General features: G+C 49.1%; 1 protein-coding gene and 1 long non-coding RNA gene across 11 annotated transcripts; one reads left to right on the top strand and one right to left on the bottom strand.

Moving 5' to 3' along the window:
• Nucleotides 1-19048: 19048 nt before the first annotated feature.
• SALL1 (spalt like transcription factor 1) lies at nucleotides 19049-37338 on the bottom strand. Of its 8 annotated transcripts, none has more exons than XM_044256162.1 (5): nucleotides 36236-37337; nucleotides 34564-34656; nucleotides 26578-26614; nucleotides 21872-25320; nucleotides 19049-20672 (listed from the first exon to the last, which is right to left on the bottom strand). In XM_044256162.1, the coding sequence occupies exons 2-5, from the start codon at nucleotides 34651-34653 to the stop codon at nucleotides 20232-20234; spliced, it is 4017 nt and encodes a 1338-aa protein (XP_044112097.1). In that variant the 5' UTR covers nucleotides 34654-34656; nucleotides 36236-37337; the 3' UTR covers nucleotides 19049-20231. The 8 variants fall into 8 exon arrangements, with proteins under 8 accessions (XP_044112097.1, XP_044112098.1, XP_044112096.1 ...); XM_044256163.1 differs by having other exon boundaries at nucleotides 36597-37337; XM_044256161.1 differs by lacking the exon at nucleotides 36236-37337 and adding an exon at nucleotides 35670-35712.
• Nucleotides 35459-59381, top strand: LOC122911457. 3 transcript variants are annotated; one of them, XR_006385474.1, is made up of 4 exons: nucleotides 35459-35545; nucleotides 53929-54185; nucleotides 54520-54633; nucleotides 59272-59381. It is a non-coding gene; the product is annotated as an uncharacterized LOC122911457 (long non-coding RNA). The 3 variants fall into 3 exon arrangements; XR_006385475.1 differs by lacking the exons at nucleotides 35459-35545; nucleotides 59272-59381 and adding exons at nucleotides 42517-42742; nucleotides 45462-45538 and having other exon boundaries at nucleotides 54520-55131; XR_006385473.1 differs by lacking the exon at nucleotides 59272-59381 and having other exon boundaries at nucleotides 54520-55131.
• Nucleotides 59382-70469: the final 11088 nt, after the last annotated feature.

Genomic DNA, 70469 nt, shown 5'->3' with positions numbered 1-70469 from the left:
TCTCCTTCCAGATACCTTTTGGGAAAAGAGGACCTGATTCTGTGATGTATGGAAGCAAAAAATCAGGGACAGATCCCAGTTTTCCGGGGGTCTGAGGTTTGTGCAACCTGAGGGCCCTTGTGGAGAAAAGCTCTCTTAACTTTTTGCCCATTTTATAGAAACACGTGAACGCGTTGCCAAGGCCCCTTCTGGACTTGGAGAGGCCTGAGAGGTGGGAGCCCCTAACTGAAGCCTCGAAGCTTCTGGAAGAGTCTGACCCAGAGGAAAGCCAGGGCCCTGAAATCATCTGACCCTCACATTTCCACGCTGCCTCCACCTTCTGGAACGTAAGCCCCCCCCCCTCCCCGAGGACTCTGGCCTTGCCTGACTTTCTTCCCTCTGTGTCTTCAGAGCACAGAGCCTGGTATGTAACAGGGGCCCAGTGAAAAGGGGGATCTGGGAGTGGTCTGCCCTGTGGGGTCCGCCATGGAGCGGTGGGCTCCTGTCTCAGTCTCCTCCTCCCTGAGGTTGCCCCGTGGCCCTTGCGCCGTGCATTTGGAATTTGGACCCACGTTCCAACAAGGTCTTGTTGACTCCCAGAGCATTCTCAAGTGGTTAGTAAAACATGGACGGCCCCATGTAAATGTATCCGCAGGCACAGATGCAAAGCTTCACACCTGAACCAATGTACACACTCGGCCGGATTATGAAGGCACAACTCCTCAGAGGATCTGAGTTTTGGGAAAGACCCTGCTTCAGTAGATACTAGCAGAGCAGAGCCTAAGGGCTCAGAGCAGCGATTCTCCACCTGGGGTGATGTTGTCCCTCCAACCAGGGGACACTTGGCACCATCTTGGTCGTTATGACCTGGAGAGAGGAGAGGGTAGGAGGGCAGGGAAAAGTGATGCTGTGGCTTCTAGTAAGGTAGAAGTTGGGCTGCTGCTAAACATTCCATAAGGCACAGGACAGCCCCACGACACAGGATTGTCCAACCCAAATGACCATGGGGCGAAGGCTGAGAACTTCTGGACTAAGCCTGCACCAAGGCCTTCTGGCTAGAATTAACAGTGCTGCTGGCACTGTTTCAATCACAGTGCCTTTGCCACTCTCTCTAGGAGAAGGGGGATAGGGAGCGTGAGAGGCCATGCCCCTCTCTTGATATCATGGCTGGGAAACAGGGCTTCATTCCAGCCACCCACTCCGCAACCACTGACTGCCATTGTCTGCAGTGCTGCTATAGCTCTGGGCCTTTGCTCCAGGGTCCCTGGAGGACAAGATCTCCTTCTGACTTCTTCCAACACACCAACCGTTCACCCTCTCATGGAAGGGGGGCTGTCTTAGCTCCTGCCTGGCTTCCAAGGTACCTGACCCATCAGAAGGGCTTAACCAACAAATCATCAATTTTGAAATCGGTGGCATCGTTTCTGCTCTCCACACCCCCCAACCATGCATACCCAACACCCTCCTCACACCCCTCCCCAAACCTCCAACACCTCCTCCCACACAAGTCCCCTCCCCATGTCCCCACCATGGATCCCACAACACACCTGACCTTGGAAGCTACTTGGATAACCGTTTTTGGTTATCGTTATTTGGTCTTCGACACTGAATGTGCCTACATTTCAGAATCTAAAAGATTGGTGACAATAATTTTCCCCACAAAATCCCACCTCCCCCCATCTCGATTTGATTCCCCTGTCCCTGTTTCCTTTTTTCCCCTCCCCCACTGCCTATTGTCTCGTGATTATCCCAGAATTGATCATTCTGACCATCTTGGCCATTTGTAGACACAGACTTTACATTGACCCAAATTTCTGCTTTTGCTGGCCAGAAGAGATCAGTGGTCACATGAAACAGCACAAATGTGATTTTCTTTGTTTGGAGAGGGGGAGTGTCATCTCTACTACATAATCCCAATTATGCACAATTAGCTGACTCAGGCCACCACTGGCCACTTATTGACTAGACAGATGGTCACCCAGGCTATGATTTTTGTCATCGCAGAAACTAAAAACCAGTTTCATTTGGGTACAGCGAACTAGGAAGTGGCCTCGTATTTTCTAGTTCGCCTGATAGCCACAGAGAATCTGATAATTTGAAGAACCACACTAAAAAGTAATCCATTCTGTAGTTTTCAGGTTAAAAAAAAAATGTTTTTGAAAATTAAATTGTTTTCGCTTCCAGGACTTGCCTGGGGAACGAGACTAAAAAAGAAAAATCCTGCATAACAAAATTTCCCATATTGTCAGGCTCAGAAATGCCTAAGAGAAATTAACCCAGATGACTGAATTGTCAAACTTCAGAGAAGGATGAAATTTAGGGAGAACAACAACAACAGAATTGCCCAGTTCCAAACATATTAAACTCACTTAAACAAAATAACTCAATCATCCTTTAAGTTAGGATTTGCCATAATTCAGTCATGGTTTATGAAACCAATGTTGAGTAAGAATGTCAAAATGATTTCTTTCTCTGGACATTTTTTTGGGGCTTTGTTTATAAACACAGAGATTCCACAGTAAAATGTACTTTTTTTTTTTTTAAGCCAAGCACGCCAGACATTAGGAGTTTCTCCAAAATGTCAAGCAATTTATTCTTGTTTACTATGTTTATGATCTACAGGATGTCCATAATGTCTGGAAACATAGGTGGATATAAATAATGTGGTCAAGAACTAGTAACTCTATTTCCAGACTTTATAGACATCACCATCCATATCCTTTATCATCAATGTCTGGTAGACAGTACAAATGAGAAGCTACTTAATATTTCTTAAGTGATGCAAATATGTGTTCCACTTAAAGGTGAATAGATCCTTCTTTACATAATAATGTACCCCATGCGTGTAAATTTTTTGAAGGGCAGGTCAACGTTTAAATGAATACTATTGAAGATGGCTTTGTAAGGTGTGGAATCTTTTTGAAAAGTGAATTTACCAGTTCTCGAAGTAGAGGTTGGCATAGAATACAATGATAAGACACGGAGCATGACGGCGATGAGGGGGCCCTCTGTGTCCCAAGAGCTGTCACATAGTGGGCATTTTGCCAGCTGCCTTCCACTGTTGATCTTAATGGAAGCCTCTTCCAGCTCTCCTGCCCAGATCCAAACACAGCCTTAGGCTCATACACCTAATACAGTGAAAAATCCTGGTTTTACTTATTTCCTGGGTGTGAATAAAATGTGCCATTGCAGGAAGAACCTAGAAAATGGGCAAAAAATGTCCGTCCCTGTGTTCCACTCCCAGCTCTTTCAAATAATGAGCTCTGTGGGTCCTTATTTGCATCGCTTGCCCTTGGTTTACTTATAGTATCAAGCAAAATTATTCTGGGGTTAAAAAGGCTAGAATTGTAGTATCATCAGCTCTGCGGATAAGGAGTCTCCCTCCCTTCGCTTTAATGAAGAATCCAACTCACAGGTCTCATGGTCCATGTAATAAAACAGTGTCACCCACAGCCTAACCGCCCAGTCCATTGGGAGGCCCGGTTGCACTGACGGGAATTACTTGAAAGAAATCTTAGGTGCCAATTCCAATACTCTTACTTAGAACTGAAAACCCAGGGGCGCCTGCTGGCTCAATCAGGAGAGCATGTGACTCTTGATTTGGGGATTGTGAATTCAAGCCCCGTTTTGAATGTAGAGCCTTCTCAAAATGAATGAATTAATTTTTTAAAAAAAAGAAGGAAAAAAAAAAGAAAAAAAAAGGAAAGGTCAGTTTGAACCCAGGCATGATAACTTAGGCTACCACTCTGGGTAAGATCCTGGTAAGAACCCACCAGGATTCTAATTCTCTCTTTTTTTTTTTTTTTTAAAGATTTTATTTATTTACTTGACAGACAGAGATCACAAGCAGACAGAGAGTCAGAGGAGGAAGCAGGCTCCCTGCAGAGCAGAGAGCCCGATGTGGGACTCGATCCCAGGACCCTGAGATCATGACCTGAGCCGAAGGCAGCGGCTTAACCCACTGAGCCACCCAGGCGCCCAGGATTCTAATTCTCGAGGGCAACTCCGGTATCCTATTCACCGCTATCGCTGTGGTTTCCAGCAGGCGGACAGATGCTGCCGAAGTGTTGGCTCGTTCAAAGATGTAACTGTTGGAAATATCAGTCAAGACCTGACCTGGGGGCTTTGACTTGAGTTGAAGAATATTGGTAGGGATTGTGCAGTAGGAGGTGAAGTTCATTCCTTTCTCCCTCCCATCTGACTACCCCTCCCTCCACTCCCTGCCCCCAGACCCATTCCAGTCCGAAGGCTTTGAACCCTGGGTTCAGCTGACGAAGAACACATCCCCTTTGCTGCATCGCCTGTGTTTACATGCGTCTCCATGGCGCATGCGTGTGGATGCGCATTCTGTGTCGCCACGTGCGTGTTTGGGTGCATTTGTGTCTGCAGGTGTGTATCTCTTGCCAGCCAGGAGTGTCCTTCCACAGCCTGCGCATCTGGAAAACAGCGGCTGTATCACTTTCAGCAGTAGAAGCAATATTTTAATGGCAGATTACAAAGAAAATGAGTAGTCGGAAACCACAGGTTGCCGACCAAGAGCAGAAAAATGAAAGACCGCACATCACCTACAACAGAGAGACCCGAGAATTGACTTCCCATCCATCTCTTTTATTCCTGTACTTCTTTTATAGCCAACAACGTCTCCTCCAGCCCATGATTGCTTATTTTAAATTGTCTTCCAGTCTCGAGGCTCTGTCTTTCCTATCCCACCCCCCCCCACCCGCCCCTTCTCCCAGGCCTCCCAAATGATACAGTCTGGCTGATGTAGCCCATATAGAGCCCGGAGCTGCTGCTTGTCTTGTAGCCAACGCCACGCAAAGAAGAGGAGGGAAGATGTCTTCCTCCTGGAAGATGAGTTGCCGGCAAGTGAAACTCCCCTGTCCCCCTCTCCGCAGCTCTGAGGCTCCGCAGATGAGTCACATAAATTACTGCAGAAGGCAAAGTTACCAACAGGCGCAGCACACGGAAATGATCTCGGTCCGTCACGCGCATCGATCTCAAGGCGCGAACCACTGACCTTGGTCTCTGCTCGCCCGCTCTAAATTCTGAGTCCGTGTTAACTAAAGATCGCATTTCCATTGTTACGGCTCAGAAAGTGATTCCTGACCCGCCTGTGGTGTATCTCTTACCGAGCCCCTACTTGGGAAGGCTTTTTTTTTCTGTTTAATCTTTGGGATATCCGAGCCACAATTCCAAACATTTCCAAGTGAGACCTCTCTTCCATTCACAGTAAACCCCAGAAAGAATGTGGGCCGAGGAAAAGGAGCAGCAAACATTCCCTTTGTTCTGCATTGAACCGATGGCAGTTGGATCATCTGTGATGTGTCATAACAAATTGTCTCTAACCCAATTGTCCCTGTGAAGGTCGGGTAAAGTCCCAAAGATCGCAATCGGGATGAAAGGGACGTACGCATTTCTCAACAGAAGGGAAGTGGGGGCGGTTTCAGGGATTTGGCTTACTAAATGTGGAATTCCTCCGCAAGTGCACATGTTCCAAAAGCTGCAAAGGAGAAAAACCTTCATTCAGGGAAAGGCTCAGAGAAGCGGATTCCGAAGATCCACATGGAACTAAGTAACTCTTTCTAGATTAGCCAAATTCCTTCTCTTCCTTAGAAAATGTTTTCTACTGAGCCCATCGATCAGCCTGGGACTGTCCACTCTCTGGTCCTCTGCACCTACAGGAGAGTAAGGACCCAAACGAAGACCAACGCCCGGACCACACAGTTCATCCTCAGAACTGACTTCTGAAAATAGAAGCTCTAGTGTCACGTTAAGAGATTTAAACATCTCTAATAAAATAGAAGTTGTGAACATAAACTATCCGCTATTGTAGATTCTAGTAACTGCAATTCTGATTATCCTACAGCAGAGTTCCAGGGACAAGTCCTGCACTTTAACGGTAGAGTGTGAATTGCAATTTTAAGCAGTGGTTGAATATTAACCCTGACATTGCCCTGGCTGGCAAGTTTCTCAACATCAGCACTATTGACATTCCGGCTGGACAGTCCTTTGTTGCAGGGGACTCTCCCAGATGCTGCAGCAGTAACCCTACCCACTAGATGCCAGCAGCTACCCTCCTCCCCCCAGTGGTGACCAGCGAAAAATGTCTCCTGACATAGCCCGACACCCCGCCCACCCAAACCCACTGGGAGAGGCGGGGTGCAAACCGTCCTCAGTTGAGAACCACTATTCTCATCAAGGAAAAATTCATTTATTAAACACTTTTTTCCCCTTAAAAGACAGAGAGAGCGCAAAGTTATATAGCACTTCTCGGGACAACGGAGGAAAAGAAACAAAGACCCCAAATTAGACATTTCGATCTGTTTAATGGAGCATTAAGCAACCATTAAAAATATGTTTTTTAAGATACTGCAGAGACATAAGAATGTGCTCATCCTATGACGTTAAGTGAGAAAAGAGCACACCAGGAGAGGCCACTGCCATATACACACCCTATAAGACACAGGTGTTTGAAACTATTGAAAGTATGCTAAGAAGAAAAACACAAAAAATGACAACCATTGTTACGTGTGGAAGATGAGATAATGCAGTATGTATTTTTTCATTTAACTTTATTTTTCCCATTTTAAAGCAGACACAGAAAAAGGACAAAGGATCTGGTGGTATACAGCACATGAGCAGAAAGCCTCAAACACATCGCCATCCTGTATTCCTAAATTTAATTTTCTTCCACACCCTCAAGGAAGCTGAGCGACTCCTTTCCTGCTTCTCTGATCCTCTGCTCATTAAACCCTCACATCTGCTTTCCTCTGCAGTCATCAGCTTCTAAGACCAGAATTCGGGGCTTTTTTTTTTTTTTTTTTTAACACCTTGCTTCTCCACCTAGGCAGTCTTGTTCACTGATTCACTCATTCATTCGTTCAATACCCTGGTACTGTGCTAGGTACCGGGAATTCAGTGGAAAACAAGGCAGGCAGAGTCCCTGCTTTCATGGCAGAAGGACACGAAACCAATATACGTATACATGGACAAGATCGTTCCAGATAGTAATAGGAGCTCTGATGACAATACAGTCTGGGGATATGGCCAAAAAAAGAAAAGCTCTAGAAGAAAGCACTACTTTAGACTATTTTAGGCTACCCTACGTTAAGCTAGTTAGGGAGGGCCTCTTGGAGGAGGTGACATTGACACTGAGAACTAAAGAATAAGAGGACAGGGATGTCTGGGTGGCTCAGTGGGTTAAAGCCTCTGCCTCTGCCTTTGGCTCTGGTCATGATCCCAGGCCTCTGGGATCGAGCTCCACATCGGGCTCTCTACTCAGTAGGGAGCATGCTTCCCCCCCTCTCTGCCTGCTTCTCTGCCTACTTGTGATCTCTATCTGTATGTTAAATAAATTTAAAAATCTTTAAAAAAAAACAGTACCTTATATATCATAATTAAGCTTTTATAGAGGGAAAAGAAAAGTGAAAACTGCATGATTTTTAGTAATAAGAGACCAACAACAAAGTACCTGTTGATACCATCATTTTTCTCTGGTATTAGGAAGCCCCTGGAAAAAAGCAGAGTGAAACTTTGTTTTAGGTTATGGCTGTGTTAAGCTTCCTTGGAGAGAACTGTAGGGTTAGAATGGAAACCTTGAAATCTGAACTCATTGGCTTTATAAAACTTAACTGAGCAGTAGACACTGAAAATTATTTTATTGTTTAGATATGTTTCTTTTTAAAGATTTTTAAAATTATTTAAAAGATTTTATATTTTGAGTAATCCCTACACCCAACGTGGGTCTCAAACTCACAACCCCGAGATCAAGTCACGTGCTCTGCCCACTGAGTCAGCTGGGTGTCCCTACAAATGAAATTTTTAAAATTTTTCCTTTTATTTATTTTTAAAGATTTTGTTTATTTACTTAAAGGGAGAGAGAAAGAGGGAGAGCACACAAAAAAGGGGAGAAGCAGAGGGAGAGGGAAAAGCAGGCTCCCTGAGGAGCAGGGAGACGGAAACGGGCTCTATCCCAGGACCCTGGGATCATGACCTGAGCCGAAGGCAGACAGACCCTTAACTGACTGAGCCACCCAGGTGCCCCTAGATTTTTTTTTAAAAGGAGGAGAGGTTCTTTATTAAAGCAACTGTGCGTTAATATTTACTACGTTATACTAGAATTACATATGTTTTTTAAAATATGTAAGACAAAGAAATACAAACACTGTCTTATCAATAAAGACTTCCACATTAACTTTCAACAGTCACGGATCTCCTCTTCCTCTTACCCAGGATGCTTTGTAATATTTGACCTTTCTCATTGCCCTTTGTGTGAACATCTCTGTGTTCTTCCTTTACCCTGTAAAATCTCTCCATCTCTGTCTGTTTTCCCATTAATATAGCTGTTACTGCAGTTTGGTTTTTGTTTCTTTTTTTTTTTTTCTTTAAGCTTTTTTTTTTAATTTTTTATTTTTTATAAACATATATTTTTATCCCCAGATGTACAGGTCTATGAATCGCCAGGTTTACACACTTCACAGCACTCACCAAAGCACATACCCTCCTCAATGTCCATAACCCCACCCCTCTTCTCCCAACCCCCCTCCCCCCATCTTTAAGCTTTTATTTATTCATGGGAGCCTGAGTGGCTCAGTGGATTAAAGCCTCTGCCTTCAACTTGAGTTGTGGTCTCAGGATCCTGGGATTGAGCCCTGCATCAGGCTCTCTGCTCAGCGGGGAGCCTTCCCCCACCCACCTACCTCTCTGTCTACTTGTGGTATCAGTCTGTCAAATAAACAAATAAAATCTTTTTAAAAATTTATTTATTCATTTGACGAAGACACAGCGAGAGAGGGAACACAAGCAGGGGGAGTGGGAGAGGGAGAAGCAGGCTTCCTGCCGAACAGAGAGCCTGATGTAGGGCCTGATCCCAGGACCCCAGGATCATGACCTGAGCCAAAGGCAGACGCCTAAGGACTGAGCCATCCAGATACCCCGGCTTTCACTGATTCTAAGACAGGTCCTGCTGCTTTTCCTTCAGTGGCCAAGAAAAGACCGTGTCTGTATGAGCCCTCTGGTGATTGTCCCGCATTAATGAAGGTCAAGCCCACCAGCCCATGAGTGTTTGCGGGTTTACCGCAATCTATGAATGAGGGTTCCCAGGTAAGGAGCATTATCTATTTTATTTTAATTTTTTTCTTTCTTTAATTACGGGGCATCAGAGGCCGCTGTTCTTCTGTCTGAATCCGTCATAAATATGTTTCTTGTGGAAAAGATGTGCTCTTTGCCCCTAGCCTGGCTGGAGGTAATCTGAACTGGAAGGAGACACGTCACCTGGGGAGAGCGTCCCCACCTGGAATGCAGGCAAGGGTTGTTTGATTCAGGTTTCTGGGTGCAGAAAGCTCATAAGAAGAAAATTCTTCCCACGTGCAGGACATCTTCAGCAGGAGGGTTTTCCTGTGTTCTAGATTTCCAGAAACAGATGTCCCTGGAAATGCAGACACTCGCTTAGTTTGGTCCCCTTCTCATCCTAATAATGCAGGATGTAAATATCTCTATGGCAGCTGATGTTGTTAAGACCTGTTAATATGGGGCGCCTGGGTGGCTCAGTGGGTTAAAGCCTCTGCCTTCGGCTCGGGTCGTGATCCCAGGGTCCTGGGATCGAGCCCCGCATCGGGCTCTCTGCTCAGCAAGGAGCCTGCTTCCTCCTCCCTCTCTCTCTGCCTGCCTCTCTGCCTACTTGTAATCTCTGCCAAATAAAATAAATAAAATCTTAAAAAAAAAAAAAAGACCTGTTAATATTCCACGTGGGTAGGATACCAGCTTTTAGAAAAGGAGGTGACTGTAAGCAACCTACAGGGAGAGATTCCTTCTGCTTTCGGTCACTGCTGTGTCCCTGAACCCAGCACAGTGCCCCCCACAGAGCAGGTGCTCACTGAATATTTGCTGAAGGAAGGAAGGAAGGAAGCAACACAGCAGCAGTTACATTCCTGGGGCCTGGGAGGGCTTCCCTGAGTTCATCTCCTGTGGTAGCTAGACTTGGCGGTCCCAGGTGTTGAACTTCTAGAACACCTCACTGCACTCATGCCCTTCCACGGCGGTGGTCTACACGGCTCTGCGAGCACCAGAGGGTAAGCCTGGGGCTCACCAAACTGCGTGGCACTTAGAGGTGCTTCATAGTTTAATAAGCTTTAATAACCATTTGATGAAGGAAGGAATGAGGGAAGGTGGGAGGGAGGAGAGAAAGGGAGGCTCTGGGTAAAGTGGTTAATTAGAGATTGCTCTCTCTACATAACTCCATGTTGATCTGGCAAGCTAACCCTTTTTAGGCTTTGTTGTGGCTGGGTCTGCATTGAACCTTCCCGACTCAAAGCTGGGAGAGCCTTTTTGCCCGAGGACAATTACAACCTCCTGAAATAGTGTTTCATTAGAAAGAGCCCTGGGCTAGCAAGGAGAAAAGCTGGATTTCCATAGTTCTCTGCCACTGACTAGGCAACCCTGGAAAGGTCTCGTCAAGTTCTCTAGCTCTCAGTTTCCCCATCTGTTTAAAGGGAATGCAGCTACCGTCCACTGCGCCCTGCGGGGTTGAAGGAGACAGTGAGTGTGGAAGTGGTTTGTAAAGCACTAAGCCTTTGGCGTGCAAAGAATGACCAGGGAAACCCAAACTCTGGCTTATTCGGGCCAGCTTGAAGTCATTGTGTTCTTCCTGTCCCCTTCTCTACCTTGCATTTTCAGCCAGAACGTTTGCAGGAAATCGAGGGTCCTGTCTGAAACCCAAGATTTGCTTCCTGATGGAGTTTTCCTCCTGAAATGCCTTCTTGCTGTGGTTTACCTTCCTGATGTCCTCGCCTCTTGACTGTGAAGGTTATCTGCCTTCTGCCCTTCCACCTTTCCCTGCTGAATTAATCTGTGCGGCGTTCACCACGAACCAATGCCTCTGGGCCCTTCCTTTCGTCACTTACAGAACGCGCGGGCTGGGCCACGGCGGGGCAGGAAAGTGAAGTAGGTGCCGAGAGCCGCGGGCTGGTAGCCGCAGGAGACAGTTTGGGTGGGAACAGGAGAAAAGAGGAGAGCAGGTTTGCTCCCTCTGCATGGGACAGTCACACCTCTGTACCAGCCAATTGTTGAAATGTGGGAAGGTGAGAACACTAGATCATTTGACATTCAAAAAAAAAAAAAAAAAAAAAGGAAAAAAAATTCTGGAAATTTGAACTTTTATACGAGATCTCACGACTTTCAAATGCTGGCAGTGCTTTCAAATTTGTTAAATATGCCTCATGAGCCAAATAAAACACATATGCGGGTCGAAGTCAGCCTGCGAGTCTCCACTTTGTGACCCAGGGCCTCTGGGTGCCTTTTTAGCTCTGAGAGCTGTGGTTTTTCTGGGCTGTGAAATCTGCTCAAAAATACCCAGAGCTCCTTCCACCTTCTTTTTCTTCTCAGCTTCTCTTTGGGTCTCACCTGGGCTTCTGTGATGGCCTCCCTCTAGCCCTGGGGGGTCTGCCCGCACCATCTTACCTGGAAATCAACTTTGTCGATGTAATCAGGTTCATATGAGGTCCTTAGGGCAGCCCCTGAGTCCATATGACCAGTGACCCTAGCTTTGTGCAGTAAGATAACGTTGATGTCGGGGGCACCTGGGTGGCTCAGTCAGTTAAGCGCCTGCCTTCGGCTCAGGTCATGATCCTAGGGTCCTGGGATCACCCTCCCTGCTCCGTGGGAAGCCTGCTTCTCTTTCTCCCACTTCCCTGCTTGTATTCCCTCCCTTGCTGTGTCTCTGTCAAATAAATAAATAAAATCTTAAAAAAAAAAAAAAAAAGAAAATGTGAGTGTCATCAATTCTCCCCCTCCGTCCCCACCGTGAACGAGTGCATGACTTGTCGTGTGTGAACAAGGAAAGGAAAGCCAGTGAGTGTGTTTTCCCATGAGAGAAGGAAAGAGGGAGGCAAGCAAAGCCCTCCCCGCTCCCCGCGACCACGGCTAGGTGGCTGGATCGTGTCCTCTATGGAAGAGATACACAAATATCTTGATCTGTAAGTATTAACAAGGTCTTTACAGGGTAGATAATGAAGATGGCACGCATAAAGCATCCCGGGCTCACTGAAGCGGGGTATGGGAATCGGTGTGTGAATTTCCAATTAGTGTGGATACCTGCTATTTCTGTTACACCATGTGCTGAGCATGAAGGGCCCTGGTCGGGAGGGTTCTCCTGGCTAGAGCAGGTGTTTGGGAAACAAGAGCACTGGCCTGGGTATCCTGTAGGTTGCTACCTTGTTGGAGATCTTGACATAGCGTAGAAAAAAGTGAAAGGTACGGAGCTTTGATATACTTATTTTGTGACTCTGGGCCAGGGGTTACGTTAGGGAGGGACTGGCTGCTGGTTTGTTGGAAAGGTTTGGGATAGGGCAAAAGGATAGCACAGTGGTTAAAAGGCAAGCACCTGGACCTGGGTTGTCTGGCTTAAATCCTGCTTGCCAGATGTGTGCTTTTAGACATTTCAGCTAATCGCTCTGTACCTTGGTTTCCCTATCCATCAAATGCGTGTCTCGATAGTCCCCATCTCATGTGATTGTTACAGGGATTAAACAAGTGAATGCAAGTAAAGCATCTAACACGATGCCTGACATTTCATAATCACTCTTAATACATTGTTTTAATAAAAATATTTTATTTATGTATTTGTCAGAGAGAGAACAGAAGGAGAGGGAGAAGCAGGTTCCCCATTGAGCAAGGAGCCCCATGTAGGGGTCGATCCCAAGACCCTGGGATCATGGCCTGAGCCAAAGGCAGACGCTTAACGACAGAGCCACCAAGGCACCCCTGTATCTCTATGATAATTTACCTAGGAAGTACTGGATTGAGATTGGGAAGGATAAATATAAATAATTCGGGCCCCAGCTCTCAGACTCACTTCTGTACAAACAAAGAAGGACCTTCCTGGCCACTCTTGGCTCTGGAGAGTGGGTAAATGTGTGCGCATGCGCCTAGGCGCAGGTGTGTCTGTTAGAGCGAGCCCTTTGCCAAAGGCCACAGACAGCCTCCCAATCTGAGCAGTGTTTCTGCAAGGAATCTGCTAGGAATGATTGATTGCTCAGGACCTCCTACTTCTGGGCCCCAGTAAGCCCCATAGTGAGCACCATGACTAAGGATGTTCAGAAATGGCAGGGTTCGGGAGAGAACATTATCTTAGGTACCCAAGAGCTGGGGCCCAATTACCAACGGGGGGGGGGTGACGGGGATGGATCTTCCTGGGACAGTGCGGTTTATGGCAGTGAGTGAGCTTTAGCGCTGAGTTTGGCTTTTTTCTTTGGCACTCACGTATGCATTTAAGGAGAAATCCCCTTTACAGCAAAATGCTTTTAAAATCCTCCACATGGAAGCAGCCCAAGAAGGGAGAACACACAGGCCGACACCAGGAGCCCCGCTGCTCGCCTCTCTTTTCCTGCAGAAGGGGCAGCTAGAAAACGCTGCATAATGGATGAGTCACTGCAGAAGGCTCAGGAGCTTAGGTTATCTGCCTGCGTATCATCTCTGCTCTTCCCATCCCAGACCTGACGGCCAGGCTCCTCTCTAAAGCCCCAGTTTGCTGTGATTTCAGCTGAGAAGGAGAGAGGGGGGAACTGCTTTTTCCAGGGCCTTCATAAGTGGCTTTCCAACTTTTCTGATGGCGACCCATGCTAACTGTGTTTATCACTGTGTTCTAGTGCACCCGCGTGTGTGCACACACTCACACACTGGAATGAATAAGACACCTCTTACCCTTACTATCGAGTGGGATATATTCTGATACTTTTTACTCTATTCCATTTAAAAGATAATGCTGGTGATGACTCACTGGGCTGATTTCATAAAGCACCGATGGGTCCCCACCCAGACTCTGAAAAACTCCGGGCTGGGGCCAAAGCATGCTGACAAGTAGAGGGTTGGGATGGCGACAAACGGGGAAAGAAAACTCTTCAAGACCTACAGGCCTCGCACTTGTCTAAAGTAAGAAGCCGTTGGAAAATCAGGAGAGGACAGAGCGGCGGACACCTTGGTGTTCTTCAGTGGTGTTGGCATGGGCGTTATTTGGGTTTGGGTCATGGCACGGAATGGCAGTGGACGGTAAGATTTCTCCTGCACGGGGCTGGAAAGACTATTGCAGAGAATCAAATTCAGTGTTTGCTAGTCCTTCTGAAATAAATACACTTACGTTTTAAAAAGGAAGTAACTTGGGGCGCCTGGGTGGCTCAGTGGGTTAAAGCCTCTGCCTTAGGCTCAGGTCATGATCCCAGAGTCCTGGGATAGAGCCCCGCATCCGGCTCTCTGCTCAGCGGGGAGCCTGCTTCCTCCTCTGCCTACTTGTGATCTCCGTCTGTCAAATAAATAAATAAAATCTTTACAAAAAATAAAAATAAAAATAGAGTAACTTACATGAAATTATCAAGTAGGTTAAGGGTCTGGATGGGACCCGGACAGTGTGACATGGTAATTGTGGTAGTCAGATGGAAGCTACTGGAAATACAGACAGAAAGCAAAGCCTGTGTGGTTAGAGATGGGGAAAGCTGTCTAAGGGTCAGGCAAGTGAGGACTGTGCCCTGGGGTTGGCCATCAAGCAAGTGACAGCTCTGGGGTGTCCTCGTGTTCCTTCTCTGCTCTCTGGGACTCAGTTTTGTCCTCTGGTAAATGACTGAGACCCTGCCTGTCTCATAGAACTGTAACAAGATGAGACATGTGGAAGCCTCGGATTCTTTCTTTTCTTTCTTTCTTCTTCTTCTTTTTTTTTTTTTTTTAAGATTATTTATTTATTTATTTGACGGAGACGGAGAGAGGGAACGCAAGCAGGGGAAATGGGAGAGGGGAAGCAGGTTTCCTGCTGAGCTGGGAGCCCATTTTGGGACTTGATACCAGGACCCTGGGACCATGACCTGAGCCAAAGGCAGACACTTGATGACTGAGCCACCCAGGCGCCCCGAAGCCCCAGATTCTGAATGTAGAAGGAGCTCGGCAGGACTTTAGGTCCTTCCCCGTCCCTCCCACCAGGAGTGGGGCCTGCATCCATGTTTCTAGGTGACCGTTCGGGCCCCGTACTGGATGTGGCTGTGATTGTGACAAGATGCTGTGACCCCTGGCCTCTCTGCCCCCAGGTCTTAACCGACCCATGGTGCTGCATCTCGATCTAGCTGGGCTTGGCCATCTGGGTGCGGTCTCACCTTGGGCCGAACAAGGAAGAATCGGTTTGTGTGGCCTCCAACACAGGCCACTTGTTCTCAGACCCCTCCGTGGATTATAAGTCAAAAGCTGATCCTGGGTTTGCCCTCTGCAACGTCACCAAAGGCCACCCCCCACGCCCATAAGATGGCCTGTTCCTGGCGGTGTTTGTAAAAGGCCCATCCCATGCCCCACCCCCCCATCGTCCTGGCTTTGGAGGGGGCCAGAGCCAAGCTGACAGGCGGTCCCCGAGTCTTTGTTCAACTTGAGCTCAGATGGACATAGAAACACAAGAGGAGCCAAATCATATGTTTAAACAGTTAAGAGGAAACCCAGCTCAGCAAGGAGCTACAACCCTGGATTTAGCCTGGGTGAATTTTCCTTTGCTGGGATTTCCTGTCCTGTTTCTGGATGTTTCTATCTATCAAATGTTCCCTGGCAGTTGGTTTCAGGCCATCAGTTCTGCTGTGAAAGAAAGCTTTACACAGTACTTGGGCTTAGTGGTTAAAGCATCAAGGACTGCAGAATGGTTGGGACCCAAAGCCTGGTTTCTAGGATGGAGGCTCTAGTCTGTGCCTATCTGCCCTCCATGGAAAGAGACCAAACTCAAAGACTGGCTTTAAAGGACCATCCATAACAATAAAGGCCAGGGAGCTTCCCCCCTCAAGCGGGGAGGCAACACTGGGGTTAGTGGGGGGTAGGTCCTTAAGGAATGTAAAGTAAGTGAACCCAAAAGTTGGCCTCCTGCAAGACTTTTAGACCGCAGTTAAAATTTAACAATTTTTTTATGTAAATCATCTGGTATACTGAATTGCATGGGTTGGGTGGGAGGGGGAGCGGAGGACAAGGAGGGAACAATGGCCTGGGATTAGATAATTTAGTTAGTGCTAAAATTCCAGGAAGTTTGTGTTGATCTGGGCCTGGATCTTGTTACTTTTTAGCTCAAATCTAAATCTTTATCTTCCTAGTACAGTTGAGAGGACATTTTTTTACTTAGTCATTTTTACAGTTGTAATTTTTACCCGCTTTCATCAGCTAGAGCCGGTTAGATTAGCAGCTCTTAGCGCAGAGATGAAAATATTGGTAGGGCCCAATGGGCCCAGTTTTGTTTATTCTAAGGAGCAGGCTTTGATCTAAACATATTTCCTGGGGTCTGGACGCGATGACCTAATTCCTGTCTTATCCGTCTCCACTTTCTGTGAATCTCAGATTGCGTTTTACTGTAGAACCCTTTGAAATTCACTTTGCATGTTTTCCCACTTTGTTACCCCCTCTGACATTTGTTTCACTTGGGGTAGAGTGTGTGACTCCTACTAAAGGTTCCGAGGCTTTATTTTTCTAACAGGGCTGCTAGGTTTTAACTGAGTGGGGAGGCTTTTCCTTCTTTTTTCCTTTAGGTTCTCTCATTCTTGACTTTCACAACACGCCAAAAACAATAAGCAAATAATCTACTGCTAGAAGTTTATGTCAACAGCAAATCATTTAGGATTTTCTGTATGAACACTTTTTCTAATTAAAACAAACAAACAAACAAAACAAAACTGTCCCCCCACACCCATAAAAGTCAGTTCAATCCACCTGGTCCGTGGGGACTGAGATGTGAAGACTCAAAACTAGAGAGTCATTTTCAGGTGTCTCTGAGGGGTTGGCAGGAACCCGTTTTCCCTTCTCCCGCCCCTCCCCCCAATAGTCATTCCTGGGAGGGGGTGTCTTGGGCAGTTTGTGTCCCTCATTGGTCTCTCTTCTTCAGGTCCTTGTCAATCACTACACTGCCCTTCCAAGTATATTTTCCAGACAAGGGGCTTCTTTGCATGATTCGCTGTACTTAACGATACTTTCACGGTGCACATTTTAAAAATAGGAACTGGGGCGCATGTCACCCAAATCCATATTTTTAGTTCAAAAATGTCGTCAACTTCGCCGTCGTCATTCCCGGCAGCAACAACCCAGAAAATTCAGTTCTCCTTGGTTTCCAAACTACCTCCACGCACCCTAAGTTTCAGAAGGGACAAAGCAGAGCGTCCAAGGAGGGGCTGAGGCTTAGCGGGCGGAGGTGGGGTGGGGGTGGGGATGGGGGTGGCTGCTGCGTGAACTTGGTCTGCCTAGAAATAAACCGCGTTGCTTTACTAATCTGATTCCCCGTCTCTCCTGCGGGGGTGCTGAACCTAAAGGCCGAGCGTGGGGATCGCACAGGGAGGGGCTGAGCGCGAGCCTTGATTTGGAAATGAATGGCAAGGCGAGTGGGCAGGTAATGATCGATAGGTTAGAGAGATAGTGGATCGATAGATGGCTCGGCGGGGACAAAGGCGCAGCGAAGGGGAGAGACCTGGACCCCGGGGCTCCGACCTTCCCCTCCAGGGCTTCGGTTGTCTCCGGAAGTCTGTCTAAGCGAAAAGTTGCCTGGGCTCCCCGTACCTCCCTTCCAGAAAGCGCTAGAAGGGAGGAGGTTGGTGGGGAGCGGGTAGAGAAACAATTGCCCGGCTCCCGGCCCCGGGCCGCCCGCCTCGCGGAAGCGGACTCGCGGAAGCGGACGCGCAGACCGGGGTGGCGCAGGGCCCTGATCCGCGGGGGCGGCCGGCGAGTGGGAGGCCCGGGGCTGGGGGCGGCTCACCCGGGCAGTGGTCGGGCGTGCGCCGGGGTGGGCGTCGGGGATCTGCCGGCTGGGCCCCTCTTGAGCGGCGGGCGGGGCGCGGAGGGGGCACTGCGAGCCCGCCCCTCCCGGTGGCCAGAGTCGCAGATTCTCTCCAGCCTGTCCCAGGGCGTCGTCCCGGGGCGCAGGGACCGCTTCCGGGAGGGACGCCCCCAACGCCACGGAAACGTCCCCTTCTGGCCCCGCGTAGAACAAGAGCTTCTGGACAGAACTGCGGCCTTCCCTCCGTGTCCCCACTCCTGAGCAAAGGCATCTCTCTTGGTGCGCGCGGCCGGGGCTGCGGAGGTGCAGGCCCCAGATCTCTGCACCCTGACGCCGCGCGCACAGCCCCACCAACACCCTCTCCTGCTTTAGGGGCGCCTGCCTCCGCGCTGTCCTGGCTTGGCCCCCCATCCCTTCGAGCTGAGCCGCCCAGCTTGGGGAGGCGTGCCCCGGGTGGCCTGCACCCCGTGCAGACTTTTATTGGGAGGCGGCCCAATGCTTGTCCCTTACCTGGGTGCGGGGCCACGGGCAGGGGCTCACCACCTACCTCCCTGAAAGAAACAAATCGCTGGACCCCTGTAGACACCAACTTCCACCCTGTCGGTTTACTCACCCCAAAATAGTGCTCAGGAGGAAAACATGTTTCCCCTAAAACAAAAGGGAGAGAGGAAGACTCAGACTGAATTTTGATGACGAAATAGTCAAGTTGTAATGGACGTTTTCTTTTCAGGTATGCATGTGAGTTTCAAAACACATGAAAGCCTAATTAAAGAACACTGACCTCTGTGGGTTGAGGCCCAGTTTCAGAGTCAGATTCTCTATCCCCCCTCTGCTTGGGGCATTCGCTAGCCACGCTGCTTTCCCTGCCTGAGAAAAGAAACAAGCACAGTTGAAATAAACCTGAAATCGAAATGGGCCAAATGTCCTGCTTCAGGGATAACCTGTCCAGACCAAACTTCCAATAAGGGCTGTTTATTTCATTTTTCCTCCTTTTGGGGGGTGTGGGTGTGAGCACAGTGTCCAGATGGGTCATAGATAACTGGCAAAATATCTAGATCCTCCAAATTAAAAAGACAAAAGATGAAAATGAAAGAAGAGGAGGAAAAAAAACAAAAACTAAAAACCAACCAAACAAAAAAACCCCACAGGCCCATGCAAACCTGTTTCTGTTACGCCTTTTGCAATTCCTTATTTAGAGAGAGAGAGAGATACACACTCACATACGCTTTACTTGTGCCTGGGGAAATGTTAAAATACATTTCAGGGTCTGGCTAAATAGAACTGCACTCTAAAAACACAGACACAGTATTTTGTTTTATCTGTTGCAAAAAAAAATGTATTTGATTACTTGGGTAAAATTACAGTATCTCTGTTGTTAGTAAGTATTAAATGTTAAAGAAATTGGACCCCCCCTTTCCTTTCAACTTTCCAAGAAAGTGCATGTAACAGTCCAATTTTTTTTTTCTTCCATACCTAATACAAAATAAGCAAACACTATACCTGCTCTCTTGATCAAGAAGAAGCATTCGCTCTTGTAAGGAACATATGTACATTTTAATGAAAGTGATATTTCTTATCGTATGTACAAGAGCATCTACATTTTCTCCACTGACGGTTGTTCAAGATGCCATACTTAGCAGCATTGTGTAATTCCAGCACACATTTTCTATTGTGAATATACCTACAAGGCAAAATGTTACGTCTCAGTTTCAACTACCAAAACAACACTTGTATTTTCTCTAAAGAATTCTGCGTGCTTATTACTGTACAGAAACTTATCAACATTGAGGACGACTCAAGTAAAAAGCACAATACAAATAGCAGTTCAAAACGGAAATGGTTAAATCTACAAAAAAAAAAAGGCAGGTTGAATTTTCCAATAAAAATTAAAAAAAAAAACCAACCAAACAAAAACAAAACAAAAAACCCAAAAAGCCCAAACCTTTCAAAGAACCACATGGATCAGTCTGTACTTTCAGTCTTTTGCTTAAATTTGTTTCGAAAGATTAGACAATGTGTTTGCTGATAAAACTTTTCCAGCAGGATCAAAGTGTACATTTATATACAGACTTTATTAGAGATCTAATGCATCACTGAGGCATTGCATCAACACCAGATTCATATTAAACCGGATATAGAAAATAAGTTAATGCCAGATTAAGACCGCCTAGCAGGGCAACTTGCGATTGCCATAAATGTTACAGCAAATTTACAGCACTCTAGTCAATTAGTATTTAGTCCAAAATACAGAAGACCAAAGTTAACGCTTGCATTCTGTTTGCAAAGCCAGGTTATATCACTAATAAATAAGCTTTCTTATAACTCTAGAAGTTGAACAAGGTACAAAAGAATGTCTTCATAATGTTGTAGTTCATAGATCTGGGGGAACCAGGAGGGAAGGGGGAGAGGGGGACGGGGCAAGGAGGAGGAGGAGGAGGCAACCGTGGGTCTCGTTCTGAGCCAGGATGCTCTTTCTCCAGCCAGAGTTGCTTTAACTTGTGACAATCTCTTTGCTGTCCTCCACGAAGCGGGTGAACCGGAAGTTGGTTCCGTTCTCGCTGCTGGCCATCTTCTCCAGGCCGGCCAGGGGAGCGCTGGGCTCGGAGTTCTGGAGCTTCTCCAGGTTTCCCGTCAGGCCGCTAATAGGTGAGCTGCTCCCGCTGCCCAGGCTTCCAGGAATTGGAGGGATGCCACCATTCTGAATGACGGAGATCTCATTGGCCTTCATGGCCAGCCCGTTGGAGAGCGCCGCTGCGTACTGATTCCAGAAACTGGAAGGATCTCCGCTTCCTGACCTGGCCGCCAAATCCTTCTGGAACATTTCTGGGAACTTGACAGGATTGCCTCCTAGAAATGTCATGGGGCCATCCACGGACAGCCGCCGACCCCGTCGCGCAGGGGCGCTATTCCACATGTGAGTGCCCATGTGTACCTAAGATGAGACCAGGGTCAGGGAGGGGAAAGGAAAAAAAAAAGGGGGGGGGGGAGAAAGAAAGGGAAAGAGAGAGAGAGAGGAAGGGAGAAGCTTAATAGTTGAATCTGTCTCAGCTCATATCCCAACACTCGACAAACCAAGTGGCCCACATGTCTATTCTTATTAAGTGTCAGACAGTGGACAAGGAATAGGGAACCGTCCACTCGAGCCCCCTCCTTAATAACGCACGCGCCCTTCCCAGCCCCGGGCGGCCTTCCCTCTTCCTGGGCCAAGATGCCTGCCTTACTTACTCTTTTTTTATTACCCGTATTTAGCTTATAACGGCCTCAAGCAAGCTCGTCAGGCGCAGATAGCTCCTTTCAGGGTTAGAATTGTTATGTCCACTCTCATTGCAATGGTAAGGATTGTATCTGACACCCTTTACCCTATAAATGTCCTTTTCAGATGGGAAGCAAGTACCCCTCACAGATTGCCCGGTGGAGGGCCAGTGCACGGAGAGAAAAGCCAGAAAGTAATTATTCATCTTGCATTACTGGCAGCAATCTCTAGAGAAATACTCTGTCAACAGAAAAATGTACACAGTCAGAGCGCTCAACTGTTGCTCTAGAACCTGAGCATGTTTGCTTTATTTCCAACACATATCAGTGGGAAGCGTCGTATAATCAATTATCATAATACCCATTAGCCGGGCAGCGAGATGTTATTGTTTTTAGGGGACGCGGGCCGTGCTGGACGGCGCCGTTATGAAAAATAGATGCATCCGCCGAAGAGGACGGTAATTATGAAGTGATACGGGCTGCACACAGGCCACGTGGAGGTCTTTAATCAATACCCCATGGCAACGCCAGGCCTGTCTTCCCGGGTAGGTAAGGCAATTCATTTGGTGCATTTAGCGAGACAGTGGGGAGGGACCGCTGCCTCGCTTAGGTGGACCAAATGATTCCAGGCGCCCACCAGCTCCACTGGGCTGCAGCCCACTCCGCTCCCTCCCTGCCACGATCCTGACTCACGCACTGCCCGGCCCGGGGCACCCGCGTTTCTCTGCTGTCAGCCCCACGTGGCAGGAACCTTCGCGAGAACTCTCCCCCTGCATGTCCTGCCTCTGGGGGGTGCTGGCTCGGGGGAGCATGCATTACAGATATCAATGGCAAACCAGCCAGAGGGCTGTTGGGGGGGGGGCAGACAGAGCGAGGTACCTTCAGATTGCCTTTTGTTGTGAAAGCTCTCCCACAAATAGTGCAAGCAAAGGGTTTCTCTCCAGTGTGAGTTCGCTCGTGGATCTGCAGGGCGCTGGACGAGGAGAAGGTTTTACCACACGTGTTGCAGTAGTGCTGCTTGGGGGTTCTCCTGGGCAGAGCTGGGAGCAGAACTGGGGATGTGGCAGAGGAGGACAGAGGCCCAGAGGGGACGTGACCGGTGGAGGTGTCCTTGCTGTCCTGAGGAGTGACATGCACGAAGCCGTTGACCTCTGTCTTGATGAGAGATGACAACGAGTTGGCGGGGATCACCGCCGAGTTCTGATTGGGGCCGAGGTTGGAACTGGGCTCAAAGAGCTGGGACGGCAGGTCCCGCATCTGATGTGTCAACATGTGCTGCTTCAGATTCCCCTTTGTGGAAAAGCCGCGATTGCAAACTGTGCAAATAAATGGTCTCTCTTTGGTATGACTTCTGTAGTGAATGTCCAAGGCACTCTGACAAGCAAAGGTTTTGCCACAAATGTCGCAAGCAGTGTTTTTAAATTTACCCCGGTCTCTGAAAGGGAAGAGGATCCCCAAAGAATCTTCCTTGATGATCTTCTCTGCGTGACTGGACGTCAGATCCAGAGCCCCACCATTCACGGGGGTGGGGGACAGACCATTGGCGAACTCGCTGGGCACTGCTCTATGTGGCTTCTCCTCCACGCTGGGGGACTTGTGGAGCTCCTGGGTGCTGTTGGATGGGGACAGAGCCTGCATGGAAGAGGTAGACTCTGAAATGGCCGGGCTGCCAGCACTTTGGCTCTCCATATCGCCGCCCACCGAGGACGAGTCATTGGTCAGGACGTCCCCCTCGACGGACCCGTTCTCCACGGACTTCAGGCTGGCCTGCAGCTGCTCTGCCAAGCCGGCGTTGATCATCTTCATCTGATTTTCCAAAGCAGCGATGCTTGACATCTCCAGGGGCAAAGGCGAAGAAGATAAGCTGTCTTGGGACGCATCCGCGGACTTGGGCGTGTCGGGGATGCTGCCCTCGGGACAGTCCTCCATGTTTTCATCAGAGAAGGTGTCCAGGTCGTCGAAATTCTTCTCGTCGAAGGAGCCCGTGTCCGACTCCATGGACTCAGGGTAGCTGTCGGGGACCGGGGTGTTGGGGATCTGACCGCCCATATGCATTCGGATGTGCTGCTGCAGGACCACGGCGTTGGTGAACTTCTTCTGGCAGATGGGGCAGGAATGCTGGACTCGGAGTGGGGGCACTGCCCGATGGACACTGTAATGGGTCTTCAGGTTCCCTTTCGTGGTGAAAGCCCGGCCGCAGATCTTGCACTTGAAGGGCCTCTCCCCGGTGTGTGTCCTGTAGTGCATCTTCAAGGCGCTCTGGCAACTAAGGACCCGGTGGCAGATGATACACTCGTTGGGGTCGGCGGCCTTCTTGTCAATGTTCTCTACCAACTGCTGAAGCTTGGAGGTCTCCGAGGCCTGGGCCGAGTCCAACAGTCCCCCAAAAGGAAACTTCGCCTTGAACTGCTCAGACATGAGCGGCAGCAGGGGGTTGGGAAAAGCCGCCGCGCTGCTGGGGCCCCCGTCGGCTGCCGGGGAGCTTAGAGAGCCGCTGCCACCGCCGGCCGCCGGGGCTGATCCAGGGGCCGCCCCGCTCTCTTCACTTCTGCCCCCCGAGGGCGGCCCGGCGGACTCTTCAGCTTCGTCTGCGAGCCCACCTGGGTTTCTCGTGGCCGGCTCGGGGGCCCCAGAGTCGCTTTTGACAGAGCCTGGGGGGCTGGTGGCTGAATGGCTGATGGGGATCGGGGCTGGCTCTTCGGTCTTGATGAAGGGCGCGAGGCTCGGGAGGGTCGGGGGCAACGGCAGGCCGACGGAAGTGGTCAGAGTGGGCAGGACCGGTTTGGTGTCTAGCCAGCTGGTGACCGGCTTTTCCGGGGGAATGGACATGCCGTACGGGATGCCGGTACTTGTGGGGATATTGTCCAGATGCTCAGGCACGGGATAGGGGTTCATCTGGATATGAGGGTATTTCTCTTTGTGGCGCTGAAAGTGGACCTTGAGGTTCCCCTTGGTGGAGAACCTGTTCCCGCAGATGTTGCACTTGAAGGGCCTCTCTCCGGTATGGGAGCGCAGGTGGATCTGCAAGGCACTGTCGCTCCCGAAGACCTTCGCGCAGAACCTGCACTTGTGTTTGAAGAACGCCTCGTCCGACGTGCTTTTCGCTTCGAAGGCGGGGACATTTGGTGGCTTGCTTTTTCTTTGCTGGGCCAAGGCGGACAAGGAGTTCAAATCCTCTGCAGTCGTTCCGATGTTGGGCAAAGGGCTGGGGAACACCGGGTTAGCGGGGGCCGGCTGAGGTAGAAGTGGATTAGATGCAGGATTCAATAAACTGCTTATTGCAAAAGCTGGTGACGATGACACCGAGGCTGCCGGGAGGCTGGCGTGCACGGCGCCAGCGCTCGAAGCCGCTTTTTCCGAGGACGGGGTGCTCCCCGCTGCCGCCAAAACGTTCATGTTGGGGGAAGAGCCGCTGTTGGGTGGAACAATGGTGTGGCCAGAACCGCTCTGAGGTAGCTGGGTGGGGGGGAGCTGCTTCACACTGCTGATGCACGCAGACTGGCTGGCGAGGCTCTGGGCTAAGCCAGCTGCCGCCGCCAGCTGCTGAGACAAATGGGAGCTTAGTGTGGACAAGGGGTTGGCAGATGTTCGTAAAGTACCTGGAGAAGGACTCGAAGATGTTGGCAAGTCTGCGTTCTGAGACGCCAACAGCAGTATTTGGTGACGGATCTGTTCGATCAGCTGCAGCTGGTGGATCTGTTGCTGCTGGAGGGCCAGGAGCTGCTCCATGAGGGCGGGCACGGCCAGCTTGCCCCCCGAGGCCCCGCCGCACCTCGCTTCCTGCGAGAACTGGGCCACGGCCACCTTGGTGCTCTGCAGGTTCTCGATGATGACGTTGCTGTTGATCACGGAGAAGTTGCCCAGTGTCGTCAGGTCCCCGAGTTGAGGTAGAGAGGTTGTGATCGCTGAGGTACCAGTAGAGGGAACGCCGCTGCAGCCTGGCGGGGGGCCGCCGCTGCCCCCGTTGCCGCTGCCGCCGTCCCCCGGAGCGCCCCCGCCACCTTTGTTAGCCCCCGGGGCCTCCACCTCCATGGACTCTTCCCTGTGGTGGCCGCGGTGTTCCGAAAGGTCGCCGCCTTTGGCCTGATCTGTTTTGAGAACGGGGTCATTCATTTGTTCATTGGGATGCTCTGGAGGAGGGGTAGGAGAGAAGGTTTCGGGTGGGCTGGCTGGGCTTTCATTGACGATTAACACTAATTGATTTTTAGTACAGTTCTTCTTGTGGAGCAGAAGATCTGATAATTCAAAGAACTCGGCACAGCACCGGCCACAGACGTGGGCGTCCTTGCTCTTTGTGGTGCGACTGGGTTGAACTTTCTCTGCGTCTCCTGCCAACAGCAAAAGGGGCAGGGTGAGAAAGGAGGCCGGGACACACAGGGTCCCCCATGACTTCAGAACAAGGAGCATGACCAGTCATTTTCTGTCTTCCAAACTTGAACCCCTTGCCCCCGAAAACCAGTCAATACCACCTAAGAAGGTTCATAATTACATGTGGAGGGTGTGGAGGAATTCCTATCAATCCCCTCTCTCAGCTAGCCACGGTCTTCAGATAATCCATCAAAATATAAAATACTACGAACTGAAGACATTGGTGCATAATGAAATTCCATAGCAAGATATTGATTTCCAATATTTTATACACCTTATTGTCTACTCATCCAGAGAGTGTCCAGCAACCATTCTGAGGACTTATTAGTCTCTTGAGTTTCTGTCAACCTTATTCATTTTCAACTGATTCAAAGATATCTGTGACAGTTTGTTCTGTCACTAAACTAATTTGTAGTCATTCAGGATCCAATCAGTGGTTGACGGGGGTGGAGGTGAGGTGGGGGCTTCATATCACCAAGCAGAAGACTGACAACTTAAAAATCATCTCCAGCCCCTACCTAGAACCCGAGCTAAGGCTGATCGGTGACAATCACACTTTTGCCACATCAGTAACAAATCCTTGGGACTGCTCAAGACTCTGCTGAATACAGAGAAGAAAGCATCACACACACACACACACACACACACACACACACACAACACGAAGAGAAACGCAATGACCATAATCCGTTACAAGGCCTGCCTCGCACCTATATTTTACCCCCATGGCATGTTTATTTTTAAAATTAAAGAATGCAGCCTTGGCTACCATTCCACTCTTCAAGGAATATATGCCACTAGGCTCCAAATGGCAACGTTATGTCTCTAAATATTTCATCAAAAGAGCTCTCTATATCTATAAAAACTGGCACAAGCTTTACATTTCTGATTCAACATCAACTTCTAGAAGGATGTGCCGTTAAGGCGAAGGGAAGAAATAATTCCTGGTTTAGAGTTTGGAACGGCTGTGCAATTCTCCTTGTCTGAATGCCTTTAAAAACAGTTTGCTCTTAACTGTTATCAATTGTTTAACAGATTGTCCTGAACCTTTCATTATAAAAATCCCTTTATTTCATGTTTGTTTCCACGGGTTGCTCAGATTTCTTCTCGCTAAGATCCATTTGTAAATTAAACATAAAAATCTCCAACTCCAAGCTAACATCCTATTCAAAGACAGGATGGAGCCCCATTGTTTGCCCAGCATGGGGAACACCAACTTCTGTTGTACAAATGGTGTGTGGTCATCTCCGAAGGCTGTGAAAAAAAAAAAAAAAAAAACTGTTTAATTCAAGGATTACCTCCCTGCATGCTTTTCTGCAGAACTGAATCAGATAATAGTTAGTTTCCATGACTTCCAAATTGAATCTCCCAGAAAACTTGCAGGGGGAAAAAAAAAAGAAAAGAAAAGAAAAGAAAAGAAGAGAAAACTAATTGCGAATATGAATAAATACAAATTCAAAATGTTGCTTTTTCGGTAAACTTGAGAGTCAAATCCAAAGAGCCAGCCATCTGCCTTTTCGTAGTAAACATCCAAAAAAGCTTGAGGACTTTTGCATTCCAGAAAATATAATTAATACCTAAACACTAACTTCTGGAAATTCCTTTAACTCTATTTGCCTTGAGTGATGCCCAAGTTGATGAGAACCCCCTGTGAAGTATGCCAGATGTATGCACACTTTATTCACTGGGAGTGTTATTTGAGTAGCTAAGTTATACTTAACAAGCTAGCTTTGCTAATACCCATCTTTTAATCTCCACAAGGGTATGGAGCGAAATGCATTAACAATACCAAACAAATCTTAGCTGTAGCAGAAAATACCAATAATGATTCAGTTTTAATTTAATGTTTAATCATCCTAATTGGCACCGGATTCCTATGCACGTTCAAGGTGCTGTTTTAAGCACTTTCTGTCTCTCTCCCTGCCTTAAAATAATGTAAACAAAATATTAAACGAAATTTGCCAAAGTTATGTTGCTTAACTTGGGACAAAAATAATGTGACAAAAATTCTGTTTAAAGCTTCTTATTTTGACAACCAATTTTAAATGATCCATCCATTTCAGATGCTTATTTTAAACTAGGAAATGCAATTCCTAATATATTCAACAGAAATGTTATTTCTTTCTCTTTGCACATTTCCATATGTAATGGTTATGTTTCCATCTACTTTTACAGCCAATTATGAAGGAACAAAAGCTATTCTGTTTGTTCACACATTTTCAACAAAATGCATTAAAACTATTATGTCAGCATGTTCTATTAAGCTCTGCATTCAGTGGAAAATACTTTTCAACCAGCTCACATTTATCAAAACATAAAGCCACTTTAAAACACAGTTTTGCTTGGTCAGCTGGGCTTAGACAAATAATGACAGATTCAGAACTAAATAACTAGCAAGGGAAATCAGAAAACTGACTTCATCAATTGTACACATTACAATGTAGTTTTTTTCAAATATTTAGCACATCTGTGTTCACGATTAAAGGGCATTTTAATTCTTTATAACTTGCAAACATCTGATATTCTCATAATATATGGACAAAATAAAAAGAAGGTTACTTTACAGGATTTAGCTGATTATTGCTTTCCTGGGCTCGAATTCTAGCATTTGCACTGCTTCAAGACTCACTTGAGAATTTTCAAGTTTTTCAACCTGAACATTTTTAAATTTAGGATTGTGCTAACTGGACGGAAAATGTAGATGCTTAAAAATAAATGCGTGCTCGCTTCTAAGAAAGAGACTATGTTCAAAAGCTGCCCGGGGTTTTAGCTTGGATTTTCACGACATTTTAATAAGCTGACATCTGATCTCACTGTAGAGTCGACTAATTTAATCTCCTGATGTTTATGAAAACCAAAAAAAAAAAAAAATTTCGGGTATCTATTTTGATTTATTTCAAAAGCAGGTGTCGCTATACTGTAATAGCTCTTAACTTTAAATCAATCTGTATTCTGACCTGAGCTGCTGTGAAGCTGAACACGACAAAGACAAAGCATGAGGACTAGTTTGAATCTTTAACTACCAGAGGGAATATTTTAAGTTGTAATAAGACAGACAGACACACACACACACACACACACACACACACACAAAACCACCATGTTCTAATTCATTTTTCGGACCGTCTGCTATCTTGTTTCTCAATAATCTGTTACACAGGGTTGCAACTGGTGACCCCATTATAGTAAATACAGTTGCCTTGCTCCCCGTACTAGGGTGAAAGTAACATTCCAGGTCCTCTTCTACGGAGTTTGCATACAAATTGATTTTATAATCCTCCTCGGGCAGGAAAATTTGAGAACCAGTGGTTTGCTAAGTTTGTATGCACAAAAAGGATATCTGGAATTTTTCCGGCGCTTGTGTTTTTGTTTTTGTTTTTTCAGAGGATAAGGTGGTGAACTTAACAGTTCCATCCAACTTATACTCAAAGCCCAGATGTTTTTGGTCTTGTCCTATTTAGGGGCTGGACACCCAACTCAAATTTGTCAGTTTTTCATCATCTCAACCTAACATGGCAGAATAGGAGGCAGAAAATTGAAGTGTTCCAATATATCTGTCTACTGTGAAAACAAAAATAAAACTATGCCCCACACAGCAAGGTTGGGCCAGCCAGGAAAAAAAACAAAACAAAACAAAACAGAACAAAACAATCCTACCACATTTAGTTTTCTTTTTTGGAGCTCTTCAGAAAGCGCCTTCACTTTACTTTCCATGACCTTACGATCACATTGACATTTTTAATAGAACCTCTCACAGGATTATGATTTTGGAGCCTATAATCTTTACAGGCTGTTCCTTCCCGTAGACTAACTGAGAAAGGCCATCAGCAACATTTTTGATTGATCGGTCTTGATCTTTTTATTATTAATATACATACATACATATTTTTTGTTTGCTTGTTTGTTTGTTTGCCCAGACCTGGGAAAAACCTAAACCTAAATGTCCAGCTTAAGATTCCAAAGAAATTTTAAACACTCCCATGTGTGCCCTGCATACTGTCTATAATAATGTCTTAAGTTTCCCTCTCTGTGATACGCAACCAAATGACACATCACCAGAATGCTTCAATTTCCTCCATGTTCTGGCCAGGATTAGTGTATTCTCAAGTGGAAGAACACAAGCGAAATCTCTGGGGAAAAAAAAAAAAAAACCAAAAAACCCACACGGACAAGACCCTCCCTAAGCAGGGATGTGAGCCCACCTAACACACACAATCAATGAAAGGGGTAAAATGTCTTCCTCTTGGATGAATCAAACTGAACACTAGGTGGGGTTCCAGTTGTAAGGGTTTGTTCGAAAACTTCTTTGTGGCTTTTCCTATTCCAGTGACGCGTAAAAAGAGAGACTCCTTAAGGCGAGATCTAAACTTTGGCTACATAAACATTGGCAAAGGCACAAGAAACTAAATCCCTGTTGTTTGAGGGTAAAACTGAGCTATGGAGACTACCTGTCAATCTTCCCCTTTGGGGGTCTGGCATCTGAGGGTGACAGGGGAATAAGGTTAGGAAAAGAAGCCAAGCTGATAAGGTGAGACTAAAGTAAACTACCAACTTCCTGCTAAGTGACTAGCAAGACTCAATTTGGGGGTCACTGGGACGATACTGAAGTACATATTATGATCTGGACCTTGTCACCTTTGCATGGGAGGAGGCTAGCAAAGGTTAAAACAGCTCGACACATTTAGCTTCTCTAAAGCCTGGCACACACACACTTTTTTCTGTGTGTGTTGGGGGGGGGAGGGGTGTTGGGGCTCCGGGTAATTTACCATCTCGGCTAAACCGCTCAATTCCTTCAGTTTTGGTAAGCTAAGAAAATTCTGGAAGACGGGGCAAGCTGTACACCACGCGATGTCTTAGAAACACTGAATTAAGACGGCAGGAGGACTTTGTTCTAGTTACTACGGAGAGCTGGGCTTTGAACCATTTCAAAAAACTTAGCAGACTGGGACTCTGCCGTTGGCTCGCTCGGGTTCCCACTAAGCTCTCCATGTGAGAAATGTGGGTTTTTGCCTTCTAAAGGGGTCCTGGTAAAGATGACTTGCTACCTGCAGGACGTAGAAAGGAAATAAAGTCCCCTAAGGATAACCTATAAATTGGCACTTGTACCTATAAACCATAGGAGAAACTTGATGTACCAGAAACCAGGAGACCCTCACTATGACAAATGCACTTTTGTGTCCGCTCTCCCACACCCAACTCCACTTTGCTTGTTGGTATGTTTGTTTTCAACGTTTTAGAAAGTATTTGCCGCCCGGAGCAAATCCCCTCAAAACAGTTTGCATTCTCTCATCCAGAATCTTCCATTATGCCACAAACTTAGAATAGGCCTGATTAAACATGAATTCTTTCCAACTGCCTTATCGTGCAGGTGTCGGTTTTTCAAAAAAAGCAATTAATTATAGTTCTCTCTAACCTTTTGGGCCCAGAAATCAATGTGTTGCCATTAAGCTGCTCACAATGAGTAAATTACTTTGGTAAATAATAGAATTTCATTATTAATATAAATAAGAGGAACATTTATGATACTTTATATGAGACCATGTTTTATCTCGAGTTCATGATGTTTTTATCTCTCTTCCAATATTATCTTTTCCTTGAGAAAGCTGAGCACCAAAATACTTTAATAAACGAATGGAGTCGGAATGGGCCATCCCTGTAGTACCTGAATCTTAAAAACACCATTCAAGGAAGAAAAACCCAACACACTCACACACACACACCTCTGGAACCCAGACCTTAATAAAGAACCCACAGAGAAAATCATTAGATTCTAATATTCCCCTTTCTCCGAATTATTTATCTTGGTAAATAATTTTTCCAATGGCAGTCATCTTTCTACAAATAACTCGAGACTTGTTGAATACCATTTAAGAGACAGGTAATATGTGCCATAATCTTGGTTTCATAAGAAATAGAAAAATTTCCCAGCTGAATGTAGGGGGTTCCTGGAATTTCAGCTAAATTAAAATAGGAACATTGGAAGGCTGACTAAATCATCTTGTTTTCTTGAACTTGTTCTGGGGGAGTTATCCGTGTGGCTGTTTGGCATGGCTCTGATTTTCTTTGTATGCCCGTGCACACACACACACATACACACATACAAACACACACACACACATACATGAGGCAGCTCTCAGTCTGAGTCTCTGCGTTTGGGCTCCTGTGCCCGGGGCCCACAAACTTTTCTAGGTCCTGCTCTAGGTAGAAATCAGCACGTCTGAGGTGCCAGCGTGTGTCAAACGCACCAACCAGATTTAATTCTGTTTGTTCGAGGTTCCATGGACCCTATTTCTGACCATTTTGAGACATAAGAAAAAGTAGCACACTGTTGGGAGTGAGGCGCTGTCTCCTAAAAATGTAATAACCTTTATACATGCGGGGGCGGCGGGGAGGTCCACCCAAAACAAAACCAAAAAAAAAAAAGGTAAAAAGCCCCAAACCCGAACAACTCGGTGAAGTGTGTTCTGCCTCGGGAGGTGCACAGAGATTGCCGATTCCTTGCAGAAAAGGTGGCGACTTTTTAAAGGTAACTTGGAGATAGGTCACACGTTCTCCCAACTACCCCCAAATAAAAAGATGGGGTGCTGGAAGGCCCTCCAGTGAGGCAGACACTGAGGAGGATTACTTGTGTGTTAATATTATTACAACATACGGAATCCTGTAACCCTATTACAAAATCTACCCTCTAGGCAGCTTCCCCCAAACTTATTGTTCAACCATGTAAAAACAGTCATAACCTAAAACCATTACCACGGAAGAAAAAGAGGGGGTGGGGAGAGGTGAGAAGGAGCTGGGAGGGAAATCCTGGCCATGCCCCTAACACTTTGCTCTTTCTTAGGACAATGAACCAGCTTTGGGGGAGAAAAAAAAGGGGGGGGGAGAAAGAGAGGGAGGAAGGAAGAAAGAAAGAAAAAAAGAAAGGAAACTTGATTCAGTGACTTAATGAACTTACCTCAAAGCTCAAATAAACTAAAAAAAAAAAAAAAAAAGCCCTAATAAATAATAATGGTACGAGGTAGTGAACTCCTTTTATGCTATTGCTTTATGAGAAACCTTAACTATTAAAAATTCTAGATTCACAGGGCGACAGGAGAAAGGTAAAGATCTAGCAGGCATCCTTTCTCCTGGAAGCCCGAGTCTTTTTTCTCCTTTTTGAAAATGTATGAAATCAGGACAAATGGACAAAAAAATTTTTAAAATCCCAACAAGACAAAACCAACAAAACAAACCCCCCAAAACTTTTTCTTCTCCTCCCATTTGGTTTTTCCTACACAGACTGGGAAGTTTCACAGTGTTCCAGGGCGGAAGGGTCTTAGCAGAAACTTTGAGAAAGATGGGTGTCGGGGCGAGAAGCAGAAGAAACCAGCTGAGAAAACCCGGAAAAATATTCGGAGCCGTTGCTGCAGCCTGGGGTAATTTCCCCCCAATTTATCTCGCGTCTCAGGGTTGGCCTCGGATGGAAAGCAGGGTTGGGGGCTCTTCTCAGCAGACTGAGAAATCTTAGAGACCCTGGGTAAGGCTGGAAGCTCGAAAAGAGTACTGGGGTGGGGGCCTGGCGGCAAATGTTGTAAACAATTTTCTTAATCTGTCTCAGTTCTCCCCAATTTCTTCAGGGGACCCCCAGGCCAGAAGACCCGTTTCCCGACAGCTGGGGTTATGGGAGTGGAATTCCCTTGGCTTCTCTGCCTGGGCTCTGCGCGGCTCCCCGCGCCCCAGCCCCACTGAGAAGCAGGCCTCTAGGGAAGGAGCCCGGGGACCGTGGGGCACGGGCGGCCGTAGAGTTTAGTGGGCAGAGGTGACGATCTAAGGGCACGCTTCTGAGCCTTGTCGGGCTCCAGGCGCCTCCTCCATACCCCCAAATGCCGCCCAGGACTTGAGCATTCCGAAGGGCACCCGGAGCCGCGGAGACCCCGCCGGGGTTGCCCTCGTTCTCCCGCAGCCGAGAGGCGAGCATCTTGCTGGGGACCGACCCCGGCGCGGCTCCTCCGCCTCGGACGCTGGGCCTGGCAGCTCGGAGGCCCCTAAAGTGAACCACTTCCAGGGACCAAGAGGGATTCGAGGTGTCCTCCATGCGTACCCCAAATCCCCAGCCGGGACCTCTCCTACTCTCGGCCTCGGCGCCCTCACACAAACTTTTCTCTAGACTTGTTCATTCCCTTCGGGACCCCGCAGTTGTCGCCTCCATCCGAGAAAGCGAGTGCCTCTGTTGGGGGGGGGGTTCTCCTCTGGCTAGAGACCCCCCCTCAACAGCCCTGGAAAAAGACCCTCACGATTCCTGGAAGCACGGAGTACCACGATCCTCAGCGGGCGCACACCCAATCTAAAGCTTTCTCGGGGGCGAGGGGTGGGGTGCATGTACTGGGAGAAAAGATGCGGGGATAAAGCCATTGGGTAGCCTGACCCCAACCAACACGGTTCCCCGGCCGCCTGCACTGCGTCTCAGAAGCAACCAGCCGCAAAGAGCACTCTCCGCCCCTGCCGCGACCCCGGCGTGTCGGGCACCCGCGCCCGGACACAGGTCCCCGTCTTCTGGCAGCTCTGAACCCCTAAAAGCATCCCATTCCCCCGCGCGGACCCAGGTGGAGTGTGAGCGCTTAGGGGGGCGCGACACGGGGGGCTCCCCCGCGCTGGAAGTTCAGCCTGGAGTACCAAGTAAACTTCCTTTCCGCAGGCAGCAGGGCCAGGGCGACGGAGGCCGGCCCGGGGGCCCCGGGCCCGGCGCGGGGAGCGTGAGGGGCCCCGGGCGGCCGACCTCCGTCCGCCCCGCGTCCCCCCGGCCACCCGGGCCCCGGTCGCCGCTCCCCGGAAAAGCCGGGCCGTAGGAGCGGGACCCGCGTGCCCGCTCTCCTCCCCCCTTCCCCGCCCCCCGGAGGACCCAATAACTCCGGAAAGATCCTGCCGGGAGAAGTGTTTGCTCTCCCCGGGCCAGGGGGGAAGCCCGGTGCAGGCAAATTGAAAATTAAAAAGGAAAGAAAAAGAAAAAAAAAAAAAAAAAAGAAAGAAAGAAAGAAAAGAAAGGGAAGGAAGAAAGGAAGGAAGAAATACGCCGAGTGGGAAAGGCGAGCGGGGACTCGGCGGTGGCAGTGGCCAGGGCGGTGGGCGCGGGGGCCAGCCGCGTGTGCGTGGGTCCGGGTGTGCGTGAGTGTGAGTGCGAGTGCGTGTGTGTGCGTGTGTGTGTCCGCGACGCGGGCCGGAGCACTCACCATCTCGCCGGGGGAGCGAGGCCACTTCGGGGTCGGATTGGAAATGTTGAGGCTTCGCTTGCTTCCTCCGCGACATGCTGGCTCAAACATCAGCTGGGGCAGAATAAAAAATTACTAAAAAAAAATCTTCTCAAAATTACGGAAATCGAGCGGCGGCGGCGGCGGCGGCTCCCCCCGCCCGCCGGCCCGCCCGCCCCCTCCCCGGCTCCCCGGCCCCGGGCGCAGCGCGCATGTGTCCTGCTATAATTATGATTATCAATAATGCATTGCGATTAATCATAGAGGGGCTCTTTGAAAGGCGATTGGCACCGGGCCAGCGCTATTCAAACCCGCTCGCCTTAATCAATTAGTTCGTGATTTGCTGCAGACCCCTGTCTCTCCGCGCGCTGGCCCAATAAGCCGGCCGCGGGGCTGGCTCTGCGCGCCGCGCCGCCCGACACTGGGTTAACCCTCTTCGCGACCGCCCGGGACTCCGCGGCCCGGCCGCCGCGGGCCTTCCTCCTCGCCTCTGCGCGCCCGGCACCCCGGCCTGCGCCCCCCCTCCCGAGCCCCCCCCATCCCGGGCTGGGCCGACCCGAATTAGCATGCCCTCCCCGGAATTAAGCCTCGCGGGTGGGGGGTGGGGCCGGGCGGCGGGGGCTGGAGACCCAGGCTGCGGGCGCGCGGCGAAGTTCCCAACTCCCGCGCTAGGCGCGCCGGCCCGCGGGGGGAGGGAGTCCCGTGGCGGGATTTGGGGGGAGGAAGTCCCGTTTCGTGAGTGTTTCTTCGTTTCTTTAAGAGCTACCAGAAAGCAGCCCACCCCCACCCCATAAAAAAAAAAAAAATAAGCGAGTGGGGAAGAGCCAGCCCCACGCCGGTCCGCCTCCTGCCCGCGGCCCGGCCTCCCTCCCGCTCGCCGCCTGACTCGGCGCTCCTTCGCCCCGAGTTCTCCATCCCCTGGATCGCGGGCTCGCGGGGGCGCGGAGAAGAGGACCGAGGAAAGGTTTGGGAACGTGATGGGTTTGGGGCTTTTGGAGGGGGGAGGGGCAACTCTCCCGCCACCCGGATCCTTCTCAAAGGGCCCCGATCCTCCAGCCTCTCGTTGCTCCCTCGCTTCCCTTCTCTACCTCGGACATTCCCAGGACAATTAGGGCTGAAGTTTTCGGGAGAAGCAGCCCCGAGCCCGTGGGATAAGGGGCGGCCCGGCTCCGCCCAGGACCCCTCCGGACCTCCCCCCCGGCTGCCCCGGTTGGCTGCAGGGCGCGTCACTCCGCGGGGAGGCGGCGGCGGCAGTGGCGCCGCCGAGCCCGGGGCGGGCGGAGAGCAGGGACCGGCCTGGGATCCGAGTTCAGCTCCAACCGGGGGGAGGGGAGGGGCCGCCGCTTGCCCTGAACGCTGCAACCCGCCCCTGGCCTCGGGAGGCGCAGCCCAGGCCGGCCGGGCCGTGGGCAAAGCCAGTCCTCGGGACCCCTAGGCTCCCCGCCCTGGGGGGAGGGGACCGCGCCCCAGGCTCCTGGCAACCAGGTGGCCGCGCGGAGCCCGGAGTAGTGGGGGTGGGGGTGGGAGGCCTCCCTGTCCGCAGCTGTCTGGCCCGACAGAAGCTCGCCTCCGTCTCTCCGGCACTTTCCGAGCGCGGCACCCAAACTTTTCGCACTAGCTCCCATCACCCCAGGCTGGGACGTAGCCTCCCTACCCGCGCCCCGGAGTCCGGAATCGTGAACGTGGGTCCTGCGCTCCCTCCGCTGGGCTCCGGCGCCCGCGAACCTGAGATCAGTCCTTGGCTCAGCCTAGCTCTTTCCCCTCGCGCCTCGGGGTCTCCTCGCTCCAGGGTTCCCGAAGTCCTGTGCCCGAAGGACAAACTAAACTTCGCTTGAGTAATGGGGGAGGGGGGGGTGCAGATACACAATCCCTGCCCTATCTCGCTATCGGGAGAGGAGAGGGCTCATAAGGACGCCCCAATTCGGGAGCGCCCTTGAGTCTGGAGAGCACCACAGTCGGTTCGCGCGAAGTGGGCACCAATCTTTAGAGTAGTTTCGCGTGCTTGGGACCCTTACCGCTCTTCCCCAAATGACTCTTCTCTTTTATCTTCGTTGGTCTTTTTTTTTTTTTTTTTTTTTAAATTCCAAATCTTTTGTGTGCGGGTGCGGGTTAATGTTTCTGTTTTCCTCTTGGCGACTTTTATCCCCACCTTGGTCTAACTTCTCCCTTCTTGATTTATTCTCGTTCTCCCTTTCTTCACCTTTTCTCCCTCTTATTTTTCCTCTCTTCTGCCCTCGCTCGGTTCCTGACACGCACGCACACGCACACACACACACACACTCCCTCTCCACCTCGCTCTCCCTTTCTCCCCAGGTCCTGTTGGTTACAGTAGATTTTGATAAAAAGACAAACGAAGCTATCAGTGGGGCTGATGTTGAAGAATGAAGATAATAATGTTTCCATAGGTGGTGCTTCAAATGCCATTATTTCTCACTGAATATTTAAAGAGATCCCTCGGCAAAGATGGATCTGCGTGCTCCTGGGGTGCGAGAAGCTCACTTCCCCCAGACCCCCGGGAAAGTGTACAGTAGCACGTGCCAATCCCGCACCCCCAGCCCGCCCCTGCAAATTGTGGTCCTCGCACACACCAGCCCGCACTATACCAGGTACACTAACGTGCCGGTACATATGCATTCGCACACTCCTTTCTCCGAATGTGCTTGCATTTGGAGCCGCCCGCATCCGTCTCTAACACTCTTGGCTTCTTGCAAGTCTCGGCCTCCGGGTCACCGCGTGCTGCCAGGAACCGAGCCGAGCTGGCGATCCCGCAAACCCTTCTTCCCGGTGCGCGCCGCGTGCGCCACGGGAAGCTCCCGGAATAGCTTCACACGTGTTCGTTCCTTGCTCTATGTGTTATTAAGATTGGGGGGGGGGCGACTTCCCTCCTCCCCAAACACCAAAACAAACAACCAAACGAAATGCACACGCAAAAACAGCTTCTCGATGTTTAATTAAAAATGGGTAAGCAGAGACGAATTAATTGGGGGATCCAAACTTTAATAACTTTTTTCGTTCTTTTGCGTCCTCGACGGCGTAGAGGCGGGCGTCTTGCTCTGGGAGCGGCGTCCCCCGCTAATTTCTTGTTTGTTTTCTTTCCCTCTGTGGCCGGGAGAGAGGAGAGGGGGAGGGTGGAGGAGGGGGGATGGGAGGAGGGGGATGGTCGGAATGGCGGGGAGAGGAGAATTGGTCTTTATTGTTGATGGCAATACATCAATTACGGGCCATTGTCTGGGGCCCAAGTTCCGTGGTTCGCTGACGCGGGCGCTGCGTTGTCAGGGCGCGGGTGAGGCTTCGCGTGCCGCGAGGCAAAGAAATAATTAAATTAATAAAAACGGAGACCGAGTGGGGGTTCATTTTTACTTTTGAACGGGTCGAAAGAAGGCAGTGAGTGCGACCGAAGTGCCACAGCTGAAGCCCGTCCCCACTCCTTGCTTGCCCCGGTAACCTGCGCGCTCTATAGGAGGTCGCGCCGGCCGGGCCTAGGATGGAGCTGCTGCTGGGGGAGTCCGGCGGACGCGGCTCCGACTTGCCGTTTCCACCAGAGGGCCTGGCACTTAGGGGCTGATCTACGCGAGGGAACTGGGGTGGCCCGAAGTGAGGTTGCTGCTGCGCCAGGGTCGTGACCTCGTGGGCCAACAAGAGCCGCACACGGAGGAGGCGCTTGGCGAGTTGTGCGAACTCACATTTGGGGGGCTCGCTGGCGGTCCTTCTAATGCTTCTCCGCAGTTTTCCCAAGACCTAGAGCGCCTTGTGGGGTTGGTGGACGGAAGGGCTGTGCCCCAAGGCCACGGGCCACTGCTGAGTTTCCAGCGAATGGGTTTTCGAGACTCTCTGCTTCATCCCAGATCCTCGGAAGGGGAGAGGGTGTTGGGCCTCCCCTTTCCAAAGGTCTGGCTCTCCCACCTGCAAAAATATCTCCTGCTGGCCCAGTCTGACCCCAGCTTTGGGATGGAGCCTGAAATGAGGCCTGGCCTGGGCCCGGAACCCTCCTCCTCTTTCTGCCCGCATTGGTTGGGCACCCCAGAACTGCGGGACCCCCCCGCGCGCCCTGGCCGTGCCCCTGCTCCCTCAGCCGTAGGCCCCAGGCCCCGCGGGCCCCAGGGCCATGGTTAGGAGGGCAGGAGAGGAGGTTTCGTTTTCTTGGGTTAAGGAAAAAAAAAAAAACAAAACAAAAAAAAAAAAACGGCGAAAGGGCGGCAGCGGTGCCCCCGGGTTTGGGGGTGGAGGCCCGTCGATGGTCTCAGTATTATTGATGGGGAAACGTTTAGGGCAGGAGCCTGGAGATCAGGTTCTCAGTCCTTCATGTACCGGGAGGTGGGAGGGACGGAGTGGGGGCCACGGTGGTGATAGAGATGGTGGTAGTGGCGACCCGGATAATGGTGGTGTGTGTGTGTGTGTGTTGGGATGGGGACGCCTGGACGCACCCGCATTAACCACTCCTGGGATTTACTTCTTTTTCTCTGGTCTGAAAGTTTGGGGTGGAGGGTCAGAGAAAGGACTGACGCAGTTACCCTAGCCCTTAGAACGCTTTGCTAGCCTGGGGGCTAGAACAGTGGGAGGAGGGGGACAGAGAAACTGACCCAAAGCAAAGACCAAACCCACCACAGGCTCGGTTGTTTTCCACGCCCCGGGACTTCGCTTTCTCCGGGAGTTTCAGAAACTCCTTTCTTAACCGAACTGCGGGCGCTCAAATCCTAACCTCTTCTCGGCCGCGGGAGAGGCTTCGAACCTGAGGCCTCGGGGAGCCGGCTGGGGTGGGTACCCTCGGTCCCGGCGGAGTCGAAGCGGTGCGCACTCGGCTCCCTCGCTCCAGAGTCCCGGCGGCGAGAAAGCGCACTTTCAGGGGGACTCCCGCCGCCCAGAGCCAAGGGCTATCTCCAGACCGGCGCCGAATGCCGCGCAGGGACCAGGCGCCCCGGCGCCGGCTCAGGCGGGAAAGTCGGCGGTGGCAAGTGAAGGTCGGGCTTGGTAACCACCCGCACGTCTCCCAGTCAGAGGTCCCCTGCAGCCTGCCCGCGGCCAGCTTCATCTTATTTCCCTTGCAGGGCCATCCCCACGGCAGCATTTAGAAACGGACTTCGCCAGCGACTGCGAGTGCCCGGGATTTTTTGCTTTGCGTCCACACGAAGCGTCTTGCACTTAAATTCAGTGCGCCCCGCATGCAACAGTGCCTCGCTAAGGGGTCTCTGGGTATAAAATTCCTCCCAAAGGAAATGTCTCGAGGTACCGAAAGTGGAAAAGACTAATCGAATTTATAAAAAGAAAACCTTTGCTTCCTTTTGGTTAAAATCCCATTGCGGTTTTCTCAGCGTGGAAAAAAAAAAATTATCATCATGCAATAGAGTGTAGCTAATTCCTGGAACCTGGTAGCAGGATGTTCAGAGCGCCCAGCAGGGCTCACAGATTCTCATATTGGAGCTCAGGAGGTAGGACTTTGGGATCCAGTGAAAAATGATGACTTCTTATGTCATCTGCTGGGAATGGGTGTGAAATCCGTGGAGCCCTGGGCTGTGTGTGCATTTGGGGGTGTGCCTGGGGGAGGGAGGGTCTGCCAGGAAACTCAACTTCATTCATATAGGAGACCCTCTCAAATGACCTCCATCTAGGCAACTTCTAGATCAACTCATTGAGGAAATCTCTTCTAACAAACTTAAAAAAAAATTATACTCTGCCACGTTCTGTAGCACAATGTCCCTCTTCAAAGAACAGAGCAACAGTTTCCAAAGAGAGAGGCATCTTGGTTTTATGAAAAGCTTGCCTGCCTGGAGACCTTGCCTGGGGATGGTCCAAGTTCATGGAGGAAAGCACCCTTTGGTTTCTCTTTGGTAGACATCTGTGGCCAACTCTGCTTTCAGAACCATCCTGGGGTCCTGGCTCTTGTTTGCCCGGTGGCCTGGTGCGCAAGGCCTGTCACTGACATTACTGAGAATTTACGAACCCTGCAAATGTCAGCTGAGCTCTGACTTGCCCAGGGGATATTGCTCTGGGTTTCTCTGTGAGGGAGAGAGGCGTTTCTCCTCCGAGTTTGCAGTTTTGAGTCAGAATGGTAACTTTATCTCATCCCAACCAACTTCAATTTGTCCTTCTAGTACAAGTATTTTTTGTTTGTTTGTTTGTTTGGTTTTTTGGTGCCCTATGTGTGATGAATAAAAAGGGGTGGCATGGAGGAAGCAAGTGGACAGCCCACCCTGCTCTTCTTTCCCCTTTTCCAGCTTGATGAAGTGTCTTAATTTCTATACTATAATTTCTTTCTCTGGGTTTTTATCCTTCTCTCTCTGGCAGCAGCAACAACACAGTTCTCTAAGACTTAATCCCTGGTTTAAGGTGGGGTTTTAAATTTGAGAGACTTCCATTTCCCAATTCCAAATCCCGGTCTCCCTATTTTCTCGTGCCTACCCCAAACAGGAGTTATCTCCTAAACTGTAATCCTGAAGCCGTCAACACCTGCACACTAAGATCAGGAAATAGCCTTACTCTTTCTTTCCTTTCCCATTTGTATCCTGGCCTCTACTTTCTCATCCCGAGTCCCCTCCCCACCCCAGACTCTCTTACCTATTTTGTAGTAAAACCCAGTTTCGAGAAGCCTTGCTTAGAACCTTTGCTCAGGCCCTTACAGATGCAACTTTTGCTTAGAGCTTGGTCCCCGGACTCGCTGCGGCCTTTGCCCAGGGACCAAAGACAGGAAGATGGTTCCAGATCTGTCTCCTTCTCCTGGGAGAGTTGGGGTGAAACCCTCATTTTCCAGGTTTGTTTTTATTTTCCTTTTCTTTCCTGGACCCCACAGCATCTCCCGTTTGGGAGAATAGTGCAGAGAAAGCTGGCCTTTTATCTCCATCTCCTTGACAGTGTCTTTTCTGCTGATCTCAAATGACTGTCCCTGGCCAGCTTTATTCACATGCCCCTACCTGGGCATTGGAGTCAGGCTACGGGAATTTACATCCTGGCTGTCATTGAACCGCGTCCTGGGAACATGGTCCTAGGTGCATACCCACGGAGTGGGTCAAATTAATACCACTACACTCCCATTTCCTGCTGCCCAAAAGGTAGCTCGCAGAGAGGAAGCACAGTGCTTTGAAGCATCCAGCAAAGAGCTTAGCCTTCTCCAAGCAGCGTGACCCCCGTATACCTCCAGCCGCTCCTTCCTCTGTTCCAGGGAGATAATCATAGTCCTGGTTTCATAGAGCTCTTGAGGGTTAAAAGAGTTAATATGTATGAGGAGTTTAGAATAGTGGCTAGCATGTAATTAACATAATATAAGTGTTAACTATTATTGTTACCACCCCACAGGTTGTTAGGATCAAATGCTGCAGGATGGTGAAAATACCGTTCGCCATTCACCCCTCCATCCCTCTATTCATTTACTCATTCACCCAGCAGAGTAACCATGCCAGGCGTGGGGGAGACCACGGAAACACAGCAACTCCTTTCCTTGCTTGCAGGCAGTTGATCAAAGAGTTTATTCTTGGACATGTGTTTGTTGCCTGGCTCAGTGTTGGGGGGTAAGTGGAACAGCATAGGAGCAAGGGTAAAAACAGTGCTTGATTTCAGGGCATTTCTAACTTTTTCTTTCTTTTTTTTTTTTTTTAGTTTTTATTTATTTATTTCTGCTAGCATTTTAACAGGAAGTCCTGACTAATACAGAAAATTGAAAGTTGAGCAGGTTGTACAGGAGCCCAAGCTTCATTGTGCATGTGGGCCAGAGACAGATCTTCTGCTTGCTTCTAGAAGGTTCCTGAGCACCAATGACATGCAAGTAGCTTGTGGCTTAGGTGCCAGCCCGTATTCTCTTTGCTGTTTTATTTGGCTCACACATGTGTGTTTTGATTGTACGGACTCCTCTGGATGGAGCAGAAAACAAAACACAACAATTAAACAGGTGCTGCTTTGCTTTGGGCTTCTTGAAAAGGTATAAACTACTCTGTGTGTACTTAGGCCTCCTGTTGCTGGCTTTTTTTGCTTTCCATTTTTGTCCGATTATAAAAATGGAGCGGCGCAGGTTCAGTAACAGAGCACCCCGTAGCCTAAATGTAATGGTTGGGGTGGGAGATGCCATCAGCCCGTCCTGCCCTCCTAGGCACGTGTCCTTTGGCTCTGGAGGTGACCGGTCCAGCAGCTACTGTGCCTACCTTGTGGCGGTGTTACGACCACGTTGTGATCAAAGGTAATTTTACACTTACGGTCGGAACGTGGAGAGCTCTTATGAATACCCCTTCCCTCTGCTTTGAGATGAAAACCCTTGGTAGGGCTAAGATCTAGAAAAAGAAGGAAAGTCTGAGCAAAACACAACAGCAACAGCAAAAACAGAACCAAACCAAACCAAAACAAAAAAACTCTCGAGCGGCCCCGTCGTTTGGCAAAATGGGAAACAGTCAGGCGTGTAGGTTTTCAGGATCCTGACGGAGGCTTTGGGAAGCCTCTGATGGCAAACATAGCTTCAGACAGTCACAGATATCAGCGACTGAGGGGGGAGTTTTCTTTTTTCTCTGGCGTGGAGGGAACGGACTTGATTCAATCTGTCACTTGATGTCCTTCTCCTCAAAAATAGTGCCTGGGGGCCCTCAAGGGCTTTATTTAGAGGCTCTCAGGAGCTCGGCAGTATGTAAATTATGTGTGAGTGTCCTTCATAGTTCCCAGTGGTCACAATCAGGGATTTAAACATGATTTAACATTTCAGATGATTTGTGGGAGGTTTGGAGCAGGCCAGCAGTGGGGCTGGCCCAGGCTGGTTTTCTCACCAGTGCATTAAGTAGGTTTCCAAGTCTCCGCTGCTCCTTCTGTTCTCTTCCTAGCCTCTGAGCTGATCTGTGAGTAGCTCCCAGTGTTGGTGGGTGGCCTCCCAAATGTCATTACTGTATCAAGGTTATGATACAGTATCAAGGAGTTCTAAGACATTTCCAAACAAAAGGTCTTAAAACTTAAAAAAACGCAACTCAGTCTATAGTGTGACCCTTTGCCTGCCCATCCATCCATCCATCCATCCATCCATCTATCCATCCATTCAGTTAACTAACATTTATTGAGCACCTACTGTATGCCAGTCGGTATTTTAGGCATGAAAGATATAATTGTGAAAAATGGAGAGGATCTCTTTGGTCTCCTGGAGTCTACATTCTAATGAAAGGGATAAACATTAAAAAAGAAAAAGACTCAATAAATGCAGAGAATGATGAGTCCTTTAGAGAGTATAACAGTGTGTGATGTGATGGAGAATGCCTGGGAGAAGGCACAGAGAGGAAGAAGAGGGGGATCAGGAAAGCCTCCAGGGAAGTGACCGTCACACTGAGATGAGAATGAGGGAAGGGTGTCAGCCATGCCACAATTTGGGGACACAAGTGTTCTGGGCCAAGGAAAGAGCAATTGCAAAGATTCCGAGAAGACAGTGGGCTCAGAAAAGTGTGCTCCTTTTTCTTCTTTTTACTCTCCTCCTTGTTATTCTACTTTCAGGAGGATTTAAGAAATGAAATATCTTTTTTAAAAATTGGTCTTTTTTTTAGTCAAAAAGGATAAAATAAATTGTGAAGTAGACATACAGTGGAATACTACGCAGCCATGAAAAGTAGTTAAATGCTGGTATTTGCAGTCATGTGGATAAATCTCAAAAGTATTATGCTGAGTGAAAGAAGCAGAATCAAAGTTGAACACACAGCCTCATTCCATTCATATTGCATTCTAGAAAATACAACCCAACCTATGGTGACAGAGAGCAAAGTCGTGGTTTAATGGTTGCCTGGGGCCGACGGGGAGGTTGTTGAGGGGTCCAGGGAAACTCATGAGGGTAAGAGATGTGTTTGTTATCTTGATTGTAGTGATAGTTTCACAGTGACATACATAATTCTAAACAGGTCCGACTGTCTACCTCACATGTGTATGCAATTCAGCAAACTTTAATCTTTGCTCCACAATGTTGAAAAATTAGGTACCCCACGTTGGAAAACCTTGGAAATGGATGTAAGAGATAAGGAATTTTAAGAGAAAATGGAAGTTGCCACTTTCCTGTTTAAACATTTGGACCCCCAAATTCTTTGTGGCTTGGTTGCATTTGATCTGGGAACAAGTATTGGCTTGGGTGGGTATGGGACTAGGGTTGGCACTGAGCCAGCTACCTTGACCCTGGAAGAAGCATCAAGTTTTTTTTGTGTTTTTGAGTCATAATGACTTTTTCTATTATTCTACCCAGAAGCAAAAAGGCCTTTGAATGTCAGGTGCTAATCTAGTCTTGGAATTAGAGGCCATACTGGTGTTGAGAGAGAAGTTTCCAGCCCCCAGCAGCTGATGAATCCAGATGGAGTTCAGGGTCTGAATCTGGACCAATACTGTTCACATTGATTTACAGTTTACTGGGACTGGAGGTTAGTCTGAAAGGCCATAGACCAGTTGTCATCTGAAGGACCATCTTTAGTAAAGAACAAGGTTTTTTTCCCAATCTGCCATGGACCAACATTTTTGAAAATACAGCACTAGAAAATATGAAAATATATTACTAGAAGAAGTTCTGAGAAAAAAAAAATGGAATAGAAAACAGAATCACACAAAATGTAAGCTCAAAATTGTGTCACGGATTCAGCAAATATAAATTATCCTGGCAAACTGTCAAAGTAGTTTCTTTCTTTCTTTCTTTCTCTCTCTCTCTCTTTTTTTTTTTTTTAACATTGTATTTGTTTATTTGAGAGAGAGAGAGGGATAGATCATGGGCAGGGTAAGGGGCAGAGGGAGAGGGAAAAGCTGACTCCCCAGTGAGCACAGAAGCCCAAGGTGGGGCTCGATCCCATGACCTTGAGATCACGACCTGAGTGGAAATCAAAAGTCAGATGCTCAACTGACTGAACCACCTAGGGACCTGGTCAAAGGAGTTTCTGAATGCTTGCTCTCCATTTCTCTAGTTACAGGGTTGCGGACAGACAGCAAACCAGTCCAAAGCACTGGCCTGTGGACCACAGTCTGAGGAGCCTTGGGGTAGGTCAGTATCTCAGAACCCCAAAGCAGGTAGTACCGTATGACATATTTGTTCCTCTCAGTGCTCAGAGAAGTTAGATGGGACCACGGCCAGTTGCCTCTGGTCACAAAGAGCTTCTTCATTTTATCACACGGGGATCCACAGATGTCACAGCTCTCTCTGAGGAAAAAGCGAGGAAGTACCATAGAATAACAGTTGTCACACTTTGGGGAGCAAAACAACTGCGGGGGAGGGGCAAGGGTCTGTGAGAAAATGCACACAGCATTTCTAATTCGGTATCTGCACAGTGAGGGCCGGGAATCTGCATTTTTATCCATACCCTAATTACACCGTAGTTGATCTTGAAATGTGTGTCCTGGAGAAATGTGTGTCTCTTATTGTGAGAAACCCTCTTGCAAACACAGTGGAGGTGGGTCAGGAGTGGGTTTTTCTCTATCAGCACATACTCAAGTCTCTGTACAAGCTAAACCGAGGACCAGAAATTAAAGCGAGAAATGCTTCCATTAGGGTTCTCAGCTTCAACAAGAGACACTTCAATTTCCACAGAGAAATAGCCTTTTAAGGGACTTGGGATGCTCGTAGATTCCTCAGGAGGGTGGGGGAATCAGGATCAGCCTCTACAGGGTAGCCCCTGAGGAGACATGACTATCGCCCCTGGGAGCTGTCCCACAGCTGACCCCGTAGAAGCTGGGCACCATAGAAGCTTCTGGGCATTGGCTGTAGTTCCCACTGCCGTGACACCCTCAGCAGCCTAGGTTCTTCACAGGCCGGGGCTCCTGAGTCAACGTCTTCAACGAGGCATTTGGTGGCTCTTGCCCAGCCGCAAAGGAGGCTGGGAATGTAGATGTCTGCCATTTTGAGCTTCCATCTCAGAGAAGTCTAAGGCTCATGTGGTGGGGGTTTTCCTGAGGAGTACCAGATGGACGTCAGGTGTCTCTGTGACTTGTACAGCCCCACTCCTCCATCTGAGACATTCATGGCGACCTTTTGATTTTTCTGAGCATCACAGAAGGCTCAATAGAATACATGCCAAAGATGGTGGCAAGCTTACTTCAAACATCTAGGGTGGCAACTGCTTTTCCGTTGAGTTCCATCCTCTGCATTTGAAAAGGGCCCCTTCATAGGCCTAGTGGCTCAACCCAATGCATTGGAGAATCACTAAGAAGACTCATCATCACCATCAGCCCCCAGCTACCCCTCCCACCACTACCCCAGGAATGTTCTCAGAGCAAAGGGAGGAAGAAGAGTTGGCAAGTATGCCCTGTGTTGCATACTTGCCAGGACTCAGGCTTGGGGCTGAGTCCAGTATCCACATTAATTAGCTTCATGAATCGCCCCAACCCAGGAACTCTGTGAAGCAGTATCTACATTTCCCATTTTACAGATGAGAAAATTGAGGCTCTGGAGTGATTACTCTGGAATCACAGAGGTTTGGAACTGAGGGGGGCCTAGAACTGGGTCTCATGACAGCTTTATGAGAGGAAAAAAACCAAACCAGGCGGAAGTAAGTGATAACAAAAGCAAATTTTTGAGTTTTAGGAAGGCCAGGCAAGGAGGGGACTTGGGACAGGAGTTTGCAGTCTGCCACAGGGACACAGTCTGGACCTCCATTTCGATTTCAGACGACGGGAAGAGACACTTAGAGGGTGCAGCTTCGTTAAAATCTCCAGAGCTGTGGTTGCTTTGTATTTTTTATGGACGGTCTTTAAATGCCTTTGATTTAGAACCGATGGAATTGAACAAAAAATTCACCCCTGTGGATTAAACCATCTCTGATTCTAGATGAGTTCATGACAGAAGCCGGCAGTCAGGCTGAATAACGCCCCCTCCCCGTGCTCCCCCCGCCCCCCCCCGGGCCCCTAGTCCTGCCTTTGGTATGATTCAGTAGTTAAGACAGGCAGAAACTTCTGTTTCTTCTTTTTTTGCCCTGATGACTGTAGTTGAAAACTAGAAGAAAGAGCCAGGATTGAGGAATAAAATGTTGCAATGAAAATCCCTTGCCCTGGTTATGTGTAACATGACTGTCCCCAAGCCTCTTAAGCTGGTGGGGCTTCATTATCTTTCTTTGTAAATCCAGTGACTTCCTCCCTAGAGTCACCTGTATGGGGTAGGGTGTGGGGGGGTATTGGTAAAAGGCCCTGACTACACATGGTAGGTGTTCAGTAAATATTTGTTGAATAAGTGGGTCTGGGGAGAGCTGGGCTGTTGCCCTCCATCTGCGTACACTCTAAAATGCAAACTAGGGGTGCCTGGGTGGCTCAGTAGGTTAAGCGTCTGCCTTTGGCTCAGGTCATGATCCTGGGGTCCTGGGATCGAGCTCCACATCAGGCTCCTTGCGCAGCTCAGAGGGAGTCCGCTTCTCCCTCTGCTCCCCCTGCTTGTGCTCTCTCTCTCTGTCAAATAAATAAATAAAAACCTTAAAAAAAAAAAGATCTGCTACAGGCTCTTACTTTAAAAAACAAAGAAAAAATTTTAAAAATATAATTAAATAAAATCCAGACAGATGCGGGGGGGCCGAGAGGGCTTAGTGGGTTCAGCATCTGCCTTTGGCTGGGGTCATGAACTCCGGGTCCTGGGATCAAGTCTCCTTGTTCAGTGGGGAGTCTTCTACTCCCCGTTCAGTCCTCTACCCCTCCCCACAGCTTGTGTGCTCTTTCTCTCACTCTCAAATAAATAAATAAAAACTTAAATAAAAAAAATAAAATGCTAACAGATGCCAGCAAGCTGGTACTGTTGCTCCGGTCTCAGACTTTAGTGCCCTGAGAAATCACTGGGGGAATCTCATGAGCATGCGGGTTCTGAGTCGGAAGGTCAGGGGTGGGGCCCTAGATTCCAGATTTCTCCCAAACTCCCAGGTGATGCCGATGCTGCTGGGCCTGGACCGCTCTGTGTAGTGAGGGTGTAAAGGAGGGCTCGGCCAATATAAAAGTCCAGCAAGGTGGGCGTCGGGTGATGGGAAGGGGTCCACCCGGGGCCAGTGATCTTCCAATAGGAGCATGGCTCAGTTCCCCAGCTCCTCCTGTGTCCCGAAATGTCCCTGGGCAGGCGCTGCGCCTGTGAAGGCACAAAAACTCATGGCCTTTTGCTCCTGCAAGCGATGAGTGTGGCCTGGCCATGGTATCTGGTGCTTGCCATATTTGGGGAAAATGTGGCTCTGGCTGCCCGTTACTCTGAGTCACCAGCACGCGGCACTAGCATTAATAACCACTAATCCTTGTTAGACACGGTGTGTGTTGAACAGCTGGCATGTGCCTGGCACATAACAGGCACTCTGGAAAAGGTAGCGGGTGATGATGATGATTGTTTATGAAATCCTTTCGCATCTCCCTGCAAATTCTCTTGCAGCTTAATGACATGGGTATTAGTTGTGTGGGTTCTGGAATGTTCATCTCCAGATCCTGGAGACGTCAGCGTCTAGGCTTTCTTCTGCCTCTACACCTTCACTAGAAGCAGTGTCTCCTCCTCGGGGCAATTTTCACTGTCAGGGACGTTTGGCAGTGGCTGGAGACATTTTTGGTTGTCATGATGCACGCCAGACACATGGATGCTGCTAGAAAAATACAGAGGACACGGTAAATAGTGACAGGGTCCAAGCTGTCATGGTGCTGAAGTTGAGGAAACCCTAGTTCAAATAGTGCCCCCCTACCCCGTGACTATTCTATAGATTTCTAAGCTGACTGTGGAGTGGAGAAAAAAAAAATCTCGTGTTTTCTTCCTGACTTTCAAGGCCAATATCCTCTTAGTGATGTGGGTTCACACCAAGACCAGGGGCGGCTTCCCTGCCATCCCACACCCTACCCCTCTGCCTTGTACGGGAAGGTTGCTGTGGGTCAGGTGATGTAGGTTTCCCATTCACGTGGAGAGAGGAAGGGAGCAAAGGGTCCCGGTGGCTGTGTGCCCATGCCTTCTACTTCAGAACTAGACCCTCAAGCTTTTTGGCCATGGCCCGCCTCTCTCTGGCTGAGATCAGCAAAAGAAGCCTCCTGGGGGCCGCGGTGGGGGTGGGGCAGCGGGGGAGAAGCAAAATGCTCAGAGTCACCTTGGCTGCAGCATCCAGACTTGGCTCCACCCCTCCCCCAAAGACAGAAGAAGAAGAGGAAGAAAAAAAGCATGCTAGACAACCCGTTTGGCAGAATAATGCCTTTTCCTCTCCAAAAAGCGAGGAACGTCTGACGAGGTGTTGCCTCCCTACTTGAGTTTGGAATGCTTCTTGTCTTCCTGGGTCTCCGTGCCACGTCCCCTCCAGCCAGGAGCTGCCCCCCACCCTCCGGCAGCTGTCCCCAGGGGGCTCTGCTCTCCTGACACAACATGCAGGAATAAAATGTGGCGGAGGGGGGATTCCCTGGGGCTGGCCCCACCGTTGTGCCAGGGAACCTGGGAAAACTTCTGTGGAGCCCAAGGAAATGTTGATGGGGGGAAAATGGGACAGCAGGTGCCAGAAGCGTGGCGTGGTACATTCTGGAAATGGTTTCTTTGCAGCAAGCTTGGGCAGGGGATGTTTATCAAAGAGGCAGAGACAGGCCCCACAATGGGGACAAGCCTTGATTCTGTCTCAGGCCACCTTTGACTGCTTGTGATAGGTGCCCTCAGGGTCTTGCTTGAGAAATGACCACGCGGCAGCACCTGCGGCCATGCAGCCTATTGATCGGCTGGGTCCCACCTCCCTGGAGTGAGGGAAGAGAAGTGAGAAATCTGGGGTGGAGGGATTACCATACCCCACCCCCAGCTGTGTAGTACTGGGTGGGGCGGTCCCCGTGGTGACAGCGTACCTGACAGTCCTCACGGGGTCTCCCCTCCCACCGCCATTCTGTGCCCCCTGCAGAGACAAGCCAGATCTGCGTGCCCAGTGACCTTTCAGAAAGATGCCTGCCTCCTTGGATTTGTTTTCTTCAGCAAAGTGATGAGGCTGTGATTCATTTTTCCATCACTGACACCTTGGGTCTGAAAACAATTAATCTGGGACAAAACACCTGAGAATCCCATTTATACATCATTCCTTTTCGGGGGGGCCCCCCTGGCACTGGGGTGTCAAGGGAGATTTGCACGCCTGAAGCCTGAAGGCCATACTCCCAGAAAAAAGTGTATACCCAAGCCCCTGCCTTTGCGTGTGGGCCTAAACTGCCCTGGTCAATCTAGGTAGAATCACCGAAGGGTATTTGTATGGCATTGTGTGTAAGAGTTTATAATGTGCAAGAGACAGGATATGCCACCAACCCCAACCGGGGCGTAAAACCCATCTTCCGAGGAAGAACATGAAGGCACTTTAGCAGTTCTCTCTGTGGCTGTCTAGCCTGCAGAGAAAGGTCTGTTGAGAATAAGGCCTGCTGAAATGAGTCAGAACTTGTGAGCATGTGTGTTGGTGGGGGAATGAGGGGCTTTCCTGGCCATCTGGCGGAGGTAGAGCTGAGCGGCAAAGGGCTATTCCAAGCCACTCAATTTCTATTAAGTCTCAGCCTGTGAATGGCACTAATGGTATCAGAAAGGAGCCAATGGCCTGATGCATGGAAAATGTGTGGCCCATCCCCAGCGTTTCATGATGGTTCCCTAAGTGTTAGGAAGAGGAAGGAGATGCTATGCTGTTGTTGGTGCTGATGTTGTTGGCAGTGACTACTTGCTGTCTGGAATGTACCAAATGACAAACAATAGTCATAAGCCTATACCTGACTCACACCCCAGTCCGGTCCGGTGAAAAGCTGGTTCGACCACTTCAGAGCGTGTCTGCTGGTAAAGAACCAAGGCCGAGCAGCCACGGGAACGTGGCCGTGGAATGACTGTTGGAACTCCAGAGCTGGTCTTGACCTTTGCCTGCGAGCCCTTGTCCCTTCACAGCCCTGACTTCCTCGTGCGGTCTCCTGGCCTCTACGGGACAGCCAGCAAACCCTGGTAGAGGATGCTGCATCACCGAAATGGTTACTCCACCCTCTTCTTTGCTTGGTGTTGGCCTCTGAAGGGTCTGGCTTTTGCGCCGCTGTGTTTATCAAGTGTTACCGATTCATGGTGAATATGGCAAGCGGGACACCCCAAGCAGCCAGAGGCCCCGTGTGAAGGGAAAGTTGCCAATTCGGCAACTAGGACTCTGTGTACCCTTTCTGGTCAATTAAAACCTTGTGTTTAACTCGGATCATCCCTTCCTGGGGCCATCTGAGTTCGTAATAATCTCAACAGCTCCATGCGCTGAGCCAAACATTCACTGAAACCCTTTACAAGCGCGGTCTCAGTCCTAGGCTTCACAGAGGACTTACAAAGAAGGCCCTTTTATATGGCAGCGTTCTTGGCTGTGAGCAACCGAGGCCGACTTGCTAGTCCAGAAGGACGGAGTTTATGGGAAAGGGACTGGGGCTTCCAGCGTGGTTGGGAAGCTGGAACACAGGTTGTGGAAAGGGGCCTGGCCTCAGAGGGTCAGGCAGCAGGGGAGACCTATTGCGTGGCCTGGCTCTGCTGACCAGTCCATGGACCTTCCAGTCCCCTCCGTGGCCCAGAGTCCTTCCATCCGGATACGCTGGGCTCCCATCAAGACCTGCCCTGTGGGCCGCCCAGCTGACTCAGTCAGGAGAGCATGCGACTCTTCTCTGGGTTGTGAGTTCTGGCCCCACCTTGGGGATAGGGTTTACTTAAAAGAAAACCCCAAACCTGCCATTTGGCTGGGTCAGGGGAGAAAAAAAAAGCTCTTCTCTTTTAAGCAATAGTAAAGCCAGGCAGGATCCGTCTTCCCCCAGTAGGACAACCCCCTGGGGGATCCCCAAAAGGAGTTTTGAATGTTGGGTGGGGAGCTGGATTGTACATAGCTCTAGGGGGCAAATAACCACTCCAGGAACATTAATGGCCCCATAGTACAGATGTATAGACTAAGGCCCAGAGGCTTAGGCAAATCGCCCAGTTGACACAGGCATCGAGTGGAAGAGCTGGGGTTTGCACTCAGAATTCTCGTGCCCCAGACGCTCAGCTTTTCACCAGTCAGTGGCTCTGCCTTTCCCGAGGGACTTCCTTTCATCGGCTGGTGTGAGCTCAGGGCTGACTGTTAGTACGATAACTCTACTCAGACCGATGTAACGGTAAGGAAATGTGTTAGGGCCCCAGTGGGGAAAGTGAGAGTGTACTGTCGTAGCCTCTCTCTCTAAAGGACATGACAGAGCTCTCAGAGGCCTCTGGGCAACCTCTCATGGAGCCTCCTGGATTAGAAGTGGGTCACGTGACCACGGTTAAACCACATGCTTCAGTGTGATTAACCCCAGAGCTCTCCCTGGAGGCGGTGTCAAGTTCCCAACTCTGTGGCCTTTCTGAGATGATAGAAGGGGAGACACAGATATTAGGGAGCTGACCGTGGCCCACTAAAGGGAATTATAATGTACTTAAATATCCAGAAATACGTATTAGTTTAACTGACCTTTTATTTATAACAAGGACCCCGGTGAGTGGATCTGTTTCCCATGCTGATAACCTGTGGTCCAGTTTCTCTCTTTACCCGGGTAATAAGGGCTCTTACTACCGAGTAGCCGCATAAAAGGAATAAAGATATATTACTTGTTTGTTGCTCTAGCCAAACTGGACTTCAGAATCTGACCCATCTATGGCAGAAACACATCTCTTACAGACATTCTCCCCTGGAGCTCTGCTAACCCACCTCGCATTATCTTTACAGGTTCATTGCATCTTTCAATGTTGTATTGAAACCATAGCTTGCCCCCTAATAGAGTTACTGGTACCATCCATGGGTGACTCTCGGTTTTGGGTAAGGGTGAAGGGAAGGCAGAGGGGAAACTTCACCAAAAGCATGACATCTCCCAAGGGGAGAGACTTCTCAGAGCAATCTGGTACCATGAGCCAGGATCTATAGGTTTCGAGCAGCAGAAACTCACAGCCCCCTGTATAAGGAAGAAGGGGACCAACCAGATCCTAAAGAATCTCAAGAAAAGATGCAATGGGGTTTCAGGAACCAATGAAATGAGGGGTTCACATGACCTCAGAACACTCCATTTCTCATTCTGCTTTTCACAGAGGATGTGTTCCATCCTTTCCATTTACAAACTGGTTTTTTCTACTTCCGAGACCCTTCTGGAAAGAAATGGGGCTGCTTAGAACAGTGCACACCTCATTGCAAGATATCAGAGGCTCTTCTCCAGGTTTCATTTGGAGGATCCTCGGTACGGCTCAGGTGCCAAGCCCTAGCCAGTCATCTGGGCTCAGGACCCACCTTGTGGGGAGGGGTGGCAGTTCGGAGAAGGGAAGTCCCAGGAGGACAGTCCCATGGATTCTTTCACAAGTGTCTAGTACTGTGGAGGGAGGGTAACAGGAGAGAGGGAAGAGAATTTCCCTTGTGAGTCTGGGGACTTGGCTCCGCCTGGAGTTTTCCAAGGAGACTCATGGTCTCTGTGATCTCACCTCTTCCCCTTGAGGACCCTCTGGAAGCCACTGGATCTTTGAGGAAATGGTGGTCCACAGAGCCAGACACATGGATACGGCAGAGTCCCTCCCCTCAAGAAGATGACAGAGTGGCCGGGGAGACAGGCGTGCACACAGCCTAGAAGGCTTCCTCGGGGACTCCTGAGGACTTCAGCTGGCACGTTCACCATACCTCGCGGCAGCTGCCTACACGTGGGCTTCTGTGGAGTTTCTGTCACGCTCCGGACCTGGCACTGCATAGTGGCAGTAGGTGAGTGGGGGAACAAAAACCCTCTTCTGTTCCAGGCAGAACTGGAGAAGTTCCAAAGAGAGGTGTAAGCTGGCTGCTGGTGGGAGGGGAGGCAGGGGCTGGGGAACACATCACAGAGAGAGCTGTGCCACGAGGGGCCAGGAGATGGGAAGAAATGATGAGAGGAGGGAGGGTGGGCGGTCAGTCCCTCTGAATGACTTTGCAGGCTTCTCGGGGCTTCTGTGCCCAGCCTGGGCTCTAACAACTCAACGTACTGTCTGGAGCACCGTCTAAGTCATAGCGATTAAACCTGACTTGTCCCTAAAATTTCAGCAACTGCCTATTGTCCTTCCAGGCACTCTGTGGACTTCCAACGAGACAGCCTTATTCATTTTCACGGTGATTACCAGTGATGGTACTCGGTCAAAGCAGGCGGAACCGACCAAGATGCTGCGGATTCGAGGGACGGGTACCTTTCTATTCAGTTTCCACATTGAAGCCCTCATGTTCCCTTCAGATTGGTCCGTTCCTGAACGGGCATTAGACACGCTTTTGTAACTGATGTCAGAATTGGCCAGGAGTGAGAAGTAGGGCCTAACCCCTGATTTCCCACGGGGATCTGGAATCAGCACAGCTAATAGGAGAAGAAGGGCCAAACGACAGAGAACCATCAACAGGCGTGTGGGGAAACCATCTGAGCCACAGCGTGAGCAGGGCGAGAAGGTTTCTGTCTTTCGGACTGGATGCTGGTCTACCTTGCGCAGAATGGTGGCCCTGTGGAGATGGCCCCTGGGCAGAAAAACAGGGTCTCCACAGCCAAAGTGCTCCTCAGGGTGGGAGCCAGGGAGACAGGGACAGCATGATCCCAGGCTCTGTGCCCAAGCATGACACAGTCTTTTCAAAGGTTTGGTTGAATGAATCAAGGTCGAGGTGAGGCTATGAATAAACCCTTTTCCTATTCCAGATAGATTTTCTCTCATTTATTTTGTTTTACAATCACGAATTTGCTCGTTTATTTATTTTTAGGGATGTCATAAGATTTCTAGCAGAATGGATTCAAACCTTGAAGGATGATGATTTCTCGTCTAAGGAAATGTCCTCAATTTCTAAGTTAGGGGCTTTCCAGCTTCTTAAAATACGACCCACTCTTTTTTTTTTTTTTTTAATATGGCCCACTCTTAAAAAAATACATTTTATATCAGGATCTAGTACCTACAAACATACTGAAACAAGAGTTTCAAAAAACAAAACTTGCCCATGATATAGGTGGTCCATTCTTCACACAGTGCTCTCTGAGCATGGTCTTGAACCAGCAACGTGGGCATCATTTGGGAACTAGCTGGGGATGTAGAATCTCAGGCTACAACCCAGATATGTGTAGTCAGAAGTTCCTGGGAGCACCTGGCTGGCGCAGTGGTTTAAGCGTCCAACTCTTTTATCTTTTTTAAAGATTTTATTTATTTATTTGACAGACAGAGATCACAAGTAGGCAGAGAGGCAAGCAGAGAAAGAGGAGGAAACAGGCTCCCCGCCGAGCAGAGAGCCCGACGTGGGGCTCGATCCCAGGACCCTGGCATCATGACCCAAGCTGAAGGCAGAGGCTTTTTTTTTTTTTTAATTTATTTATTTTCAGAAAAACAGTATTCATTATTTTTTCACCACACCCAGTGCTCCATGCAATCCATGCCCTCTATAATACCCACCACCTGGTACCCCAACCTCCCACACCCGTGCCACTTCAAACCCCTCAGATTGTTTTTCAGAGTCCATAGTCTCTCAAGATTCACCTCCCCTTCCAATTTACCCCAACTCCCTTCTCCTCTCTAACACCCCTTGTCCTCCATGATATTTGTTATGCTCCACAAATAAGTGAAACCATATGATAATTGACTCTCTCTGCTTGACTTATTTCACTCAGCATCATCTCTTCCAGTCCCGTCCATGTTGCTACAAAAGTTGGGTATTCATCCTTTCTGATGGAGGCATAATACTCCATAGTGTATATGGACCACATCTTCCTTATCCATTCGTCCGTTGAAGGGCACCTTGGTTCTTTCCATAGTTTAGCGACCGTGGCCATTGCTGCTATAAACATTGGGGTACAGATGGCCCTTCTTTTCACTCCATCTGTATCTTTGGGGTAAATACCCAGGAGCGCAATTGCAGGGTCATAGGGAAGTTCTATTTTTAATTTCTTGAGGAATCTCCACACTGTTCTCCAAAGAGGCTGCACCAACTTGCATTCCCACCAACAGTGGAAGAGTGTTCCCCTTTCTCCACATCCTCTCCAACACATGTTGTTTCCTGTTTTGTTAATTTTGGCCATTCTAACTGGTGTAAGGTGATATCTCAATGTGGTTTTAATTTGAATCTCCCTGAGGGCTAGTGATGATGAACATTTTTTCATGTGTCTGATAGCCATTTGTATGTCTTGATTAGAGAAGTGTCTGTTCATATCTTCTGCCCATTTTTTGATATGTTTGCCTGTTTCGTGTGTGTTGAATTTGAGGAGCTCATTATAGATCCTGGATATCAACCTTTTGTCTGTACTGTCATTTGCAAGTATCTTCTCCCATTCCGTGGGTTGCCTCTTTGTTTTTTTGACTGTTTCTGAAGGCAGAGGCTTTAACCCACTGAGCCACCCAGGCGCCCCAAGTGTCCAACTCTTGATTTTGGCTCAGGTCATGATCTCAGAGTTGTGGGATCGAGCCCCACGTTGGGTTCCACAGTGGCATGGAGCCTGCTTAAGATTCTCTCCCCCTCTCTCTGTCTCTCCCTCATCTCCATCTCTTCTCTTTCTCTCTCTTAAAAAGAAAAAAAAAAGTTCTTGGAGCTTTACCAAGATTTCCAAGTGATTCCGATACTTTCTAAAGTTTGAGAACCATTGCATGAATATACTATGCTATTCTAATCTATTAATTTAAAAAAACACTTTATTTTTAAATCACAAGGTTGGCGGTAGCTTAAAGGCGACCTAAAAACAAAACAAAACAAAAAAAATCCAAAAACCCTCTGAGGTTCCTCATGGGCTCCCACCTGCTTCTCTTTCCAAGCTCATCTCTACCATCGGTCCTTGACCACCTTGTTCCAGCCAGTCCACCTCCTTTCCAGTTCTTAAACACCCTTTCTAGAAGCTCCTGAAACTCTGCCATGTTGCATCCTTGCTGGAAGCCTCTCCACTCAATTCTTGCAGGGCTGGCTTGGACTTCAGAAGGATCCTGGGCTCAGATGCTCTTCCTCAGAGAGATTGCCCTCTCCAAATTGGTCTCAGGATGTTTATTATAATCGAAGCCTTGTAGAACAATGCCGAGCACATAGCAGGTCTTCTGTAAATATTTGTTGGGGGGAAAGCATGAATTAATGAATAGCTTTCAACCAGACGTACGTGGGAACACATCGTCATCACCTGGAAAGCATCTTCAATCCACAAAGCCCTGCTCGCCCCTCTCCAGTGTGGCCCTCTTGGGGAGGACAGTGAGAATCCCTTCTCCTGATTCTCAGCCTCTCCAGTCCACCACTACTCTGCAGGTGCGATATGTTCATCAGGGAAATGTAGAGGGAGTAGCACCACACGTGAAGTTAGGGTACAAGGGTCAGAGAGTTCAAGGTGGCCTGGATATTTGACCTTGGGCAAGTCACCGAGTGTCATTAGGCTCAGTGCAGTTGAGGTCATAAGGCCTGCTTATAGAGTTGCCAAGAGTGAAATAGGATAGAACTTACAAACATGCATGTATTAGGAAGGACTCACAAGCTTAACACCCAAGCTATTGACCCATAAGTCACATTCGTAGCATAGAGACACAAGTCCCTTGAGGAGGTCTCCAGAGCATGGGTGTGCATGGCAAGGTGGGAGCAAGCAAACATAAAAACACTATGGGTCCCCTGTAAGGAGTCCCTGAGCTTCAGGAGCTAAAAGAAGGCTTTGTGGATTTGCATAAGGATCTGCGTATCTTCCAGGCAGATGGGAACCCCTCAGGATCCCAACCTTGCCCTTGCGCTCCCTCCGGCCACCATCCTTGGCCTCTCCACCTTCCCGTGTCCCCTGCCCCTCCAAGCCCAGCCTGGAAAATCGTGGGTGGGGCTTCCCCTGGGGAGGCTCCCACTGCTGTCTCCTTCCAGAAGCCAGTATGGGGGCGACTCCGGGCTTCAGGAGCACTCCGGTGCCTCGCCGCCTGATGGATGGCAGTCCTTAAGCCTGACTGAGCTTTCACAGTTGAAACCATTAAAGGTTATTTCCTTTTAATTCTTTGTGGTTGTTCTCACTCCTTCCTTGGAGAAACCTCTGATTTTCACTTGCGAGACGCTTGGCTGCGCTTGTCATACTCTGAAAGGTGACTTCGGTTCTCCGATGCCAGGGAACCTTTTCTGCTAATCAAAACACAGCTGCAGAGGCCCGTGTGATCTGCTAATGGGCACCCCAACTCTGGGGTATGTCTGTCTGTACCTGGGAAAATAGATATAATTAGGATAACGGATATCATATGTATATGCAAATGCGGCAGGTAGAAAGGACTAGCAGGGAGACAGGCCTTAGGTTTGCCAAATCCCATCAGACCAGCTGTGGGGCTTAACCAGAATGGCACCCGCAGAACCAAGCGCTGGTGCCTGCCTCCATCCCCCGTTCTCCCCTACCCTGCAGCCCTCCTGCAAATTATATGTCTTTGTAATATAAAAATAGATCCCCATAGTTTTCTTAAAAGGCTCTTTTTTTTTTTTTAAGATTGATTTATTTATTTGAAAAAGAGAGCATTGAAGGGAGGGGCCGAGGGAGAGAGAGAATCCTGAGCAGACTCCCTGCTGAGCTAAGGGGCCCTGTCTCAGGGACCCCAGGAGGGGCTTGAACTCACAACTCGGAGATCATGCCCTGAGCCGAAATCAAGTCGGTTGCTTAACTAACTGAGCCACCCAGGCACCCCTGAAAAGGCTCTTTGAGGGGTCCCTGATTTCTTGAGTCCACAGGGATCCCGGCATCAGAAAGAAAGTGAGAAAAGGAGGGACGAGCAGAGAGATTCTCTCTGGTGTTTGGCCTTTAATAAGACATCTGTCCCCAGAGTGGGAGCCGAATATCACCAAAGAGGCATGACTAAAACCAAGTTGTCTTTTTCAGAAAAGCCCACTTCCTTAGAAGATGCTGGACGTCCTATGATTTACCTCTCTGTGCCTGGGGCTCATCTCCTGAGGAAGAGCAAAATAACAGCATCCACCTCAAAGGGCCCAGCAAGCCGTTAGCAATGGCTGATGTTCTCCTCTATGGTGGGTTGCTGGGAGGCTGAAGGCAGTGTCCTCTCTCCATGCTATCACTCTGCCTGTATGCTCATCAATAAATCACTTTACCTGTCTTGGCCTTAGTTCCTTCATCTGTGAAATGGGTTAATTGCCGACTTTCCTGGGCGGCTAGGAGGGTCACAGAGACAGTAGATGGGTGACATGGTGTGGTAGAACGGGATACATGTGGAGTTAAGCATATCTTCTGGGATCCCCAAGCCTGCTGTGATGGTGGTGGTGGTGGGGGTCTCATTTGTGACCCTCTGGCTCTGATGGTTGAAGAGGTCCATCCAGTCTTCCCCAAGTGCTACAGAGCCTTGAAGGCATCCAGCTTCTCACAAACCCGAGGGCCTGCCTGTGGACCTCTCTTTTGCACTTCTGTACGCTCTGTGCCTAACAGAGAGACTGATGCATCGTAGGTGGTCAAAAAAAATTATCGCTTGCTGAATTACATCAGACAATTAATTCATTGCTCCATGGACAGAGCAAGAAATCGGCCAGAGTCTTAACCCCTCTGCCAATGGGGAGGACAACCCTTGTGGAGTACACGCGGACTCTGGGGATCAAAACCACACTCAGATCCCGGTTCCACTGCATCCTGGCAGTGACTTTGCTTTGAACTTGAGTTTAGGAAAACTCATTGAACTTCACTGTGCCCCATCTGCAAAATGGGGATAAACAGATTCCTTCCCCTTGTACATGTTGGAGTCTGGCGTGTGCCTAAAAGGAAGGGCAGTCAGATCGAACTGAACCCCCTTCCTCCCTCGTCTCTCCCTTCCTGCCCCCTCCTCCTCACCACACAGATCCCAGGAGATCTCACACCCGGTCTGGTCCCCAGCCCCAGAAGGGAATCTGGTGCTCTCCCTCACCACAGCATTGATGTTTCTTATTCCGTTGAAGGCATCAATATTTGTTCAATAGTGTAAGTCTTAAATAAGCGTCTAAACGACATATTACAGATGATGAAAGTCATTTCCGCACAGAAGATTATCTCACGTGATCATGTTTCCGTCGTTATCTGGGACCTCTGTAGTTGGCAAATCTTTACAGCTACTTAAATGATAACATTAGTCCTAATACCGTGTAAAATGACTAGTTCCTCGGGGTAGGTTTATTTTTAATAGTGTATGTCAGCAGCAAATAGCCTGGAAGACCCCAGAGGAAAAAGCACAGCTCACGCTCTCGCTGAAACGATGATATGGATATATTTAATATCTATATTAAAAACCTTTTAGGCGCCACGGTGATATCAAACTGGAGAGTTAGGCATTTGCAGGCTAAATCCTTGGCTGTTTATAGGGTGCGGAGCAGTGTGCATTACAGAAACCGTCTGAGCTTGTTCAAAGTCAAATTTGGGCTTCAAAAAATCTTTGACAGACATTTGACCCCAGTGGTAAAATACCTTGAAACACAAGCTGGTAGAATAAAATTGCTTCCTATTTTTTTTTTTTTTCTGTAAGTCTGTTGATAAGTCTGCTGTGCTATTAAAATGTTTAATCACTTGCCTCCAGCAAGAGCAACCTTCCATCTGAAGTTGCAGTTTATTTGAGTGCCCAGGACGTAACTTGCTGCATGCCTGAAAGATGGCCAGGCAATCCTTAGAGGGAAAATAAACCAGCATTTGAAATCAGGCATATAGTCACAGATGAATGGGTTGAAAATGAAAATTATTTTGGAGTTGATGTCAGGGGACATAATATGAAATTGGCACCGATTTCTTCTCCCAGATACCCAGGGTTAAGGGAGAGCGGGCCACATGTCTGGCCTCAAGTGTTCCCAGTTTCATGGCCCCAGGACAGTTGCCGGAAGGGGTGCCTGGAAGCAGAGAAGGGGTGGCAGGGGACAGGACTGATTAGGGACATATACCTTCCACCAAGGGGCATTCCTCTCCAGTTCAGGCTGTGGTCAGAGAAGCCCAGCTGGGAAGAGCAATGGACAGACAGATAACCGGTTTCTGTGGACTGTTAACATCCACGTCCCTTCCCTCTCGTCTTCAGAGGGGTGGAGCTCACTCCCACATTCCAGATTTAACCTAGGGCAAAATGAGCTCTGGGAAAGGGCTTCTGAGGCAGTGAAGGTGACTGAGGCAGCCAATACTGTGGACCTCACTCTTGGAGGAAGGGGCGTGGAGGCCCCTAGTTTACCCACAAATAATTAACTCTTTCTGGTAACCAGTCACCCAGGACTGTGCCTGGGAGGCCACCTAAAGATAATGAGACAACCGGGAGCACTCAGGTCACCAGTCCCTAAAAACAGATGTATGGGGATGCCTGGGCGGCTCAGTTGGTTAAGCGTCTGCCTTCGGCTCAGGCTGTGATCCCCGGGTCCTGGAATCAAGCCCTGGTTCCAGCTGCCTGCGTTGTGGGGAGACTGCTTCTTCCTCTCCCTCTGCCTCCCTCCCTCTCTTTCTCCATCTCTCATGAATGAATAAATAAAATCTTTAAAAAAAAAAAAAAAACCCAGATGTAGAAAGTTACAAAGAAATCCCCATCAATCAATCTGAATCCTTGACTATATAAGTAGCTACAATTCCTTTCAAAATTTGGTAACAGGGGCGCCTGGGTGGCTCAGTGGTTAAAGCCTCTGCCTTCGGCTCAGGTAATGATCTCAGGGTCCTGGGATCGAGTCCCGCATCAGGCTCTCTGCTCAGCAGGGAGCCTGCCTCCTCCTCCTCCTCTCTATCTCTGTCTGCCTTTCTACCTACATGTGATCTGTCTGTCAAATTTAAAAAAAAAAAAATCTTAAAAAAAAATTTGATAACCGGATCCCAAACTGGGTTATGAGGAAAAACAGGTGTTTTGGCAGAAAAGGATACCATAGCTCAATATATTTAGGCAAAGTATATGTTGCAGAGTCATAAGGCATATTGATGGCTCTGATGTGTCCCCCAAGTGAAAAGCATATGAACAAAAGTGATTTCACTCTGCTTAACTGTTTCCCACCATGCTTGAACTGTGAATTCCTTTCTTCACAGAACGTTATTGCCATCATTTTGCTTTTGCAAAATGCAATTTAAGAATCACCTTGCCGGGGCGCCTGGGTGGCTCAGTGGTTTCAGCCTCTGCCTTCGGCTCAGGTCATGATCTCGGGGTCCTGGGATCGAGCCCCATGTCCGGCTCTCTGCTCAGCAGGGAGCCTGCTTCCCCCTCTCTCTCTGCCTGCCTCTCTGCCTACTTGTGATCTCTCTCTATCAAATAAATGAATAAAAATCTTAAAAAAAAAAAAAGAATCACCTTGCCATAGGCACAGCTCAAAATGACAACAAAAAATGCCTCCTTTCTCTTTCCAAGAGTCTCCTCAGATTATCCAATCAAACACGAATGCAAGGACTGCTGGGAAGAGACTCTGCAGGTGGAATTAAAGTCCCAAGGATACTGACCTTAGGATAGGGAGATTATCTGGTGGGCCTCACCCAATCAGTTGAGTCCTTGACTGAAAGACTGAGAAGCTTTTATGGAGGGCTTTGAAGGCAAAGGGGCCACGTGGGAAGGAATGTGGACAGCGGGGGAAGCAGAGAGCAAAGCCAGCTGCCAGCCCGCAGAGAGGTGGGACCCCCACGTCTGCCGTAACACGCAACGGGACACTGCCGACAGCCCAAAGCAATTTGGAAACGGATTCTTCCAGAGCCCCTAGAGAAATCGACTTGATGAGATCCTGCCTTGGGAAGCCAGGTGAGCCTGCCTGATTTCTGACCCACAGCACTGTGACGGAAGCGATGACTGCTATGGGAAACCACTAGATTTGTGTTGCTTCATTATACAGCAATAAAACCCAGTAACTGTTGATTCAGAGAAATCAGAGCAGGAATAACTGTGGTATACTCGTCCCTACCCTGTGATGTTTGTAAGGCGGCCTTTTTTTTTTTTTTTTTTTTTATTTGACAGAGAGACACAGTGAGAGAGGAAACACAAGCAAGGGGAGTGGGAGAGGGAGAAGCAGGCTCCCTGCTGAGCAGAGACCCTTTCCCCCCACCAATGCGGGGCTCGATCCCAGGATCCCGGGATCATGACCTGAGCCAAAGGCAGACGTTTAATGACTGAGCCACCCAGGTGCTCCTGTAAGGTGGCCTACATGTAGTCAACTAATTTTCTTTCAGGAAATGTGCCTCCACATTTACAGGTGAGGAACACAGAGGGGTTTGCCCAAGACACTCAGCCTGTTCATGGAGGAAAGGCAGCTTGGATGGGGCTTTTCTTATGATTTAGGGTGAGGAAGTTTCCTTTACTTTCTCTTGCTTCCAAGGAGGAAAAACCTGAGCATCTCATTGCCAAAGACACTGCAAGAAGGAGCTGGGAAAGGAGCCTGAAGACAATTCAGGGAAGGACACATCAGGGAAAAGATTGCACTGCTTCATTCGGGAGGCCCTCCCTTTCATCTCTGTGTCTGACTCGCAGAGCTGGTTAGAGAAAGGGCTCACAGCTGTGAGCCAGTGACAATGTGTGGGGACAGGGAGGGAGGCCGCCGGAAGCGGACTGCTGGGAAGCTTTCTTTGGGTGACTAAGGGCAAAGACACACAGGCCTATAATATCAAGAGGAACAACGTCTGCAGGCTGACCTCCCAGATGGGTGGTTTGCAGAGGTGGGACGGGCCCTATAATTAATCCGCTTTCTTGGCCACAGCTAGCATTCCTACCTGGGCAGCCTCGCCCCTTAAAGGGGTCCCTCTCTTAGCATAATGGAGAAGACAAGTCATCTGGGACCAGGCCCTGTGGAACAAGTGGACACAGAGGTCCAGAAAAAGGATGAGACTTTTACAAGTTCCAAGGACACAACACAGACACACACACACACACACACACACACACACACTGTACTTAGCTCTAGTATCATGGCATTTCTTCATATCGGTTACTCATCACTTCCTGATGACCCAGAGCTCCTTACCCAGCAGCTTGAGTGTGTGTGTGTGTGTGTGTGTGTGTGTGCGTGTTGTGCCCAGCATGAGTCAGAATTCTGTGTTTACTATTGTTCTAATAATAATAAAGTCTAACACTGAAGGCATACGGAACCAGCGTTGGACACTCTTGGAAGTCTGCGAGTTTAACTTGCTTCTAAGAGCAAGCCTAGGAGATGCTGGGGAAGCCCTCCCTGTTCCTAACAAATGTTTATGACCAGAGGTGGGTGGAGGTTTTGCAGGGTCTGAAGCGAATACAATTTTGCAGGTCCTGTGGAAGGAAAAAAAAAAGTTACAAATAAAATTAGGCTCAGGGTCTTGCAAGGAGCCCAAGGAAGAGAGGAGCTCGGAAACGTTACTGTAAATCTGCCTTAGTTTCGCTCTTTCTCCTCCACACGGGTTAGCGTTACCTGTTCCTACTCCCCCACCGTGAAATTAGCAAGGCCACCTGACTTACACTGGGCAATGGACTGGGAGTAGACTTCATGTACGTCACTCCCAAGAGGAAGTTTCAAGATTCAGTGTATGATTCCCCACTTTTCTCCCGCATCGTCAAGTTCACCGTCTCTGCACTGATGGAAGCGTGTCCTAAGATGGAACGTCCTCTGCCCGAGAACTCAGAGTCATTAAAATGATTACAGCATCTCCTCCTCTCATCCTGCCCTGTGTCAACCCGCAGTAGACACAGAGGGCTGAGTAAGAAATGAGCTTTTGTTACATGAATTGACCAAGATTTTGGAGATCATTTTTTTTTTTTTTTAAACCATAGTAAACCTAGCAGAACCTAACTGATACAGGTAGGGTATTACCACTGTTCTCATTTTCCAGATGACAAATCGAGACACAGAGAGGTCTAGTAACTTACTCAAGGTCACACAGCGAGTTAGTGGTAGATCTGGGACAAAGGGACCTCCTTTCCCAGTGTTATCAGGCAACGGTGGGGCTTTCTTAACCAAAGTTACTTGTTCCTTCAAGAGACTGCTACTCCGCTCCATTTAACAGCTATAAAAGAGGACTGTGGGTCAATTGTTGCCAAATCTTCTGATTTTTATGAAAGAGAGGCCATTTATCCAGAGTTTCAATGCAAAATCCTGAATATTATAGATAACTAACTCAATGAAGTCGTTATCATTTTCTTTTTTTTTCTTTTCTTTTCTTTTTTTTTTTTTTTTTTTAACTCTATGAGGTCCAGACATCAAGGAGCTTGGTTTGGTTCCTCAGTTTGAGATCCTACAACATCCAACCTCTCACTAAGAAACAAACAAAAAACAACTGGAGATTCAGGCTGGGAGCAAGTATGTTCTTAGGGACTAGGATGTGATATGCAACAATCTGGGGAGGCTTCAGGGAGGCGGTGGCTCTTAGCATGCTGGATTGCAGTCAGATGTCCAGGGCCTCGAGAGGAGAGGTCTCATGCAGGAAGATAACTGGGGTTTGGAGGAACTCCTGGGCGTAGAGAGTAGCATACATTTGCGAACACTCAATTGCACAGAACGTGTTTTGACAGTCATTCAAATTTTTATAGGAGGCTGTCATCTTCACATGCAAATACTCCTCAAGGTGACCCTGATTGTTGCATATGATGCATATCTGGAAGCTTAACCAACACTGTGAACACATGGGGTGAAGCCGGATATGGCAGGGTGTCACTCAGCCAAAGGGACAAGGGGTTAGCACAGAGCAAGGCTTCCCAGCAACTGCAGATTGGCTTGGACCCCAAAGAAGCCGCTTCCTGATGAGGCCAAGACATTTACATCCAACTTGTCTCCTCTTCAGCTGTTTGTCAGTGGGGCTCGGCTTATTCCTGGGGAGTGGGACAATGAAGAGTTAAGCAGGTTATGTCCATTTAACTCTTAACATTAAGGGAAGTCATGGTCAGATGAGACTCGTGCATGTCCAAGAGCATCTCACCTCTTGTATTAACTTAGAGGTTCCCAAAGCATAGAGGGAAACACAAAATGCCATGAGAATAAATGGGCTCGGGGCCCCTGACTGGCTCAGTCAGCAGAGCATGACTCTACATGTCTGGATTATGAATTCTAGTCCCATGTTGGATGTAGAGATTACTTAAAATTAAAAAAAAAAAAAAGGATAAATGGGCCATCTATGAAAATAGAACCTTGTAAGCAAAGATAGTTGGAAAATTGAATTGCACAATGAAGCAATACCATTTGCTGCAGGACTTTTCAGAGCCTTTAATATCCCACAAGCACTGGACATCTCCTAGCACAACATGGCACCTGGAATTGCCATGGATTTTTTTTTTTCCCCCCGCCCAGAACTTCTTGGAAAAGAATGTCCTAGAGGAACCATCTTTGAGACCTATTAATTTTTCATTTTTGGCTTCTCTCCTCACCTCTCAATATCCTTGCCTCCTTCTTTCCACGCTTCTTTAAGAATTGTAGTTTTCTCTTTCCAGGCAATGGGTCATTTCTGCTTATCCATTAGTTTAAAGGATTAGGGGGACCAGTGGAGATTGGGGGAGGCCCCCACATATCTGTCACTGTAACTGCTTGTCCTTGGGCTCTCTGGGGTGACACCGGTATCTCCCCCGTTTTCCACTCAGGGGTGACTTTTGCAGATGGCATTTGCAGCCCAGGAGAGGCACTTCAAGGTACTTGGGAGGGAGCAACATTGAACGGAAATGCTCCCTCCGCCCGGGGACACGTACTGGAGGAGGAAAAGGAAGAGGAGGAGGGAGAGGAGCCCCTGCGTGGTTGACCAAAAGGGGCCCCTTTTATGGCCTTCCTGTTTATGGCTGAGAAGTAAACAGCTTGGGAGGCAGGTTGTCTCCGACGGCAGCTGGGGCACTGGCTGGGGACCTTCTCTTTCTGGGTGGCAAGGGGCGGGGAATCTGCCAGTCACGCTCGTCTCAGGGGGCATTTTCCCTTCACCTCACACCATCTGCTTCACCCACATTATTGGTCCTCCTGCTTTTGAGGGACAGCTGGGGATCTGTGGGCTGTGCGCAGGGCTCAGGGTGCAGATCCCAGCTGCGCCGCTCCGTGGCTGTGTGACTTCTGGCGAGTGCTGAACCTCTCTGGGCGAGGGTCCTGTGTAGTGAGGAGCCGCAGGGGGTTGGGAGGATGTGGAGACGGTGCCTGAGGACAGCACTTGGGACTCCCCCAGCGTGTGGTAAGTGTCAATTCACACATTTACTGCTATGATTCTATTTCAAGGGTCTCCCCTTGACTAAGCACCCAGGGCCTGGGGTTGGGGGAAGAGGGTGGGGGGCTGGGGGTGAGGGAGGGGGCCAGGCCCACCTCTGAGATATTAACTGCCCGCCCCCCCCAAGCCTCAGTCGATGCAGCAGCTCTCTCTCTCTCTCTCTCTCTCTCTGGATTGGAACCTGGAGCACTTTTCCTCCTGAGAAACGCAGGCTGTGATGGACGATGAGAAGGTGCCCCGGCGGGGAGGAAGAACACGACACCAGGGGCAGCAAACACTGGGAGAATCAATAAACTATAATTATCAGCAACAGTGTCTGTGGGAGGTGCGGAGTCCTGGGGACAGAGAGAGAGACAGAGGAGGAGCGGAAGGATGCCAGAGAGGAGGGACAGTGACAGCAGGACACACACGTGCATTCTGATGGAGGCAGAAGCATGCAGGGGAGCCAGCCTGGGCTGGCACAGGGAGGTAGAAGCATCTGGCACGCTCGGGCCCTCCGGTCCTTGCAGGCGGACCCGCTATGTGGGCAGCACCCAAGCGGCACGAACGGGAGCTTCTCACCCTGTGCAGCGCTGACATCCCCCATCCACGCGAGTCACCGTGCGCTTCTTTAAATTCCCCAAGCCCTCGCCCGCCCACACTCGTCCTTTGAATCACGAATAAGAAGAGTCTCAGAGCCTAAATATCATATCCGTAAAAATACCATATGAACTCTTCGATGCGAGGATGGGATTTTCGAATGCCCACTGAGCGGGCCTGATCTCTTTCGTGGAGGTGAGAGAGTAAAACAAGACGGATGGTGATGGATTGAGTTAGAAATATTAGTTCGTCGTCACGGGGGTCTTCGTCATCCTTGAATTTAATCTTTCGGCCCCTGGGGCCTCCTACTCGGGCCAGCGAGTCTGGAGCACCTTACCGGCCATCTGTGAACTCCACTTACCTTACACCGTTGCAAAGGCCGCCTTCAAAGTTGCCTTTTCGGGGATCCGCAAACCTGCCATTTTGAGGTCTCCTCCCCGGAAAGGATGACTTAATCCGTGTTTTCTTGGCCTTCTATCCCCGCCCTCCCCTCCCCCCATTTCTTCTGGTTACCTTTACAAGCACACACCTGGCACTGACTGTGCTTGTTTGGGATTGACGTGTCTCCTGACTGTCTTAGAGGGACCCTCATAGGCGGGAGCTTTCTGGGACCTTCAAATAGCTTGAGTCCCTCCCCCCTACTCTGTCTTTTCTTAATGATCATTTATATATATATAAAAATATATATTTATTTATATATTTATATATATAAATATATATATATTTTTAAAGATCTTGTTTATTTGAGAGAGAGAGAGAGAGAAAGGACACAAGTGGGGGGAGCAGCAGAGGGAGAGGGACAAGCAGCCTCCCCACTGACCGGCTCGATCCTAGAACACTGGGATCGTGACCTAAGCCACCCAGGCACCCCAAGGATAATATTTTTGAAAGCAAACACACATGCAAACAAGCTTGTTTTCTGGAGGGTTTGCTGTGTGTGGGGACCCTGGGCTAAGGATTCCACCGGCTGGGCTGTATCTCAGTCCCCCGGGGCTAATCTCATTGGTGTAAGTAGCAAGCACTTCTTCCCTCGTTTGGGGATAGAGGGGCTGGACGGACTCACCACCTCCCCGTCACAGAGCCCACAGGTGGCTGAGCCTCGAGGACTGTCCAGGCAGGTCATCAGAATTGCACTGTGAAGTACAAAGTCATCACCACCTTTGCCAGCAAGGAGACTCTGACAGGTTACCTCCTAAAGCCTCAAGGCTCACTGTAAGTGACCAGACTAGGTTAGATCAGGACCCCCAACTCCCCTGAGGAGATGTGATTAGAAGGAGATGAAGGCCTCACAGTAAATCCCACCCTGCGTGTGTTTGGGGTGTGGGGGGGGGAGGTCCTCTGGGATCGATCTCACATGTCCCCTTCTGCCTCCCACCCAGGACCTCAAAGGAGGTACACCCTCACCCCCTGCTACCATCTCCAGCCTTAGCTGACACATTTTACAAGGAAGTCAGCCTCCTAGTACTCAGCTGGGGAGTCACGTGACTGCCAGAGGTTCCCAGGGTACCGAGGGCAGGAGCTCTGAGCCTGGTACTGGACCTGCCTGGCCTTCTCCACCTGGACTTACTCCTCGGGATTCTGTCTGTACTCTGTAGGCGATACCAACCAGAAAGGTCCCTGTGGTTTGGAAGCCAAAGGAAGAACTTTTTGTGCACCTGCTTGGCTGGGTCAGGGAGGGACCCCTTGGTAAGAAGACTGTGGGTCTTAGGTGGTTCGGTCTGCCCAGAGATGTCCCTAAGGTGTTTGCCTCATGCAGGAGAGTGACAGGGAGAAAGGGGAATCCATGTACAGGAAAGGTGTTTGGATTTTTCCCTGATCACTGGGCACAGAGTCTACCTCTTGGAAGGAGAATGCGATTTCTCTCTATTCCTTTCCTTTCTTTTCTCCTCTCCTCTCTTTTCCTTCCCTCCCTCTCTCCCTCCCTCCCTTTCCTTCCTTTCTTTTCTTTCCTTCCTTCTTGGTTATTTTAGGTTGATATGGAGACCTAGGGCAAGGTGCAGCAGGGAGTTTCCTTTCATTCTTATCTTTTTGTTTTACTTTGTGTCCGTTTCAACTGTATAAAACTGCCGGAGAGTTTCATTTGGATACAATGAAGCCAGATATCAGAAACATAAATTACCTTCAAGGCTGCCAGTCTTAAGAATTTGCAGGATTCTTCCCCTTTCTAACCTCAATGCAAATTTTTCACTTAGTGACTTATTTTCCTACCTCGATAGGATATCACTAGAGGAAGGATTGTTAAAGAAGAAATGGGGTGTGTGTGTGCATGTGTGTGTGCATGTGTGTGTGTGTGTGTTCCACATTAATTAAAAGGAAAATAAAACTTGGAATGATAGAGGCTGCAGAGAAACAGGTTTCCAGCCCGGTCAATACCATCCTCTGTGGTTATTTACAAGGAC

The sequence above is a fragment of the Neovison vison genome, chromosome 7 (genome assembly GCF_020171115.1).
Source record: "Neovison vison isolate M4711 chromosome 7, ASM_NN_V1, whole genome shotgun sequence".
Classification (NCBI taxonomy): Eukaryota; Metazoa; Chordata; class Mammalia; order Carnivora; family Mustelidae; genus Neogale; species Neogale vison.
Note: the sequence above shows the minus strand (reverse complement) of the source record. Positions and strands in the feature narration are given on the sequence as shown.

Coding starts and splice junctions, on each gene's coding strand:
- SALL1 (XM_044256161.1), bottom strand. Junction 25,321..26,577: donor ACACCATTTGTACAACAGAA/GTTGGTGTTCCC, acceptor TGCTGTTGGCAG/GAGACGCAGAGAAAGTTCAA. Junction 20,673..21,871: donor CAACAAAAGGCAATCTGAAG/GTACCTCGCTCT, acceptor GTCTCATCTTAG/GTACACATGGGCACTCACAT.